The sequence below is a fragment of the Schistosoma haematobium genome, chromosome ZW (genome assembly GCF_000699445.3).
Source record: "Schistosoma haematobium chromosome ZW, whole genome shotgun sequence".
NCBI lineage: Eukaryota > Metazoa > Platyhelminthes > Trematoda > Strigeidida > Schistosomatidae > Schistosoma > Schistosoma haematobium.
Window position 1 is genome coordinate 50,542,094 of NC_067195.1, and position 51,272 is coordinate 50,593,365.

Genomic DNA, 51,272 nt, shown 5'->3' on the forward strand with positions numbered 1-51,272 from the left:
ACCATGTTGATAAGTACTGATTCGAAAAATTGGGCATCTAATTTATTGAGAACACTGATTTCCAAACATCTATTTCAGTAGAAAAAATCAATGGATCTTTCATATCACTGTTGATTAACTTGACTTCTGAAATGTGGTAAATGGCGATTATAACTTAGGTCAAGAACTTGTAAGCTATTGATTAAAAAACAATCAGCCGGAAGAGTTGAGTACATAATGCGTGATTAAATTTTATAAAAATTATTAAAGGCAAATAAAAGAAAGATGAAGGTATTTAGATCCCTAGGTTATTTTATGATCATCTCTTAAACACTCCGTTTAACTTGTACACTGAATTAAAAGTCGGCTTTTATTTTAATAACAGATATACATAATGTATATTGAGTGAATTCGGCACAATATAATTATCAAAGATAATTGTAGTAACATTATGATTTATTTACGCTCACAGTGAAACATCAAACGATTCATCCCAAAAAGTACAATGTTGTAGATAGATACTAAGATAAATCATGGACGGTTGCACAGTATCGTAGATTGGTTGAAGTTAAACATTAACACCGTTGGATGTCGGCTCAGTGGTCTAGAGGTTAACTTTCGCGCGAGAAACCAAACGTTCTGAGTTCAAGTCCCGGGTGTGGGACCGCAGATACGCACTGTTGAGGAGTCCCATACTAAGATGAAAAGGCCGTCCAGTGCTTTCAGGTTTTCAATGGTGGCCTAATATCGATTCATTCATGATATCAGTCTAAACTCAACAATCTCCACAACCCTATACTGATCACGAACAGAAATTTGTCTTTTTTTCAATATGATAATCAATCAAGTTGGATGAAAAATTAATTTTCGTCAATAATTTGGTTTATTGAAGTAGTTTGTAGAGATTAGAGTAGATAGAAAATATTTTTCATGATAGATAAACATAATCTAGAAAATCATAGAATAATGAATATAGGAGAATTATTCGTGATTTCTTTCAAAATTCTTGAACAGTATCCATCTTCATTGATTGCTATGATCACAATGGTATAAAATTCCAGTTCTAACTATTCATATACCAGTTTGAAATGTCAGTAATAACTCTAACACTTATATGTCTGGATCAAAGCATTATACATAAACGTAGAAATAATCGTTGAGGTAAATTAGTTTTAGAATTGTGTAACATACTAGAAGTAGATGATAATCACAGTAATCCGAATATTCGTTACACCATAAAAACATCGCACGTCAGGGCGGTCCGTGGTTGGGCATACGTAACACATGTCCCAGCCATCTCAACTGATGAAGTTTCACTACGTCATCAATTGATTTGCCATCCTTACCTACAACCCGTTTCCTAACAACTGCATTAATTACTCGATGGTCCCAGGATATACGAGCAATGTTTCGAAGACACCTATGATCAAATACTAGTAACCTACGAATATCCTCTACTCTTACCGGCCATGTTTCACTGCCATAAAGTAGGACGGAACGAACTGCTGCGCAGTAAACACGTCCTTTGGTTGGTAGACGGATATCTCACCTACGCCATAAATGACGCAAGTTGGCAAAAGCTAGTCGAGTCTTCTGTATCCGTGCTGAGATTCCACCACACACCAGTCCACAAGGGCTGATAAGACTTCTCAGATAAGTGAAAGGTCGACACGCTCAACTACTCCACTCCCTATCATTAGTTCAGGTGTCGATGCAACCCAATTCTGAAGCAACATTTTGCATTTCGAGGGAGAGAATTGCATGCCGAACATGCTTGCATTGTTGCTTAGAGTAGTCAGAAGACTGTATTTTGTCAGCGTCTTTATCAAATAGAACTGTCATCGGCATATTCTAAGTCAACAAGTGAACCTCCCGGTAGAAGTTCAACTCCTGGAAATCTAGACGAGGAAAGTGTTATCTCTAAAAGTACGTCGACGACAAAGTTGAACAAGAATGGAGAGAGTGGGCAGCCCTGACGAACACCACTTAAGGTAATCAATTCTGATGACAGTTCGCCATAAGCTCTCACTCTACCAGTTGTGTTCGAGTAGAAAGCCTCTATAATGTTAATGTATTCTTTGGTACTCCTTTCAGTGACAAACACTGCCATAGAACCTCACGATCAAGAGTCAAATGCCGCCTCAAGGTTGAGAAATACCACTGTTGTAGGACTTCTGAATGTGTGTTTGTGTTCTAGAACCTGACCTAGTGTGAATACCTGGTCTATGCAGCCACGTCCAGGTCGTAAACCAGCCTGATTTTCTCTAGTCTGTTCTTCACGAGCTTTATTTAGGCGTCGAAGTATTATTGAAGCTAATATTTTAGACACTATATCAGTCAAACTGATTCCTCTGTGATTGTCACAAGAGGACTTTTGTCCTTCCTTATAGACTGGCACAATCAGTTATTGAGACCAGTCAGATGGGATTACGTCCAGTTCCCAAATTCTACCTAAGACCTCAGTTAATCTCACTGCTAATACTGGACCACCATCCTTAAAAATCTCAGGGGTGAATCTGTCAGGCCCTGCTGCTCTCCTTCGCTTCAGATTTCCTATGTCTTTTTCAACTTCGTAAAGAGACGGAGGACCTACACTAATTCGCCATTCAGGTTGACTGGAGATCGTGGGAAACCGAAGTGTGGCTGAAGGCCAGTTGAACTGATCCCTAAAGTGTTCTGCCGATCAATCCAGTCTCCTGGATTGAGAATGAATAACATATCCATCTTTTTCCGAGATAGTTTCGCTAACAGTTAGATCCATAATACCGGTTTCCATGACAAGTCTGAACAGTTGTCTGATGTCACCTATTGCAGCTGCCTTTTCCATCTCTCCTGCCTTCGCTACCCACCACTGTTCACGATCGTTGCGTGGGTTTATTATCATCCTGCACTTAAGCTGACTCCGCTCTTCGTCATGTTCAGAGCCAGATGAGATGGATTTTCGGGCATCTATCAGTGCGGCAGATGCTACTGAGATCCAGTGTTTCCCACTAACATTATGGTTTACCTTATTAGCGGATATCACTGCTGTTTCCACAGCTTTTCGAATATCGTTCCACGCTGCCTCAGGATGGGCAACATTTACATGGCTGTCCAACTGTTTTTCTTGTTGTTCGTGAAATGTATTTTTAGCCTGGCTATCATTAAGTAGGACCCTAAGAGGTTTCCTTGCAGCGTCTTTCCTACGTCCAGTAAGACGCAGACAGATACGCGCTCGCACTAGAGCATAATTTGAATCTAAGCATGTGCTCCAGAATGAGTGATAGCCTACTATCGGGCCCCTCCATCGGTGGTTGATAGCGATGTGATCTATTTGAGTCCAAAGTTGGGACGAATTCGGGGGTCGCCATGTCAAAAGGTGTTTTTCTTTATGCTTAAAGTTAGTATTTGCAAGGAACAGGCGGTTATCTGAGCATAGCTGCAACAGACGGTCACCATTATCTGTTCTTTGAGCTACGACGCTACAAGATCCACTCAGGTGTCCTTCCCTTCCGCTTAGTTTACCTACTTGAGCATTAAAGTCACCAGCCACTATTACTACATCAGAGCTGGTGGAGAAGATTTGTAGCTCAGGTGGGTGATTTTGATGGAGTTTTGCTTTCTGAGCTGGATGGTTTGGCCGTGGAGCTTTCACCGTTCTTCTGAACATCATCAGCACAAACTTCAGACAGAAGTGAAGTGTTCGAATTTCTCCAGTCCAAGAGAGCTGGTTCTACCCTAGGACTCAATGCTATACATACACCAGCGAGCCCATGGGAAGCAGCATCAGGGCTTCCAGATACACGAAGCGTGAAACGAGATGCGTCTTTATCCTGACATGGTGAGGTCAAATAAATGACACTAGTCGAGTCCTGTATGCGCGTTTCGGAGACGCAGCACACATCGATGGCGCGAGACCCTAAAGTCCTAGCTAAGGAAGTCTGTTGTCGTATGTGGCATATTGTTCGGAGGTTAAAAGCTCCTACGTGTAGTTTAGAGAGTGGTTTTAGGAGACCAGGAATAATGTTCCGCGTACTTTAATCGTTTGCATTAGCGGCGCAAGGTGATAAAGGAACGCGAGAAGGGTTAGTCGTGGAGATAAGAGAGTTATTAGGAGGTGTATGAAGGATTTGAGTGTGAAAACCTTGGTCTCATTTGCTGTTACGGGTATGAGGGCTGATGTCACTTCCCGGCTGCCCACACCGTGGAAGGGTATTTCTTGGAGAACCTGAGAAGGAATTCAGATTAGCGTTGGTCCTAACGACCTAGGAGCGTAACCGCAGGGCCCAAGGGACAACTGCTTGAGGCCGGTCGCGCACGGCCGTTTTGTAGGAAGTTTTTAACGTGTTACCTCCACTCTATAAATGGCCTTACCGCCGGAGACGGAGATCCGTGAGGTAAGGTGAGGTGTGACATTTTTAGGGTCGACCTTTTCTAACCTCCTCCTTCCTTGTGAGAAGGCAGAGTCGCTGCAGATGCTGGTTACCCGAGGGAAACACCTTACTACTGTCACACTACTCTACAGTCAGCAGTACGACTTCGCCCTCAAACTGTGAGTTGCTGCTTTTAGCCTTACCGTTCTGCAATCGACCTGACTGGCATGGTAGAACCTACAGGAATATATATTCCAGCTAATATAGCTTCGTTGGGTCATCACGATAGGCAAGCCCGACCACCACGTCAAGATAGCAGCTACGGACAGAAGAAAAAATCAGTGATATATTCACACGTCGCTCGTCAAAAATTAATGAATACAGAAATTAAACAAAAGAGGAAACAAATTAGATGAAGATATAAAAACGCTTGTTTGTACTGAACAGTATCATGAACTACATTAACGATAATGAGTTGTTAGAAGCAAATTTGGTTTGAATATTTCGACATTCTCACATGTTTGAGGTTAGGATAAGTGTATCGAAATGTTATTTCGAGAGTGGGAAAGATAAAAATGGAACAAAACCCATACTCATGAGGTTTAAGTAAATATTTATAGTCAGTATAGGGTCGTGAAGATTGAGTTTAGATTGATACCATGAATGGATCTATGTTACACCACCATTGAAAACCTGGAGGGCTATTTTGTACTAGTATGGGATCCTCAAAAGTGCGTATCTATGGTCCCACATGTGGGGCTTGAAGGTTCTGGGTCTAACATTGATCCATTCATGATATCAATCTAAATATGTATAACCCCAGCGAAAATTACACTCTTGCATGCAGCACGCCGACTGAATGAGCAAAAAGATATAGATTTGCGCTAATTCAATTTACAAGAAAGGATGGTTATCCTTATATATTGATTTGGATTCAAATGTGATCATTCACAGAAAAATCTTAAATTTTTAATGCATGAATAGTCTGCATTATCGGATGTTTGGCCCAATTAATTTCCAATTATGTAAATAATGCAATCAAACTACTTTTTTAAAGATTTTTTTAACTGAATAATCGTAAACATTAACCATATTTACTCATTATGAAAGGCGTACAAATTATTGCAAGGCAGTATACTGGCAGAAGACCGAAACACTCCAGCCCTTGGTACGTTTTTCTTTTTATCTATCCTTTGAAATATTAAGATTCGAATATCTTATAAAAAATGGATGGAAAGAAATAATTGTAGCAGCTGAACTGGTAGATGTAAGATATTGACAAATAAAAACATTTTTAAAATTCGTTTTAAATAATTACAATTTGAATGTATGCTAAAGGGATATTTATTATCGTAGCATCGTACAACTTTTGCTGAGGATTATTTACTGTACCAAAACTTATATTACTAAATAAATCTACTATTATTGTCAGTTATTACTATCATATAACTTTAACATGGGATATTAACGAATACAATTATTCGTGTTTTCAAACATCAAACAGAGTTAAAACTCGATGATTTGAGTTATTTTTTACTCATTTTGTTTATCAATCATTGGAAAATACAAACATCATAATAAGATATTTGTCGTCTCACGGGTTAAAAACACTGACTGCTACTACAAGTTTGTCTTATCACTTAAAAATTATACGCGAAAACGACTATACCACTGAAAGTCTTGAAGCTGATCGAAATAAAGGTAGAATATAACTCCAGTGATGAAGCGAACAAAGGAAGACAATCAGTAAGAATAAGAGTTTATTTCCTCAAAAAAAATGCAAAATTCATGCACTCCAAACAAAAAAGAGAACGAAGTAAAAACTAGCCTGTACATATATATAATATGGGTGGTGTGACAAAATAACATTATTGATAATAATAGTAATAATAATGATTGTATTATCATTATAGAAACACAAGCCCATCACAGTGCAGCAGATAATAAATATATCGCCTAATAGTAATAACTGATAAGAACAGAATAAAAAAGAAAGTATTCGGTAAGTTATTTATATAGATATACATGAGCACATCATTTGTTAATCAATGAGAAACAGTCTAAAACTGCCAAAAAAATGTGGATATAAAGCGACATATTGAGAGAGGGAGGAAGGGAGAGTATCAGCTGTTCATCGAAAATACAATTATGAAGAAAAGAGAGAAAGAAATATTCACATAAGGAACCTTTGGCACTTGTCACCAAATACAACATTAGCTCAAAATTAAAAGATTATGCACAGTGTACAATCAGGCACACACTTTTGTATAACGGAATAGTTACTTATTGATAAAATTTGAAAATATAATTGCATGAATTCAGTTAAACCGGTAGTCAATTTTAAATAAACAGAATAAAACTTGAGCAGTGTATAAATGAAACAATTATGATTTACTAAAAAAGGTTGAGTTTGTACTATTTTTTGTGTATAGGTAGTTGTTACTGTTATTGATTAAATGCAGGATTAATTTTGTGTTTCTAGTGATACTCAGAAAATATGCTTCTCATCTATACAATACTGAGTTGTCGATGTTGATGTTGTTGGTGTATTTTCATCAAACGAACTGGATAATAGTGTGAGGCACTCAAAAATTGTCGGAGAAGATTCAAGATTAGCAAAGGCTAAATCACATAAAAGATTCTCACAAGAACTTACATAACTAAAATTAAGATACAGAAAAATATAAACATTGAATCAATCTAATCAGACAAATGAACCAAATAGTTAGTAATATTAACTACGAAAAAATGATTACTTTATTTAATAGTAATTTACATCAAAAATTGATATCAGATAAACAATTACTAAAAAGTATACAGTAAAAATATGTTTCGTATAAGTTTTACATTTACCTAACCAATCATAGATAATGTGGGATTTAAGACAAATATTAATTAGTCCAATTTGCTATTACTGAACATCAACACAGTAAAAAAAGAAAAATTAAGGAACTTAAAAGTGAGGGTCGAAATAAAATTGTTAAATATCATGAAGCAAGTAAACTATAGAATGTAAATCGGAGAGAACGAATAACATCGCGGAGAAAGTCTCCAAATCAAATATTACGATAATCGTACAAATTTATGGGCTGAAACGTAATTTAGTCGCTAGTAGCCTTCTTCCAACCTATTGAATATTAACGAACCTAGCGTATATGATTAGGGAGCAGCTGGTATATGCTTTACAGTCTTATCAATTGATTTACCATTCCCACATCTTTAAGAGATGAGTGTATGTTAATATTGAAATATTTGAGTTTTCTTTTTGTTACTTTATGAAAATAAAACTGTGATCAAATTAAGATATGTTGAACATTTAATGTAAAAAAATACACGAGGTTGCGAAATAGCCTTTGATTCACAAATTTTGTTTGACGGATCATTCAAATGATAAATTTTTGTCAAACGGAATATATATACATATATATATATATATATATATATATATATATATATATATATATATATATATATATATATATATATATATATATATATATATATATATATATATATACTCTTTACGTAGTTACCTTCTTTAAAATGTATAGAAAAATGTAAAAAGTGAAAAATCCGTTTAAGCCAGTACATATCATACTGGTTAAAGAATTAATCGTAATAAATCAAGGAACCAATATTTGTAAAACACGCAACGTTAAGGGGTAGGATATTTGTGTAGCTTATCCAACTTGAAAATAGTTTACATAAATAATGTTACAAACTACCATACTTATAAACACAATCGAGAATAAGTGAACAATTTAAGAGTACTTAAGCTGGATGATGCGATCCTACAAGGAGTATTAATTCCCTCAAGATTGTAGATACGTCTTGATGTGTGCCAACTAGTAAAAAATCTAGGTCCACGGTTTCTAGTCAACTACTTCTGACCACCTAACATAGATGTTATAAATTTTATAAATAAAAATCCACTTTATCTGACACACTACAACTAAACTTTGCTTCACATAAAAGGAATGCTACAGTGATTACTAATATATATTATTAACGAACACTTGATACATGAATATGTAGTAATACGACATATCCCTTTTACTACAGTGAATGATAAAAAGCAGTTTGTTAAAACTACGTACCGTCGTGCAACATCACTATATTGTAATAAATTTCTTAAAGCTAGAGCAGCAGTAAGTCGGAGGTGCTTAGTTACAGGCCCTTCATGAACTGGTGTAGGTGCGAAAGGTGGATTAGGAATTCCTCCAGTCAGAGCTCTACGACACTCTTCTGATAGAATATTCGACAATTGTAATTCATCATACACGAACGGCTTTTCGATTTGACATGAAGAATGACTTGGATTTTTTTCTGAAAGTGTTTCGGAATTCACTGGAGCATAAATCGGTTGATTTTTATTAACTGCAGAAGATATAACATTATCATTAGTTGATAAACCGTTCGGTGAAGATTCCATACTGACAGGTAATTGAATGTTGTGTTTACCACGTAAATGATCCATCAGTATATCAAAACTGGGACCAGATATCACTTCAGAACAGTTCCCCCAAACACATTTTATCTGCAAAATGAAAACCAAAATAAAATTATTAGTGATTCTCTCTCTCTCTCCCTATCTATCTATCTATCTATCTATCTATCTATCTATCTATCTATCTATCTATCTATCTATCTATCTATCTATCTATCTATCTATCTATCTATCTATCTATCTATCTATCTATCTATCTATCTATCTATCTATCTATCTATCTATCTATCTATCTATCTATCTATCTATCTATCTATCTATCTATCTATCTATCTATCTATCTATCTATCTATCTATCTATCTATCTATCTATCTATCTATCTATCTATCTATCTATCTATCTATCTATCTATCTATCTATCTATCTATCTATCTATCTATCTATCTATCTATCTATCTATCTATCTATCTATCTATCTATCTATCTATCTATCTATCTATCTATCTATCTATCTATCTATCTATCTATCTATCTATCTATCTATCTATTTATCTATCTAACTGGGAAATTTTTGATTCTAAGCAATTAGTTTTAAAAACTAAGTTGATAGTATAATGGACGAAAACTAAAAATTTTCGATTACTAGTGTATATTATATAAAGATGTAATAAATCGAGTTTTCCTGCAAACAAAAATCTACAGACATATGGTGAATAAATCGATACTTGACGAATAGAATGAGTTGCATATTCCCTCTAAGATACAAAAAGTGTTCGTCGAGATTGTTGAACTCCCCCAATTTTATGTAATTTTGTCACAGATATCCTTTTAGAGAAAACGCTCTTATAATACGACTTTCCAGAGATTGATTACCTAACAGGAGATTCATTTGTTGACTTGCAATACGCAGATGAAATAGCCGGGTTTGATGAAGGCGCCGGCAAAATACAATTTTTCAATCATCTTGAGAAACAGTGCAACGATGATTACAATGTATTCCTCTTCCTCAAAATGCAGCTTCAGGACTAGTCTGGCAACGCCTGAACTAAATATAGGAAGTGAAGAAGTTGACTACACTGGCCACTTCACTTATATTGGGTTTCATTAATCCAAATGGGTTGGTGTCTGATGAAATTTCAGGACAGATTCAGAAAGATCGGCTGATGTCGTCAACTTGCGCCACCCGTGGCGTAGGCGAGATATCCATCTGACAAACAAAGGACGAGTATATTGTGCAGCGGTTGGCTCTGTTTATGATATGCGGCCCATAAAAATAGAGGATATTTGTAGGTTACTAGTATTTGATGGTAGAGTCCTTCGAGGCATTGGACCTGTATGTTGAGACTACCGAGTGAGTAATGCGGATGTTGGAGCCAAGGTACTCGTTTGGGATGGCAAGTTGACCGACAAAGTAATGAACCTTCATCAACTGAGGTGGTTAGGAGATGTATTACGCACGTTTAACCACCACCTACATAGACACTCGAAGATGGCTGGTATATAGATTGAAATAAAACTAGAGGAGGTCGAATCAAAACGTCATGTTAACCAACGAAGTCACCAGTCGTTGAAGTGAACAATGTAGGTAGGTGCAGATTACCTGGTTGTGGTTCGCGCGATTATTGCAACTAGTGGTTAAAGACATTGTTCGCCATGGTGCAGATGCATTTACGTTTCTCCCCTTTGGATTCTTAATTATTTTAGGACTTTTTTATTTCGTGGATTATTACTTCCTCTTTTAATCACTTTTTTTTTATTAAATGTTTCTACTAACACTGATACTATAATTATTAATACCAATCTGGCCATTTATTATGTTGATGTGCTGTGGCAACTTGAATCGATGAACGTGTGTCAGGTTCTACAAGGTTCATGACTGATTAACAAAAAACGTGAATCTATTTTAATTCACATTAACGAAGTCGACAGTACTCTGGCTACAAATACTTTCAAATGAATGATGAGAAGTCAGATGTATTAAAACAACACAAATTAATACAAGTGATAGCAACGCGTAAACGATGATTTAGGGACTCAGGGACTTACTTGATCTGAATTTTGAATAGATTTGTAATGAATATTTTGAAAGTGCCTGCAAAGTTCAACAGACTCTGAAAATGTTTGCATACATTTATCCCAAATACAGAATAATTGTACACATTTACCACGATCAGTGGAAACCCTGTTTGTATAATTTCCTGAAATAATTGAGTCATCTAATTGCTTTGCTAGTTTGCAGCTACGATCCGATGAAGTAGATGATATGCTGTTCGGTGTTAAGGAAGACGTGATGACGTTGACTTTAGTTTTAGAAATAGTTGTAGTATGGTCAATGTTAGAACAAATCGGAATAGTGTTGTTAGCTTTATTAATTTCGTGGTTCTCAGAGGTTTGCATTTTGATCATCATGGGAACTTCGCTAGTTGGAGTTCCGTTGAGTGTCAAATTATGGCCCATACCATAAGTAGTAAAGACAGGAACGATCATAATCTTGGAGTCGGGTAAGGATACCACTGCTGTTGCTCGCACAGGCGTTGTACATTTCTTTTGAACACAACCATCTTCATTTGTATTTAATGAAGCATTCAGCTTCCTGAGAGGTGATCCATTATGAAGTCTAGGACAAAGCGGACCGGTCAAGAGGATATATATATACATGGATATGTAGAATTGGAAATCTAGTACATTAGAGTGCAAAATTTTGCACCGTGTTATAAATAAATAAAGATAGAGAAGCATATATTCTTTCTGTGTTTAAATTAGGAAGAATATCTGGAAGTAGTGTAATCACAAGTAATCTAACAACTTCGGCTAAAACATTTAGAGTGGATCCCCGTTAACAGTCGTTTATGTGCTGTTCAGCTAAGCGGCCCCGTAAGAACTCGGAAGGATAGGGACACACGTCATTGTCTTCTCGTCGTTTCTGCCTACGCTCCCACCAACTGCAGCTCAGATGAAGTGGAAGATGAATTTTACAGAAAGCTAACAGTTCAAACATAGTACTCGTAGCAGGTGACTTTAATGCCCAGATAGGTAGTTTAAACCAAACAGAAAGGCATTTAGGTGGGTATTTTAGTATTCCGGCACAACGAACAGATAATGGTGATCGTCTGCTGCAACTATGCTTAGACAATCGTTTATTTTTAGCAAACAAATTTTAAGCATAAGGAGAAGCATCGTCTAACATGGCGATCCCCTACACCAAACTAACGATGGACTCAAATAGACCATATTGCCATCAGTCATTGTTGGAGAGGGTCGGTAGAAGATTGTCGCTCATTCTGGTGTACCTGCTTGGACTCCGATCATGCCCTAATACGGGCACGCATCTGCTTGCGACTCACTGGACGCAAAAAAGCCACACTAAAAAGACCTATTAGAATTGAATTGAGTAACGAGAAAACCAAAAGTAGGTTCCGGGAACAACTGAGTTCACACTTAGGTAGTTTTGGAAACGTGGTTGACCCAGACGTTGCTTGGAAAGCTATACAAACAGCAGTGAAATCTATCAATGATTTAAACCACAGGGTTACAAAGAACCAATGGATTTCCTCAAGGTCTATTGCACTGATGGATTCTCGTAAACTCATCCCATCAGGCTCTGAACACGATGAAGAGCGAAAACAAATCAGATCTAGGTTAAGCAAAAGTCTAAGGAACGACCGTGAGCAGTGGTGGGCAACGAAAGCAAAAGAGATGGAAAAGGCGGCGGCTATAGGGAACACAAGACAGCTCTACAGACTAATAAAAGAAACTGGAATTAATAAGTCAAGTGTAAGTCAGACTATTTCGGAAAAAGACGACACCGTCATCTGCTCTTAGTCCAGACGTTTAGAACGATGGGCGGAACATTTCAGAGAATAGTTCAACTGGCCTTCAGCTACTCTACAACTACCCTTCATTCCCAGACAGTGTGAATGGAACATTGAAGTAGGTCCCTCAACTCTAGCCGAAGTTCAAAAGGCTATAGTTAATCTGAAACGAGGAAGGGCAGCTGGTCCAGATGGATTGGTCCCAGAGGTCTTTAAGGATGGTGGTCCAATTTTAGCGATTAGGTTGACTAATATTTTAGCTAAGATCCGGAAGTTAGACGTTATCCCATCTGACTGGTCACAATCACTTATCGTCCCAATATATAAGAGAAGGTTAAAATCAGCCTGCGACAACCATAGAGGGATTATAGGTGTCATTACCAAGGTTTGATTTGATAATTTCGAATAAATTGAGCATTGGGTTGATTGTTATAAATAAAAATAATATATTTGTGATATCCCAATGAGTAGAAAATTGGATTTTCTGACGTTTCGTGGCTTAGTGTAAGTCACTTCTTCAGAGAATAAATCTGAAGAAGTGACTTACACTAAGCCACGAAACGTCAGAAAATCAATTTTCTACTCATTGGGATATTACAAATATATTATTTTTATTCATAGAGGGATTAGTTTAACTAATATAGTATCTAAAATACTAGCCTCGATAATTATCGGACGCCCAACTAAGACTCGTGAACTGCAAACACGAGAGAATCAAGCTGGCTTCAGACCTGGTCGTGGCTGCATCGACCACATATTCACCATTCGTCAGGTTCTGGAACACAGGCATACTTATCGGCGTCCGACAATGGTGGTCTTTCTTGACTTGAAAGCAGCATTTGACTCCGTATACCGCGAGATCCTGTGGCAGTGTGTCATTGAAATGCGTACATCAGAAGTATATAAACCTTGTGAAGGCTCTTTGCTTGAACACTACTAGTCGAGTCAGAGCTTATGGCGAACTGTCATCTGCTTTTGCAACTTCAAGTAGTGTCCGTCAAGGCTGTCCACTTTCTCCATTGTTGTTTAACTTCATCATAGACCTACTGATGGAAATAGTCGATCAGTCAGTAACAACGTAGAACTTCGTACGTACGTAGATCAGTTCAAGTTGCCATACTACATTAGCACAGAGATGGAAATAACATTCTCGTCGACTGAGTTCTCGGGTATTGATCTCCTTCCAGGAGGTCCACTTATCGACTTAGAATACGCAGATGACATAGTCCTGTTTGATGAGTACTCTGATAAAATGCAGAGCCTTTTGATAGCACTAAGCAACAATGCCAGGATTTTTGGGATGAGTTTCTCCCCCTCTAAATGCAACTTGTTGCTTCAGGACTGGTCTGCGTCAACACCTGAACTAAGGATAGGGAGTGAATTAGTCGAACACGTTGACAACTTCACTTATCTTGGAGGTCTGATCAGCCCTAATGGGTTGGTGTCTGACGACATCTCAGCACGGATTCGAAAAGCTCGCTTGGCTTTTGCCGACTTACGTCACCTTTGGCGAAGGTGAGATATCCGTCTATCAACAAAAGGACGAGTATACTGTGCGGCAGTCCGTTCTGTTTTAATTTACAGCAGCGAAACAGGGCCATTAAGAGTAGAAGACACTCGTAAGCTACTAGTATTTGACCACAGATGCCTTAGAAATATTGCTGGCGTCTGCTGGGATCACCGGGTAAGTAATAGGAAGGTTAGACGCAGGGTATTAGGGAATGATGGTAAATCAGTTGATGAGGTTGTGAAACTTCATCGACTGAGATGGTTGGGCCACGTGTTACGTATGCCCGAACACCGATTACCACGACGTGCAATGCTGACAGGTGTTCGAGATGGTTGGAAGAAAGTTAGGGGCGGCCAAACCAAAACGTGGCATCAGTGCTTGAAGTCACTTACTTCTGGTTTGATCCATGTTGGTAGATGCAGACTACTTGGTTGGGGTCTGCGTGACTATCGTAACCAATGGTTGGAGACTCTTGGTGACATGCCTCAGAATCGATCACAATGGCGTCGGTATATACACTCTCTGTCTTCCCTTAAACTAAGAGATTAAAATCGCTTCATATCTTTCTACGAACTAATTCTTTCTTCCTGTACTATATCCTTATTGCAATCTTTCTTTTATATATTACCACCTCTGAACTAACTACTTTTATGAATTCGGTGTCCATCTTGTTGTGTTAATGAGGTATGGCAACTTGAACCGATGCATATATATGCCTGGTCCTACGTTGTAGCTGACTGACTGGCTAGGACATTCGAAAATGTCATGTCATGTGCCCTCATATTATGGACGTCAGAATCTAACTAGATTTTTTACAACCACTTAAGTAACTTCCATAAAATACGGTACAGAACACAAAGAATACTGCGATATCATATAAAGTAGGAACTGAAAACGAGGACCTTATCTTTACGCTTCCAAAAAGTGCAACAAACGAGACTGTTGCACAGATGCATACGATTTTCAATATTATTGATAAAGAATTTTCAGAATTTTATTTATTTATTTGAACATATAAATATTGGTACAAGGGGGCACCAGACACACGTGCGCCACACAATTTCCAGCATAACCAAAAGAATTTGAAAACTATATTTCTCGATAAGCCTCCAAATGCCCTCACATGGTCACGTGCATACAACCACTGCCATGGAAGTCCTGCTCACTACCTTCTCGTGGTGGGGGTGTTTTTTACGAAATCAAGAGGACGAAAAGCGAATGTCTGACATTTTAACCGGGTTGATGGATATGGAAGATTCACCTACGGGAGTTGGGAGACCTTGATTTTAAACCAATAGTGCACATGGGCTTCAGGATCACAAGGAAACAAATGGCGTATGAACCTATTGTTGATCACCGGCTACCATGGGACTGAGTTTCCCTGCGTTGCTCCATCGCCTTGTGGATTAGACCTTTAGGTTACAGGCTCCGGGTGTGGCCTCCTAATAAAACCAGCTGCTTCAGTTTGGGCACTCGGGCAGTATCCCAGCCCTCACGCAAATCCGAAGATTTATGTGGCGTATATCGATTTGGTGCCTCCTTGTACGAATGTTTGTGTTTTAAAAAAATAATAATTTCTCGACAACTTACCTTGTGGTCATGTTGAGCACGTCTGTAGTATCACGAGATAAACCATTTAAAGGACAAACTAACTGTCCATTAGTTAATTTTGAGGATTCAAGATGGCCATTCAAATCACAAACATCAATTTGTGAACTTTTAAGTACCTGGTTTTGCAGATCCTCAATTTTTGAAGCCAGTTTAGGAGATGCAGGATGAAGAAAGGCCCCAGTTGCCGGTCTTTTACGGCACTACAAAAGTATAAAGATGAAAAGTTTTTAGTACATTAGACTAAAAAATCGTTACCTTCATTTATGAGATTCTATCAAAATACGATCGTACTGTTTCACAGATACACGTTAATAAATGGAAAAACTAGCTAATTAAATAACATGAAACTTGGTAACCAAGTGCATGTAGCTCTAAGCTACATTTATTTTACAAGGACTAGTGATATTACCACAGAGCCTAAATCGAAGTAGGTGGTGGAGTTGAGATTCTTGACCCTATAATGCTTTGACTATTAGGCCACCGTTTCAGGACACTAAATATTTTAGGGTGTTTTTTAAAGTTATATCTGAGGTATTAGCCTAAATTTCTTCAAATAATTTGAATATTTTATTAAACTTGATTTCACTTTACTTGGGGCATATAAAACCTGGTTTTAATCAATTAGCTAATAAAAACATTTGAAATACCAGATTCCGTATCTCAGTAACTCTCCCAGTTTTATTTTTATAATCAAGAAGTTAGGAGTAAACTAGATACTTCAGATATTTATTCTACGAATTCTGATGTATAAACATTTGGTGAACGTTAGATTTTCTTTTACAAAATTGCGATCACAATAATAATTACAAAAAACGATCAGTTTTTAAGTGGGAATCTATAAATAAGTATTTAATTCTTAACAAATATGAAACAATTATGATGCAAAAGATAAAATATATCTTAAGTAAATGATAAACAAAATAAAACTAACTTTGGTTTTTGGAGAACGTGATTCATGACACATGGATTCAATTTTGGTGGGACTTAAAACAGATGCCATAATATCATTTATGCCTAAAAAAATGTGAATTGATTATACCACTTACCTTGTTGACTTTCAGGTTCAGGAGCATTAACATGTTTTAAGTTGTTGTAGTGAATTTCTACACTTCCTCCCGGTACTTGTACTTTCACCTGACCTACTCCAGGAAATATAGTTCTACAGTGGAAGAAGATAAATTAACTAGAATCAAATGATGTGAGAATAATGACATATAAATATTCTAATGCAGTAATAAATACATTAGTGAAACAAAATGTTTCATCTAAATTGAACAGATTACTTACTTAATTTGTGAATGGAAGTCAACAGGCGAAATTGCAACAATATTTTTGAATCGTTGTAGATGTGCTTTTTGATATTCATTATATATTTGAATACGCGGAATGCTAGAGTGATTATGTACAGCATAATTACTTTTAAGCCATTCAAACATGAATTCACGTCTATCAAGTTGAGGTATACCATTTTCAGTAGCAAGGGGCTTTGATGGTGGATTTACATGTTTTTGAATTTCTGAGTTAATAGTAGGTGTGTTGAGTGCCGGTGTACTAGATAACTTTTGAGGTAAACACACTTTACTCATGAGATCATTTGTAGATGAGATACTAGTATTTACAGTAGCAGAATTCATAGTTGATGTTATGTGTGACGACTGTATCACAGATAAACCTGGTTTGCTAGTAGATGAAGACCCTGAACCTTGTTGCGTTGAAGATGCAACAGTACCAAATTCACGCATAGAAAGGTTAACTCTAGGAGTAGTAATGACTGGAAGACAATTTCTAACTAGCAAATCACGTTTATTTACACGAGAAGAATCTGTATTTTGGACTCCACTGACCGATGAATTGGCGGCTAAAAAGGTGGTGGAAGGAGAACTACAGCCAATAAGATTGTGAGGAAAATAACTTGGTGCTGTAGGAATTGAAGTCTTTCCAGTAGGAGTTTGCAATGTGTCACAAACACTCAAATGATAACTTGTACAACACGAAGGATGATTCAGCTATTGACGATAAAAAACAAACAAACATATTCTACTAGAATGATAGTAAATAAGGTTTGTCAAAAAAATCATTCAAGATAAACATTTACTACATACAGTTGACATCTAGGATGATGAACAACGGATACAATAAAAAGTAATCTATATCTTAAACGGTGATCTTTCCAGTATGTTATTTAGAGAATTGACTTGATAGAATAAATTCTTAGTAGTGAATAAGCATGATTAAATTTAATCATAGCAAAAATTCTAAGCTTAACACCATTCAAGTACAATAATTAATTAAAAATTCATATTTATGTAAATAAAAACGGATTCACTCATTTTTTTGTAAACGAGATCTGCGTAACAAAGATACGTTATACATAAAGTCTCGGTTGCAGTGAATATAAAAGTGGCAAACGATACATTTTTTAACACAAAATGGTGAATGTATATCATTTCAGAGCAATGGTATACAGCAGGAAATACACAAGAAATTTAAGCCTACAACATATTTATAGGATAGTTGAATATTAGGTTGAAATAACTATCTACCTACTTTTATTTTTATAATAACACAAAATTTCTTTATAGATACTACTTTTTCGAGACATTTATTGCAGTAGGATGACCAATATATAAACATAAATGACAAGGTAACACATACCGATATAGTTAGGTTTGGTTGAGCACAGTAAACTGGCAGCTGAACTGTCGAATTTGTGGATGAGGTGACTGTGGGATTTTGTGGAGGAATACATGAAGAACTTGAAGTTGTTTGCATGATGGTGGTAGATATTGTTTTTGAAAGGGGGGAAGCGGTAGAAAATGAAGGTTTTGAAACAGAAGGCTTAGTATTGGTAGATTCTGTACCCAATGCTTGCATAACACGCACGCGAATGAGACTGTCCGACCCCATGGCCTGAGCTTCCAAATTTAGTAAAGCGACAAGTAGAGAAAGAAGGCTTGAATTCTGGTGGGGTATATGAAGTTCTAAGGAAGTGGGAGGATCTTCTTCGGGTGGTGATCCTTGTTGAAGCAGACGATCACATAAAGTAGGACCGAGACAGGTTAAACTGTGAATAGTATCTATTGCAAGAACTACTAAATGCAAATCTCGCAAACATAAAGTGCTTGCAATAGAAGAGAATGTAACAGGTGGCAATGAAGTCAGAAATGCTATGTTACGACCAGTCCTGGTTAAAGAAACCTTTTTAGTACCTACAGGTGGAATGTTGTCGTAGGTTACATCGAAAAGCGGCGTTGAGCATAAGTTTTTCACAATCTGTAAACCTAAAAAGAAAGTCAAAATTCTTTTATTGAGTTTCTTATGCCGGTGAGATAATTTTGAAAAATTGGAAGTGTCCCGGATTGCTAGACAGAAAAAAACCTACAATGGATGAATTACGATGATAAAAAGATGTCCAGTGACCATATATAAGCTTAAATGTGAGTAAAATATAACTTTACGAGAAGTGTATAGTTTTTAGAATCACGTTGGAACACTCTTTAAAAACAAATAATTCGATGAAGACGGAAAAGAACTATTGCAAACACAACCGGACAGCGGTACGTTCAGGTAAAAACAGATCAGGAGAACAAAATCAAAGATAAGGAGAGCGAAATTGTAAAAGTGTACTTCGTTTATGTTATCGTTTGACTTCAAATCACAATTTTGATCATACCGATTACATAAATTTCATAAAATATAAATACCGTAAGTTCAAAGTAATCGAAATTAGAAAACAAGTAAACTTTATTAATCCAAAAAGGAAAACATTTTTACATTGAGGTAATAATAAACGCACCACACAAAACAAGATAAAAATAATATGAAAAAATGAAACGCGGAAAGTTGTGTGGTAATAACATGAATACATTTTGTTGCTCTTTCAACTCATCCGAGACAATGGTAACAAAAAGTCTGGTGTGAGTGAAACAATCTGTGGGGATGATGGGTTGCAAATCACTAACATCTAACGACGTCTTGGACGATAGGGAGTTTTTCGAGGAGCAGTTTAACCGATCTGCTGCCCCAACAACATCGATCAGACTGTCCTGCCCTTCAGGTCCTTTGACGAGTGATCCACATAACGAGGCGGAAGTCCGCAAGAAACTCCAACTCTTGCAGCGCTATAAATCACCAGGCCCAGGTGACTTACCTCCGGCCCTTTTTAAAGATGATGGTAACTTTCTAGTTAAGGAACTGAGTTGTTTATAAAGGCTTAGCAGTAAGAGTGTTCCAACATCATGGAATGAGTCGATAGTTGTTCCTATCTTTAAAAAGGATTCACGTCGTCTCTGTAACTGTCGGGGGTTTGGTCATGTTTACGAATGTCGTCCCAGAGAATGCCTCGTCGTGCATTATTTGCCAACGTTGGGACTGGCTGGAAGAAGTGGAGAGGTGGTCAGTGTATGACATAGTGTCGTGGTATGAAAAAAAGCTACAAAGGGCTGGCTTCTGTCGGTCCTTCACGGCTCCTTGGTTGGAGTCCTAGAGATGGTGCAACACAGTGGCTTAAGACGTTGTTAGATATGGCTCAGAATAGAAGCCAGTGGCGATCCCGCTGTAACCCCATAAAAAATGGACGCAACTTCCTTAACTGGAATTCTTTCTGGTTGTATCTTTGCTAACTGAACTACCTCTCTCATTGTGATCATTTCACTATCATACACTAAATTCTGTTCGTTATTGTTCTCTTTTTTCTTATATGTACTTTCTCCATCTCTTGACATTCTCGTTATTATTGTATAGCGTATAGGCATTTGGTGCCCCTTTGTACCAACATTTATGTGTTCAAATAAATAAATAATCCATTCAAAAATACTGAATGTAATTTACATTATTGGAGAACAAATTATTTTTGTATAGTTGGTGAGAATTTGTTCTTCAATGATCGATGGTCGACAGTTGGAAATAGTAAGATAGTTGTGCAAGCAACTGAGAAAGTTGTTAAGACTGAATGTGTTTTGACCTTATAAAAACCAAAGCCTGGTAAGTCAATCGGAACAACTCTTAGCGTAATTGCGACGTCTGAAAGTTAAACAAAGTTGGTAGTAGATTTTAAAGTTACAACCCATAAGCTGATTATTTTAGCGATGATAACATAATTGTCGATCTATCCTGTTAATCGAGAAATTAGAAGTAGGAAGTACTTCAAACCACGTGATAGTTAATAACATGCTATTAAACTATGAAGAATGCTGCTACTTCATAAAATCTCGACATTACTAATAAATTCATTACAGACTATTTCAATTACTTTTTGTGTTAATATTAGTTGAATCGATACTTAAGTGTTTGTCATGTTCCTCGATAACAGATGAATTTGATAATCAACTTACCACGGATGCGATCTATTCGATCAGGACAAACTAACAAAGTAGTGAGCAAACGATGGAGGGCAGGTATAAGTGAACCAAGAACTGGAAAATACAATGAAGATAGTATTTCTAAACCAAGTTGATGTAGACACGAGTGTTTGGAATATATACATAAAAAAATGAAACGCAATGCTTGGGGATTTCGTCCGATAATGACAGCACTTAATCCATCATCTACAGCCAAGTTACGTAGTACTGTAGCGACTAGTTGTACACGAAAAGCTTCTTCATCACCATATGTCATCTCTTGAACAGCAGGAGGATAACAAAATTCATCATAAATAACCTCAGGAAGCTCTTCTGAAATAGTAAAAAAAATACAAAGTGCTGAGTGCAGTAAAGAATGTAGAATTAAAACGACACTATCAAGAAATAGGTAAAGACAAGTACTGGTACTTACACATAAAATTAACATCACCCACCGGTTGACTATTAGTAATTTTCGTTAGCATATAATTCGAAATAACAAATTTAGTAAGACTGAAAATGTGATAGTCATTGATTTGCATAAATGTAAGTTTTAAGCTACTTTATGCATTTCTACTATTTCGGTTATTTCATCATATGATAGTGAGGAACTAGTAGTAAAATAATTTTAATGGACTGCAACAAGAGACACGGAATGACCCAACTTTGTATACTTGTTCATGTATACATACATGTCTCGTATATGTTCTGTAAATAATTATTTTCAGAAGGGGTTTGTGGAGATTTTAGAAATTTCACAGATTGAAATCATGAGTCAATTGAAGCTAGACCACTATGGAAAACCTGGAAGCACTGGACGGCGCGAGACTGATAGGTCCTGGGTTCCAATCTCGCGGGGCGCGGGATCATGGATGCGCACTGCTGAGGAGTCCCATACTAGGACGAAACGGCCATTCAGTGCTTCGAGGTTTTCCATGTTGGTCTAGCTTTAATTGGCTCATGATTTCAATCTGTGAAATAATTATTTGTTGAAATGAGTCAGGATACAGAAAACCTGACAATTAGTGGTTCCGAAATGCTAATATTTGATTACTAAATGAAAAAAATTCGTAAACATCTCACAGGTTTAGATCATGTATAAGTTGCAGTGGAAAAATATCTACTCTCACAAAAACCCAAAGACAATTACTGATGCCTCATATTTACCGAAGCTGTACATTAATAGATCAATTGGGTTATGCTGTGTTACGTCAAGCGTAGTGTCCAACAAACGTACCACATATGTGAGGCTTCTGGTGCTTTATAAATTTTGGTTATATGGCAGGATATTGTAAGATATTTTTCAAGCAGAAATGATGAGTAGTGTTTCTTAGTGATGTACATTTTTCAATAGTATTCAGCTTACATAGTACTGGATACCATGCTAACGACTTTTCAAGGAATGGTTTATATAAGCGTCCTTCGAATCGCGTACAATACTTAAACGTAATTATTCTACTTAGTGAAGGCTTTTTTTCTTTTTACCTAAAATTGATTTTACTTTAAGAGAATGATTTCTACATATGTCTGGATTAACGACTGGGAGGAGAGATTGGTTGAATCGAATGCTTCAATGACTTAAGGCGTTGAGTCAACAAAGGCGGATACAATTCATCATCAATTAAACTAAAGTGTGGCACGCAGGTATCCGAATGTCTATTGAGGCAGGGGCAATTGATGCACAGATTTCCCAGCTATTTTCAAACACTAACAATAAACATAGAATATATATCCTGTAGGACTTCCAATAGTATTCAAAAATTCGATGGTACGAAGTTCATTTACAGATCTTAGGGATAAATAATTGATGAAATAAGATAGAAGTAGCTCATATTTCGTTGTAAAGCAAGTCTATGTTGTTAGTACTTTTAAAATTAAAATTCTTTTTAGGATAATAGCCCCATATGAGAGCCAGCCACCAAAAGTTATCGACAGCAAATTTGAGAAAAGCAGACAGTTTAGTTTTACTTTACTATTTGAAGATATGTAAATGACGTTAATATTAGGACAAAGTAAGTTGAGTGAGGGAAAATCGATTGAGATGATGCAGATTTACATATACCGAGACGATGATTATTTCGACAAGTTATGAAACGAAAGTGAGAATTTAGGATACGCAGGATGAAACAGTATCGATGCACATAGTTTTCAACAAACACGCATATTGGTATCCTGAGAAATTATGAATCCAAAACAAGTCAAAATACGAGTGAAGCAAGGAAACTTTTGTGTTGTTGTAAGAGAAATCTAGTGATTGCAATATGTATATAGTTGTCCAGTGAAGAGAAAAGAAATGAGTTAACAGACTATCTTTATCTAATAGGTTACCTTAAACGCTTTAAGTTGTTACATTCTACATAACTACATGAAAAGTAAGGAAACAAAGGAGACATGAGACAAGGTAGGTAACCTGAGCGTTGAAGGACAAGTCCGTTTAGTCAAACTTGAACCATAATTATGTAAGGGGTAGTGATACTGTTCAATTATCTTAAGTCACTTGGTCTCCTCAGTAGTGGGGACCGATTACGGATAAATTAATAAGATAACCCATACATCAGGTACTTGAATGAGTTATGTTGTGTGAAAGTTATTGATACCACTTGGTAAACCAAACAGGGGGGGGGTGATTTCTTCATTTCTATAAACTTTATTAAACACAATGATTGCCAATTATTACAAGCCAAAAATCCGTAATATCGAGTGTTTTAGTTCCCTAACCTGTTCGTATAACAGGTTTGTGAATTGATTGATTTAAACTAAGAAACTGATTTCTATTTTAATTAAATTAAATCTGCATCTCAGAATAGACTTAAAGAACGGTATGTAGGTAGCGCCAACTCATCCTAAAATTATGATTTGAGAAATTGAATGTCTTTCAGCTAATATAGAAGATTTTGGGTCATAACACTTTCGACACTGAAAAACGTTTATGCATTACCCAGAAAGCCTACACGATTAACAGCTGATTTCAGTTCACTATGTAGCGTAATAGAGTTAAAACAAAAAATGATAGCTTCATCAAAGCGTCGAGTCATTTGATGAAATCACTGACTGTTTTGAATGACATTCAGGCTATGCTATACAACATATGGTGTATGGTGCAGGCAGTATAACCTGTAGGACCAAAGCGATCACATTAAAGTTACTTAGTAATAGCAAAGTTTATATTCAGCTTAGAATTAAATCAGAAGAGAGGATCAACTAAAAAGTCATTATCTAGAAGTAATCAATTGCTATGTTTAGTTATTTGACACTGCAACGTTGACTTGATATTGCTTGTAAATGCCTAAATAACAGTTGACTAAGCCGACAAGGCCAGGTAGGGAAGGCTTTAACAAGTTAAAAAGTAAGACAAATAATCTAACGCGAACAATGGAGCGGTTGATGAAATAGCAAGCACCTGACTTTAAAAAGTAGATTTGCCGGTTTGAATCTGGTTTCACCAACTTCAGACAGCTGTGTACTATCATTCGATTTGGCGAACCCAATGGTGTGGCTTACAGTCGAGTGTGTAAAAGAATACTTGTTAGTGAGGTTACAATATTGTCAAATACGAGATCATGCAATTAGCCTATATGAATGAAGTAGATGCTAGCAAGGTGCATAAACCAAGGTATGTACGAATGATCGTAAACTAATAAAAATAATCTACCATAGCTAATTCAAACACGTTAAACGAATACTAGTATAACATGCAACACTTCATTGTTCCGAATGGATAAAATGTAAAGGATGGAACGAATCTGCATACAATTCTCCAAATACATCCATAATCGTATGCTAAATCACCCCAGTAATCGTACTTGGTCTTCGGAATCAGAAATCTTGGAGCTTCATCAAAAGGCTTGAATACTGAGTGATAACATTGGGAAATAACAAAACACTAATACACGATGCAATCAGTCATATTGGTCTGGTTTCCAGATATCAATGGGTGATGTAAAAACGTTTTCATGGTTTACTAAATTTGTTCCTTTTAAGATAAAATGGATTAGTTACGTTTGGGTTTGAGGTACATAGGACAGTAAATGATACCGAAGAATTGAATTAGGAATGTCATACATGACCATTTAGCATTATACTGTTAAGGGACCAACATTTGATTTCGTAACAAGACTACCATTATACCTTTATCCCAATCTAACGGAATATTCTAAATGCCGAGAATTGGAGAAAAGCATAAGATGATAAAACTAGTTGGATTCTGTATGGACAAACAACAGCTTTTAGATGATAATAAACTAAGTGATTTTAGAAACAATCTAAGACTTAAAAACAGTAATACGCCAGAAAAGTATGGTACAGTGGTATTCTTGATAACTTACTTGAGTAGAAGGCGATGGGAGAAAGAAATACTCGTCCATTCTCTTTGTCAATATTTGATTTCCAAAACTAGAATTGATTAATAAAATATAGAGCACTTACATTGAGGTATCTGCTGTATTGGTACGTCGTGACATGTTCTGGAATAAAATATGGATCTATATAATTAATTTAAGGATCGGAACTTACTTGGTCCGTAAATGCCAACAGTATATAACAGAACATCCAGAAGCCTAGGATTTTTACTAATACTGAAGTCATTTGGTTGAGAAGACATAAGAAGGATTGTGTTTAACGCAAGCTCAATTTCATTAGGAAGCCCTGACAATAATGATTTTTCTAATGAAATGTATTCGAAATCATCTTTTAAATCGATACTCAAATTCCAACTTTTTCGCAAGTGATTGGGTATTTCTTCAGTATTAGAACGAACAGAAGCCCCATAAATGTTTTGTCTAGACGATTTTAGGAACTGATCGAAATCCTTTAGAAAGTTTATCACCAGTAATGGTAAAAACGAACCTGAGCATCACCGTCAAAGTGAGTAACAGCATCATCCTGTTCATCGGATGTGAAAATGCTTCTTGACGTCATTCGTTGGTTTCTTTCGAACAACTCGAGATACCTCTGATAAATAGTGCGCAATCCATGGCCTGCATCGACACAACCTGGTGGCAGACCTAAGGCTAGATAAACTTCCAACCACAGGTGGGAAAAAGTAACCTGTAACAAGAACACTAGATGATTGTTTTCTGACTCACTTGTTTGTGACCACCCCGCAGGGCAACTTCGTTGTACAGCTTTTGTAAATCAATTAAGTGTCCAAAAAGATAGGGCGGTTGTAAAACAGCATTTTGTCTGGAAGATATATAAAACAAAACTGAACCTGTTACAAACCTGTTATGCCTTGAAAGCTTTTGAAGTTCTAGAATAAACTGCTCATATGGCTTCATGCATAATGGTAGGGAACTCATCAGGGAGTAAAATCGACTTTTGTTTTTTGACATTGTGTTCTATGCTTATTTGAAGGTTATTTAGGATTGAGCCTGAAGACGAGTCCACACCCCAACAGGAAAATACGTTCCACTCCTAACATTTTTTAAATATCGAAATGATAAATGGATTGTGTGCAGGTTTAGATTGAGGATTAGTGTGTACGCCTGTCTGCACACAATTACGCAATTCACCAGCCTTATTATATGAATTTGCTCGACTGGTTCAATAAATTTCCAGAGCAAGGGTGTGAGGTTTAGCACGGACAACGCATACTGGTCTCACCGATGTGGAATATGGTAAAGAAAAATAATCTTTTCCTAAACACTATTTGATTACTCTGAACAAAAAAACTATGCACACTGCCAAAAGCAAATATAAACAGTCAGCCCTGAAAGCCTTCATAAAGGATGATCGTAAGACAAACACATAGCGATACCTAATGCGCGCGTGCTGTCTATCAAACATATTGAAAGGTCAGACATGCACTAGGTCATTGATCAAAGTAGCGATTAAATGAAGAACAACTGGGATAGGAAAACGAAAATACAGTCAGCCAATCAAATCTCTCCCTAGTGCAAATAGGTTGAAAGCAAGGAGACGTATAGCTGATATAAGAAAAGATAGGGTTATATGGAACGAATCAACGTGTTGGATGTAATGTTTAAAACAACTAATTCTTTTCAGGTAAAGTTATAAGATCAAAATGAAAGTGAATTATGATTTCAAATAATCAAGCTAAACTTCGCTAACTATTAATTTTAGAAATTAGCCCGCTTACTACGATTTCTCTTACTTCGTGTCACAGCGCGATTTACAAACGTCCTAACGTCGTAGGCCGTGTATTGTATGACTAAATATCTTCTGTAAGTAAGCGATCATCATATTTACTTATTCTTGGACGGCACTTCCATAATAAATTTACAAAGGGTTATTGGTTCTTAAAAACTTCGCTCCTTATGTTGTGGTGGAATTTTAGAGATCTTACAAATTCATATTCTCTTACTTAAAGGGTCTACACATCATATGTTTATTAAAATGAATAACTAACTTCACTTAATCATTCTCCAAGTCTGGAATGATGCCTACTTCTTCCAATGTTATCATGACTCGACCAAATTGTCCTACAACATTTCCTTCAGTGTTGTACGAAACTGGCGAGACTATAATTTATGGACAGACATAACATGACGTTTGTCGGATTTTGGCATAAAGTTCACTCATTCGTTTGGCTAAATAGGGTTTTAGCATTATGGCTGATGTCATTTCCTGGTGCGCGCTAATTTCAAAAAGGGCAGTGAATTTTGTACTTGTGGTGATTATACTTGCTTTTGGTACTTATTGCACTAAAAAGCATTCTTGGTCGACTTTAACTAAGAGTTCTTTGGTTAAAGTTTGAAATTTTTACTACATTTTGTCCTGATTACCTGTTTTTAGTCCTTGACTAACACTTGTGTTCACATTGTTATCATTTTTTGTTTTTAAACCTTTTAAATCGAATTACAATGGTTGGTAAGACTCACAAATGTGGGCAACCAAACTGTTTGTTCCCTGTGGAAGAGGGGGTGCAGTGTGACGAATGCCGTAAGTGGTTCCACAAAATGTGCACCCGCTTAAGTCCCACTGCATACAAAAGATGCTCGAAGCCTAACTCACATCGGCTTTGCATGTTTTGCTGTGCCAACAAGGCATTACTAATACAGGAGGATATGAGCCTGTTGGCTTTGGCCTGTAAAAAGAAGGATGGCATATGCGCCGACAACACGGGCACTGACAGCGACGAATGTGTCAGTGTAGTACCTGCTGCTACGCGACGCCTCAAACAACCGACTCTGACTGACGTAAAAGTGGAATCTTCGTTGACATTAACAGGGGGAGTAGTACCACCTGGTACTGACATTGTTAATAATGCACCTTTAATGGGAACCGAAGATCTGGATAAAACAGTCACCGTTCCAAATAGTCCCAGTGTTATGAGGGATGAAAAATGGACTCCGGTACGTAGGAAACGAAACGAAAAGAAAAAGCTGTAAGCAGTACACAGGTAGTTAGTAACTCACTGGTGGACCCAAATTGTGAGCCACAAATTGCACTACCAAAATCTGAAGGTAAGAGTGAAACCCATCCTGGCGTGACTGAGAAGAAAAACCTAATAACATCGAATATTATTGTGAGCTAATTGCGGGAGTCAAACGACCCTGATCCGAAAATTAGACACTCACATGACTTAGAAAAGCTAGGAGAATACATTCGTAGTATTTTACCAGATAACTCCAAAGGAGTTCAGGTCAAAAAATTGGTAAGAATAGGCAAGAGGACCGAGGACAATGTTGAACCCCGTCCATGCAGACTCCTTAAGGTAATCCTAGGATCGGAGAAGCAACGGGATCTCTTGTTAAGTAGCGCTCGTTGTCACGACAATTCTGACATCCGAGTTAGACCTGACATGTCTCTCGAAGATAGAATAAAAAGGAAGAAAGCACTAGCTGAACTTGAAACCCGTCGGCAAAACGGCGAGGAAAATCTCCGACTAGTGGGTTTTCGGATAGTCAGGTCTTGGAAGCGAATGCTACCAAGGCCTGTGTGGATAGGCTGTTCTACTTAGGAGTTTTATATGCCAACGCTCGTAGTTTACGAAATAAGTTCTATGAACTAGAAGCACTAGTAGACAGGTTAAAGCCACTCATAGTAGCAGTGACAGAAACTTGGTTAGTCCATGACTTAGACATTACTCCAGAATTATCCGGATACCATTGCATCAGGAGTGATAGACATAGATGTAGAAAAGGAGGCGGCGTCCTGTTATATATAGCCAATGGCATAAATATCCGCTCCTCTACTAGCGAATCCCATGGTAGCGGCACTTGTGAAGTCATTAGCTGTAAGTTGGCAATAGGACGTAGTACATTTATGCTAGGTGTCATCTATCGGAGCCCAATCTGCTTAGCTGATGACTTTGTTTTAGAGCACATTCATCTTTGGAGTGGTAATACCAGGTGCTTGATAATAGGAGACTTTAATGCACCTGATATTAGTTGGACTGATATGACCACAGAAGGATCTATAAACTCCTTTGATAGTAGGTTACTGATAACAATAATGGAGCATGCACTAGTGCAGCATGTATCCCAACCCACACGTTCTGGTGTTAACCAGGGTTCTTCTCTGCTGGATTTGGTAATCACTCATGAGACTGAGGATATTGTCGACTTAAATATTCTTCCACCGTTAGTAAACAGCGATCACGCTGTTTTGTCATTCGCGTTTAGAACTAGGGACATGTTATACGATCAGGTTACACCGCGCCCAAATGTATGGAAAGCTAACATATCAGCCATTCAGGAATGCGCTGCTAAGACAGATTGGTTAGTAGATACTAGCATATCAGTTGAAGAAGCATGGTCTGTATTTAAAGGTAAATTTAGACTAGTTACGTCCCCGTTCATACCATACCTGGTACCGCGAAGACCGAATAATAGTCCACCATGGATAACTAAAACGGTCAGGAAACTCCTTAGAAAAAGGAAGAATCACTGGAATATGTTCATCTCTACTGGCTTAGAACAATACAGATCCAGTTATTGTAAGATTAGGAATGCCTGTAAAGCGTTAATAAGCAAGACTAGACATTCATACGAAAAACAATTGGTTAGGGATTCTAGATATAGTCCGAAACGGCGAACTAAGAGAAGCGATGGAATTCCATCACTTTTGATACGAGACAATCCGTTAATCTTAGCAGAGAATGATGCCGAAAAAGCTGAAGCCTTATCGGAATATTTTAGTAAATTGTTTTCTATCGGTAATGAGGAACGACCAATGATTCATCGTGACCGTGACGGCTCGCTGATGGATCCTGTAGTCATTGAGAAAGATACTGTTTTAAGGCTACTTCAGCATCTCAAACCTGATAAGTCCAGTGGTCCCGATGATATTCATCCTAGGATTATGAAAGCCATATCAGATGAAATTGCTGAACCATTAGCGATACTATTCGACATGTCTCTGAGACAGTCCAGACTTCCTAGAGACTGGAAAGACGCCATAATAAGTCCGGTGTATAAGGCTGGGAGTAGGGATTTAGTTAGTAACTATAGACCCGTTAGCTTAACTAGTGCAGTTGTGAAACTGATGGAGAAAATCATTCGGATAGCTGTTATAAACTATGTTGAAGGGCAAAATCTTTTCTCCAGGGCACAACATGGTTTTCGGAAAGGCCTATCTTGCTTGACAAATCTTCTCATTGCACGAGAAGAGTGGGCTGCGGCAAAGGATCGGAATGCTCCTGTGGATGTAATTTTCATAGATCTAAGTAAAGCCTTTGATAAGGTTTCACACTCTGGTCTTAAATTCAAACTGAAACGTTTTGGAATCCATAACACAGTCGTCGATTGGATAATTAACTCTCTCCATGACAGGAGACAAAGGGTAAGGGTTAATGGGGCTCTCTCCTCGTGGGTACCTGTAAAAAGTGGAGTTCCCCAAGGCACAATCCTAGGTCCTCTTCTCTTTTTACTTTATGTAAATGAATTGCCAACTGTAGCAAAATCATCCGTTCTACTCTTCGCTGATGACATAAAGATTTGGAGACCCATACATAATATGTCGGATAGAATAGTATTACAGGACGATCTTAGCTCATTGGTGGCATGGTTAGACAGATGGTCACTAGAAGTAAATCCTAATAAGAGTGTAGTGATGCAGTTAAATAACTCTGATGAATCGTATGACTATACACTACGTGGATTCGTGCTACACAAAGCAAGAAACTATAAAGACTTAGGAGTTATATTAAGCAATGATCTCAAAACGACTAGTCACTGTAAGGCTGCTGCTGCAAAAGGCTATAGGGTATTATGGTCAATTCGTAGGTCTTTTCAGTATTTAGATGATGAAATGTTTGGATTACTATGCCCGATTTATGTGCGACCACATTTAGAATACGGGATTCAAGCAGCGAGTCCTTGTTTCAAATATGAAGCAGATATGCTAGAAAGAGTCCAACGACGAGCTACTAAGATGGTACAAGGTCTAGCTGGCCTATCTTATGAAGACAGACTGAGACACCTTAACTTATTTCCGTTATCTTACCGTAGAGTACGGGGTGATCTAATATTGGCTTATCGTATACTGAACGATGACCTTGGTATTAACATGTCTTATCTTTTGCTTCCGTCTAGAACCGATCATTTGAGAGGACATTCGAAGAAAGTTCAAAAACCGAGACCAAACCGTTTACGTCTGGAGTTCCGTTTCTCGCACCGAGTAGTGAATTACTGGAATTCCCTACCGGAACACGTAATATTAGCACCGTCTGTTAATATATTCAAAACGAGATTGGACCTCCACAGTATTACAAACTGCAAGGATTAATATAGGTCGACAGACCTCCTATCCTTATTACTGAAGACTGAAGACTGAAAACCCCAAATCTAATTCCTAACATTGACCATCAACTGTAAATCATAATTCTAATTCCTCACACTGGTTTGGAACCCTTATTTGGTCCTAGTTACTAGGTGAACAATCTCAAGGTCAGTCTGGCGTTGCTCAAAGGTCATCCATAAATATTAGTCTCACCGAAAACTTTAAGGATGGTCCTCTAAAATTATCAGAGAAGCTATTAAGTATATTTGGAAAAACCTTGAAGTTCAGATTAACTCTACCCGAATAGTCTCGTTAGTTTTTTGTTTCAGTCTATTAGGTACGACAAATTCTTTCATCTCAACTACTTAGAAACCTGAATGATTACTATAGTTTCTGAAATATTCGTTTAAATTGTCATCTGGTGCAATAATGGAATCTATAGAAAGCAGACAGCAATAAAAGTCGAATGAATTTTACTCCTGGCTATAGGCGTGTTGATCATATCTTCAACCTTCGTCTGTGTTTTTGTGACACAGTCCGTCATCCTAAAATACAGAGGCTGATCGACTTAATGTGGTAAATCAATCGATTGGTTGGTTGTGCAGTTAGGTGTTAGGTACTAGGAAAAGTGGCATATCAGTTGGCTGAGTTTTATATCACTCATTCGCACTGCAATAGGGGCTAGTTTGTGTTGAAAGAAAGCTCAGTTTAGACCAATTAAGATTTAAACGGAAAGAGCAACAATACTTACAGAATGCTATAAGTCCACTGTCCCTCATTGCTGTCTTCAGCTACATACAATTTAATAAGCTCAGTCATTTACCATAGCATTAAATTTGAAAAGTAAACTGTCCTTCAGTGAGGAATAAGTTTTTCGCTTTGTAAAACAGTTTTAATTGCTCGGGGTGGTTCTGGAATATTCAAGATAATTCTACTGTACAATGTGACAAGGAAGTGGAGTATTTGGGAAAAAATTGAACATTGGTTAAGCTCAAACTGATTATAGTCAAGTCAAAATGTGTAGTTCACTTTTGTTACCAAGACAGTTGAAGATTATTTACTGACTTTAATGATCAGGTTTAAGTATTCCGATAACTGCAGCTTCCATCAGTTTTAATATAGTTGTGTTGGGTTGTTTGTTGATCACCTTAAATGCACTTCATGCACCGGCATGCTGTCAAACTATTGAGGCCGTTTTACCTTTGGAGTTACCAGTTTCTGTAAATATACTCAATAAAACTAGTAGAAGCTCGTTCTTCTGTCATTACAGTGTACATTGGGCTGAGCTGTCCATTGTACTCCGTGCTTCCCTTCAGATGTCGAGCTTTTCATAATCCAGTCAACCACCAAAAGAAAGAGAAAGTAGGAGAGTAAGCAGCCTTATCCGACTCCGTTCCTTACATGAAATGCGTCTTTCAGCTGTCTGTCATGCACCACTTTGCAGTGTAGTCTGTTGTATGAAGTCCGTATGATGTTGACGATCTCAGGTAGACTATAGTGTCGAAGAAGGTTCCATAATGTTCTATGCACGCTCTCAAACGCCTCACAGTCAAGGAAGCTGATATATAGTGACAAGTTCCATTCAGTGTATTGTTCAACGACGATCTGTAGTGTTGTAATTTGCTTTATGCTCGACCGATCCTTACGGAATCAGACTTGTTGATTCCGAAGTTGGACGTCTACTAAACACTACGTGAAAACTTCCTGGTATCAACAATGGTGTGGTTCCTTTGTAGTTCTCACACTTACTCAGATTGTTGCCTGGTATCTTTTCAAGTGTCCTTCTCTATAGTCTGTCGTGACTTGTTCTTCCTCCCAGATCTTCCTAAATAGAACGTGAAGCGTCTTTGCAGTTATTTCTTTCTGACTTCAGTGCTTCAGCTGATAGGTTTCCAGGTCCTGATTTTTCCCCAATTTTGATTTGCCTGATGGTCGTTTTGATTTCTTCGATCGTTGGTGGAGTAGCAGCTATGGAAAGGATTCTGTGCTGCCTCGATTTCCTGTGAATTTAGTAGAACTAGCCTATTCAAGAGTTCCTCAAAGTATTCAACCCACCTGTCCCACTGTTCTTGAATCTCAGTGATTGGCTTATCTTCTCTGTTCTCGACTGGTTGCTCTTGTTTACAATAGTCCTCTTCTAGTTTCTTCATTGTGTCATACTCTCCTCTCTTGCAGGTTTTCCGCTGTCATTGTTAGCTTACTTACCTACGTCTGTTACTTCTCGCGAAGGAGCATAGGCCACTCACCAGCATTCTTCATCCAACCCTGTCCCGGGCAATCCTTTCCAGCTCCTTCCAGTCATTATTCATCCTTTTCATATCTGCTTCGATTTCCCGACGTAATGTGTTCTGTGGCCTTCCTCTTTTCCGCTTCCCTTCAGGATTCCAAGTTAGGGCTTGTCTCGTGATGCAGTTTGATGATTTGCGTAATGTATGTCCTATCCATTTCCATCGTTATTTCCTAATTTCTTCAGCTGGAAGCTGGTTTGTTCTTTCCCAGAGAAGGCTATTGCTGGTGGTATCCGGCCAATAGATGTTGAGTATCTTGCGTAGACAGCTATTTATAAATACTTGTACCTTCTTGATTGTGGTTGTTGTAGTTCTCCAAGTTTCAGCTCCATACAGTAGAACTGCCTTGACGTTCGTATTGAAGATCCTCACTTTGATATTGGTTAAAAGTTGTTTTGAGTTCCATATGTTCTTCAATTGTAGGGATGCGGCCCTTGTTTTGCCAATCCTCGCCTTTACGTCTGCATCTGAACCTCCTTGTTCATCGATAGTGCTTCCCAGGTATGTGAAGGATTCTACATCTTCCAGAGTTTCGCCATCAAGTGTGATTGGATTGCTGTTCTCCGCTTTGAATTTGAGGACCTTAGTTTTCCCTTTGTGTATGCTGAGGCCTACTGATGCAGAGACTGCTGCTACACTGGCTGTCTTTATCTTCATTTGTTCATGTGTATGCGATAGGAGGGCTAGGTCATCTCAGTTAGTCAGTCAGTCAGTAACAATGTAGAACTTCGTACGTACGTACATCAGTTCGAGTTGCCACACCACATTAGCACAGAGATGCAGTTGTCGATTCAAATCCCATAGTGGTAGAGGTAATAAGAGTATAAGCAGTAATCGGGAAGATTAGGGTTTGGAGATGTTATTTAAAGAGTATAATCCAGTGAAATAAATTTGGAAAGAGGAAAAAAGGGACATGAAGAATTCAGAAGATTAGAATTTGGGAGAACACAGAGAGTGGATGCACCTGAGCCATTGCAAACGATTTTGAGCCATGTCATTCAGGGTCTCTAACCATCGGTTGCTATCATCTCGCGGTCCCCAACCAGGTAGTCTACACCTACCAACATGACTCAGTCCACTTGTCAGTGATTTCATGGACTTGTGCCATGTTTTGGTCTGGCCGCCCATAGCTTTCTTTCAATCTACTCCTATACAACAAAACATCGCACATCGAGGCAGTCGGTGGTTGGGCATACGTAACACGAATATCCTCTACTCTTACCGGCCATGTTTCACTGCCATAAAGTAGGACGGAACGAACTGCTGCGCAGTAAACACGTCCTTTGGTTGGTAGACGGATATCTCACCTACGCCATAAATGACGCAAGTTGGCAAAAGCTAGTCGAGCCTTCTATATCCGTGCTGAGATTCCACCACACACCAGACCACAAGGGCTGATAAGACTTCTCAGATAAGTGAAGCGGTCGACACGCTCAACTACTCCACTCCCTATCATTAGTTCGGGTGTCGATGCAACCCAATCCTGAAGCAACATTTTGCATTTCGAGGGAGAGAATCGCATGCCGAACATGCTTGCATTGTTGCTTAGAGTAGTCAGAAGACTGTATTTTGTCAGCGTCTTTATCAAATAGAACTGTCATCGGCATATTCTAAGTCAACAAGTGAACCTCCCGGTAGAAGTTCAACTCCTGGAAATCTAGACGAGGAAAGTGTTATCTCTAAAAGTACGTCGACGACAAAGTTGAACAAGAATGGAGAGAGTGGACAGCCCTGACGAACACCACTTAAGGTAATCAATTCTGATGACAGTTCGCCATAAGCTCTCACTCTACCAGTTGTGTTCGAGTAGAAACCTCTATAATGGACATCTTTCTGTAAAATTCATCTTTTACATCACCTGCGCTGCAGTCAGTGGGAGAATAGGCAGAGACGACGAAGAGGCGACGACGAGTGTCCCTATCTTTTCGGATCCTTACTGTTCCGTTCAGTCGAACAGCGCATAAACGACTGTCTACTGGGATCCACTCTAAGGCCCCCAAATGCCCTGGTATGGCCGAGAGCGGGGTAAGCCTGCCCTCCCTCTCGAAATACTCTCACACGGCCACGCGTATATAGCCTCTGCCAGGGAAGTCCTACTCACTGCCTTCTCGTGGCGGGGGTGTTGTTTACGAAAATGAAAGGACGAAAAGCGAATGTCCGGCGCTTTAACCGGATCCTAAATCAATGGTGCACATGGGCTCTAGTATCCTGCGGGAACGAATGGCGTATGAACCAATTTTCGGTCACTGGCTTCCATGGGATTGTATCTCCTTACGATGCTCCACTGCCTTATGGGTTAGACCTTTAGGTCAAAGGCTCGGGGTGTTGCCCCCCAAGAAAACCACCTGCTTCGGTTTGGGCACCCGGGCAGTATCGCAGCACACACGCAAATGATGAACTCTCTATATCTATAGAAACTATTTTTCTCGCTTCGAATAACAATCAGATGATTCAAATTATTATCATTACTGTTATTATTATTATTATTTACTACGACATTATTCACCCTCTTTTATTCCTGCTCTGTCTATACTTATTTTTTCGACTTATACAGCAGCTCGTCTTTGGTGGAAATTCGACTCTATCTAAACGTTCTCGAGTCACTGTCCGGTTGAAAATTGTATGTTACCACCGAATATGAGTACTGAAGCAGTTTTTCTGAAACCACGTGCACTTAACCACTAGACCACTGAGCCGGCATCCGACGGTGTTATTGCTAACTTCAACCAATCCACGAAGTTGCGCCACCGTACACCATTGTCTTCAGTGAGTTACTATCTCACAACAGACCTGGTGACGACTTCTCACTAGAACTCCAGGAGTTTTTCCTGAAGTCAGTCACTAGTGAGCAGTTGATTATTATCAGAATGGGTTTTGTGCTCACGCGCGAAGCCAGTAGGTCCTGGGTTCGAGCCCCGCGTGATGCGGGATCGTGGATGCGCACTGCTGAGGAGTCCCATACTATGACGAAACGGCCGTCCAGTGCTTCCAGGTTTTCCATGGTGGTCTAGCTTCAATCGACTCATGATTTCAATCTTCGTATTTATCTCTATTTCTTTCGACTTGTTCTAATTTTCGTCGTTATTGCGAAGTGTGGCAAATTAATCCGATCTGATTTCTCACAGGGCTTTACAATTGTGTTTTTGTATTGTTAAAATAGCAAGGTGAAAAGTAGATGTGTTACGTCTGGTCGTGATTTTATTGACCATATTATTGCTTTTTAGTAGTTCTTGGAATTAAAGCATAGTGGCTGCGTATTTAGTTACATTTCTGAAGTTATTTGTGACGTTGGACGTCGAACTTAAGGTTTTGTCTGTCTCACTAAAATAGAACTGAATAAGGGCTTCACATTATTGAAATGTTTACTTCCAAGCAATGAACGTAGAATGAGCAGCTTCTCCCCACGATATACTTCTGGTCACTTGTTGCAGATGTACTAATAAAAGTAATTTACGCTTAAACTCTTCGATCGACTTGGTAGTCAAATGTAATAGTCTTCGTAGGTGAAGACTGTTAAATATATACACAGCCTTTTTGGTTACGTGCCAAGTATTCTGCAAATATGAGTAGCTTATTCTTAATGTTCTTGTTCTCGCCTTTCAGACTTTTCACATCTAGAGCTGTTTCTTTTAAAGATCGTCGCTTATTCCTTACTATACCATAAGTTTTTGAATGGAAACTTCAGAAAACACTACTACAACACCGTCAAGTATACCCGGTAAGTGTTTCTTGTTTAATTTCTGCAGTTTAATTGATGTACTACTTGGTTGAAGCTGCCGAATAGCCATTATCTTTCTTTGGTCAGTAATAATCAGCACAGAACCTGGCATAAATGTACATTAGGTCCATATTGTTATATCTAATACTGACGCAAATTCACTTGCTCTGTCTTCTAGATCTTGAGTTCAAGTATTCCTTCATACTTACCTTTCCACCCCGTATTTTAAAACCATATTCTCAATGCTTAGTTTTTCTCATTGTCATTTTTAATACATTATTTCGACTCTTTTGCTATTTATCCTGTTAATATTCTTGTTGGTAGACTGTTATATCATTAGCTTATAAGATTATTGCGAAATACGATCGCCAAATATGCTGACTTATACGATCAAACGAATGACGCATACACCAGTACGAACAACTTAGAGTTCCGATTGGTACTTTTCCCGCCCTAAATCCAGAACGCCATTCTCAGCCTCCACCATACGAATCATGTATTTCAAACGTACTTGGTTTATATGTTAGCAAAATCAGATCACATCACACCATAAAACGTAAAATAACATTTGTACGAGATCAAGTCAAAAGTGGTTGTAATTGTGAGGGATTGTTACTAACAAATTAGGAATATCTCAAGAACGGAAAATCGTATGATAATAGTCAGTTGGTCAAATTGAAGCTTATAATAAAAGGAATATGAATATACATATAATATAGTTACTTGACAGCCATACAATAAGATTTTACGTATAATATTAGTCCGTAAATAATTCCTAACGGTTATCACTCGTTTATTCTCGTCCCGATATAACATAGACAATGTCAGGGATGGAACTGTAGATGTTTTATGGGATATGATCGCAGTAAACATATAGCATTTGTTTATATCCTCTCTCTTCTATCCAACCTTTAGTAGCTAACTGGTTGTTTGGTCCATAAACTTTTAACAACTTCAGTTTTTCCTTCTATTGTAGTTTTATTTCACAGGAATGTTTCTTAAACTAGATTTCAAATAGTTTTATTGCCTTTCGATACTTTGAAGTTGGTGACTCAGGCTTATATAGCTTCTAGTTTTTATGACTTCATCTTTGGGATTACTTAGTCGCCCTCTAAATAACTTGGAGTTGTTCTGCAAAAAGGATTGTATACTTGGGCTACTAGTGGATCTTAGTTACTATTTTGAATCATCATTTGTAAAAGCTTTGGTTAACGTGTTATTGAGATTTTTCCCGACGTTTATACTTTCTATTTAAGCAAAAGTAGTGAGTTAAAAAAGAGTTTGTATATTTTAATATTATGTTCGGATATAACTGAGGCGAAAGCCAGGTTACTTAAATACTAAAGTTGCGTTGCGTAATCGCAACGTTAAAGATGGATTGATTATAAGTTAAGCTCAGAAGAGACTCAAGAAGGAATGAAGAAAATAAATTTATGATTATGAACACAAAGTACATAACCGAGTGTTGAAAATTTAGATCACTAGGGCAGTGCAAGACTGACAACAGTTTCTTTTTAAATGCATGATTAATGTTTAAGCCTTTTAATATTGGTAGCTTCTGCAAAATGCAATATTTCGTTGAACTATTGATGATTTTGAGTAATTTTGAAATATCATTGCATCCACTACCAAATAGAGCCGACTGGCGAATGCGTTGTTGGAAGCATGCAGTGTCTGAGGAGAGAGCTCAGAGATGCGGACGGTAACATTTTTTTATGTCCTTCCAATGTGTTTCTGCACATGCATATGAACTGGTGAACACAGTTGGAGGTGATACTGTTGTGGTTATGTAACTTCCAATATCTATTTCTCAGTGACTTATCTCCATGCATTTTAAAGAATTTTCTTCTAGGATATTCAAATTTTTTGGTGCATAAATATCCAATAAAATGAATATCTCTTGTAGTTCTTATTATCAGAAAAGTTTACAAAAAAAGACAGTGACTAGTTATTATTTAATTGGCAATAGTGATTAGTCATTTATGTACTCTTGACAAATCAGTCAGTCAGTCAGTCAGTAACAACGTAGAACTTCGTACGTACGTACATCAGTTCGAGTTGCCACACCACATTAGCACAGAGATGCAGTTGTCGATTCAAATCCCATAGTGGTAGAGGTAATAAGAGTATAAGCAGTAATCGGGAAGATTAGGGTTTGGAGATGTTATTTAAAGAGTATAATCCAGTGAAATAAATTTGGAAAGAGGAAAAAAGGGACATGAAGAATTCAGAAGATTAGAATTTGGGAGAACACAGAGAGTGGATGCACCTGAGCCATTGCAAACGATTTTGAGCCATGTCATTCAGGGTCTCTAACCATCGGTTGCTATCATCTCGCGGTCCCCAACCAGGTAGTCTACACCTACCAACATGACTCAGTCCACTTGTCAGTGACTTCATGGACTTGTGCCATGTTTTGGTTTGGTCGCCCATAGCTTTCTTTCAATCTACTCCTATACAACAAAACATCGCACATCGAGGCAGTCGGTGGTTGGGCATACGTAACACGAATATCCTCTACTCTTACCGGCCATGTTTCACTGCCATAAAGTAGGACGGAACGAACTGCTGCGCAGTAAACACGTCCTTTGGTTGGTAGACGGATATCTCGCCTACGCCATAAATGACGCAAGTTGGCAAAAGCTAGTCGAGCCTTCTGTATCCGTGCTGAGATTCCACCACACACCAGACCACAAGGGCTGATGAGACTTCTCAGATAAGTGAAGCGGTCGACACGCTCAACTACTTCACTCCCTATCACTAGTTCGGGTGTCGATGTAACCCAATCCTGAAGCAACATTTTGCATTTCGAGGGAGAGAATTGCATGCCGAACATGCTTGCATTGTTGCTTAGAGTAGTCAGAAGACTGTATTTTGTCAGCGTCTTTATCAAATAGAACTGTCATCGGCATATTCTAAGTCAACAAGTGAACCTCCCGGTAGAAGTTCAACCCCTGGAAATTTAGATGAGGAGAGTGTTATCTCTAAAAGTACGTCGACCACAAAGTTGAACAAGAATGGAGAGAGTGGACAGCCCTGACGAACACCACTTGAGGTAATCAATTCTGATGACAGTTCGCCATAAGCTCTCACTCTACCAGTTGTGTTCTAGTAGAGAGCCTTTATAAGGTTAATGTACTTCTTTGGTACTCCTTTCAGTGACAAACACTGCCATAGAACCTCACGATCAACAGAGTCGAATGCCGCCTTAAGGTCGAGAAATACTACCATTGTGGGGCGTCTGAATGTGTGTCTGTGTTCTAGAACCTGACGTAGTGTGAATATCTGATCTATACAACCACGTCCAGGTCGAAAACCAGCCTGACTTTCTCTAGTCTGCTCTTCACGAGCTTTAGTTAGGCGTCGAAGTATTATTGAAGCTAATATTTTAGACACTATATTAGTCAAACTGATTCCTCTGTGATTGTCACAAGAGGACTTTTGTCCTTTCTTATAGACTGGCACAATCAGTGATTGAGACCAGTCAGATGGGATTACGTCCAGTTCCCAAATTCTACCTAAGACCTCAGTTAATCTCATTGCTAATACTGGACCACCATCCTTAAAAATCTCAGGAGTAAACCTGTCAGGGCCTGCTGCTCTCCCTCGCTTCAGATTTCCTATGGCTTTTTCAACTTCGTAAAGGGACGGAGGACGTACATTAACTTGCCATTCAGGTTGACTAGAGATCGTGGGAAACCGAAGTGTGGCTGAAGGCCAGTTGAACTGATCCCTAAAGTGTTCTGCCCATCGATCCAATCTCCTGTATTGAGAATGAATAATATGTCCATCTTTCTCTGAGATTGTTTCACTAACAGTCGGTTTCCTAATACCGGTTTCCTTAACGAGTCTGAACAATTGTCTGCTATTACCTATTGCCGCTGCCTTTTCCATCTCTCTTGCTTTCGCTACCCACCACTGTTCGCGATCATTGCGTAGACTTCTTGTCAGCTTGCGCTTAAGCTGACTCCGCTCTTCATTATGTTCAGAGCCAGGTGGAATGAGTTTCCGAGCATCTATCAGTGCGATAGATGCTGCTGAGATCCAGTGTTGCTCCCTAACCTTCTGGTTTACCTTACTAGCAGATATCACTGCTGTTTCCACAGCTTTTCGGATATCATTCCATGCTGCCTCGGGGTGGGCATCACATACATGGCTGCCTAACTGTTTTCCTAGTTGTTCCTGAAATATACTCTTAGCTTGACTATCATTAAGTAGGCCCCTAAGAGGTTTCCTTGTAGCGTCTTTCCTACGTCCAGTAAGACGCAAGCAAATACGCGCTCGCACTAGAGCATGATCTGAATCTAGGCATGTGCTCCAGAATGAGCGACAGTCTTCTATCGAGCCCCTCCATCGGTGGCTGATAGCTATGTGATCTATTTGGGTCCAACGTTGGGACGAATTAGGGTGTCTCCATGTTAAAAGATGTTTTTCCCTATGCTTAAAGTTAGTATTTGCAAGGAACAGGCGGTTATCTGAGCATAGCTGCAACAGACGGTCGCCATTATCTGTTCTTTGAGCCACGACACCATAAGATCCACCTAGGTGTCTTTCCCTATCGCTTAGTTTACCTACTTGAGCATTAAAGTCACCAGCCACTATTACTACATCCGAGCGCCTAGCTTTTCGGAGAAGGTCCGAAAGCTTTCTGTAAAACTCATCTTTTACATCATCTGAGCTGCAGTCAGTGGGAGAATAGGCAGAGACGACGAAGAGGCAACGACGAGTGTCCCTATCTTTCCGGATTCTTACTGTTCCGTTCAGTCGGACAGCGCACAAACGACTGTCTACTGGGATCCACTCTAAGAGAGCTAGTTCTGCCCTAGGACTCAATGCTATACCTACACCGGCGAGGCCACGGGAAGCAGAATCAGGGCTTCCAGATACACGAAGCGTAAATCGAGTCGGTTCTTTATTTTGGCATGGTGAGGTCAAATGAATGACGCTACTCGGATCCTGTATGCGCGTTTCGGAGACGCAGCACACATCGATGGCGCGAGATTCTAAAGTTTTAGCTAAGGAAGCCTGCTGTCCTATTTGGCAAAGTGTTCGTACGTTAAAAGCTCCTACGTGTAGTTTAGAGCGTGGTTTCAGGAGACCAGGAATGGCGTTCCACGTACTCGAATCGTTCGCCCTAGCGGTGCGAGGTGATAAAGAGACGTGGGGAGGGTTAGTCGGGGAGATAAGAGAGGTATTAGGTGTAGGAAAGATTTGAATGTGACCACCTTGGTCTCTTGTGCTGTTACGGGTATGAGGGCTGATATCACTTCCCGGCTGCCCACACCGTGGAAGGGTATTTCTTGAGGAACCTGAAAAGGAAATTGGATTAGTGTTGGTCTTGACGACCTGGGAGCGTGACCGCAGAGCCCAAGGGACAACTGCTTGAGGCCGGTCGCGCACGGCCTTTTTGTGGAAGGTTTTTGACGTGTTAGCTCCGTTCTTCAAAGGGCCTTACCGCCGGAGACGGAAATCCGTGAGGTAAGGTGAGGTGTGACATTTTTAGGGTCGACCTTTTCTAACCCCACCCCTCCTTGTGGGAAGGCAGCATCGCTGTCATGCTGGTTGTCCGAGGGAGACACCTTACTGCTGTCACACCCCTCTACAGTCAGCAGTACGACTTCGCCCTCAAACTTTGAGTTGCTGCTTTTAGTCTTACCGTTCACCAATCGACCTGCCTGGCATGGTAGAACCTGCAGGAACATATGTTCCAGCCAATATAGCTCGGTTGGGTCATCACGATAGGCAAGCCCGACCACCGCGTCAAGGTAGCAGCTTCGATCGGGACTCTTGACAAATGGTTTGAAGGATAGACAACTGGACTAACCTGTGGATAAACATCAGCTACTCACTACACAGGTGCAGCCTGATTTGTAAAATAATATCACTTCCTTTAACTTAGGTTAAGAATATAACATTGAAAAAGCCACAAATTCTAGAAGTTCACCATCAGCTGTTGTTTTGGGTGATAGCTATCAATCATGTTAGAATAACGAAGGAGTTGGTCTATTCAAGTCAGAATCGATTTTCACAGATACGCCTAATTTATAACTATTCCCACGTCATGAAATAGCTTAAAGATCATCTGTGGATAACCACAGAGACAAATGTCTCCAGAGTTTTTAGTCAGTGGTCGTTCAACTCATACTCAATCAAGCCAGACCTTTTAGGCTCATTCATATTCATTTTGGGCATTTTAACCTTTCATATCATCTTTATCTAAACCTGTAGACGTTTTTGCTATATATTACCCCGTTAATTTTGTCTGAATTCACGTAGCAAATAAAAATTCATATTTTAGATTATTGTTTTACAAGTAATCACTTTATTTGACCGCGAAAACCACTGTATTCTGTAGTTTGTAATACTAACACAATATGCAAGTCACATTTCCATAATAATTGTGACGTTGACAAAATGAATACGTAGGTAGATTTTTGTATATATATACTTTTTAGTCAGTGCTTTTTATCCATCGATGTTACTTTTTGGAAATTATGTGATTACTAGCAGCATTGATAATTTTTTTTGTATCATTTAGTGCTATCACTTGTTAAGTCAGCTCAACAACAACATGGTTTACGTCATGGTGATTATCAACGCTATCATCAGTATATTTCTCGAAAACTCAGGAGAATGAGGAAATCACTACATTTTCAGCAAGTAAGTAATATGATATACTTTGATACGTTGTCTCTCTCCTCTAGGGGAATCGATCAAAGGTTGTCCCTAAAAAGTTAACTCCAGACATTGTGACAGATCCACGTTTCATTATTTTAGCAATCTTTGAAATTGAACGATCATGGGCATATGCTATGCAATTGAAAGCTGAATCAAGTACTGAAGTTCGCAAGCGTTTCCAGATGTGTTCTCGACTTCGTAAAGCTGTTGCACGTGCCGAACTTTTATGTAGTATGGAGGATGATTTGTCCTTATTAGATGCACAAACTAAACTGGAATTGCGAGCATACAAACAGTGGATTCGTGGGATTCTATTCTTCGAACTACAGGTAGTTATCACCCAACTTTACTTTTGTTTTATTGCTTGCTTATATTTTGGTTAAGGAGGATTCTTTAAAATAATTCGATTTAGTTTATCAAAACAATGTGATATATATTGGTGGAATATATTTCCAACATTTTAATAACATATTAACTTGTTGTGATATTCGTGAGGAATAAAAGTTCAGTTTAAGGGAATGAGAATATGAAACAAGGTTAATAAAGACAGAACATTAGCTTAACCACTGTAGATGTTACATTAAAGCCAATATCCCTAGGACTTCGTCTTTTCGTTTAATTATCTAAACTTGTCATTTTTTCACACCGATGACCTCTTTTCTTAACATAGAACTTCGTGAATATTTTGTGTCCGTGATGATTTTTAACGGGTTTTAGTCTGTATTATTCAGTCTACATCTACTACTATGGTTAGTGAATTAATTTGGTTTATTTAAAGTACGAATTTTCCCACTGTCAAATTCGAATCTGTTACTCAGTTATGGGAAAATCACTTTCATTAACAACAAAGTCACCCCTATTAAATCTTAAAATAGGTTTGTTCAGTGATGTTTATGAAGCTTATCTTCTAGTTATTTTATTTTCTTTAGTGTAAGATTTTGTGGTGATTGTTGAGTGTTATAAATATCACAAATCAACCTAAGTTGGACAGCTGTTGAAAACCAGGAAGCATTGAACCGTCGTTTCGTTCTGGTATGGGACTTTTCAGCAGTGCGCATCCTTAACTCTACCAGAGACTGTACTCAGGACTTTGAGATCTTGGGGTGAAATTCTGAATATTACTGCTAAGGAGCCCTTTACTGGCTCGGTATCTAACTCCAATTAGATCGTATGAATGATTGCTGTCGAAATATATATGTCGCCAATCCTCGTATATAATCGACTTGAATCGCGTTAGTAAATGACGGAATTAAATAATTCAAATACGAGAATGGATTTTCGAATAAATATATCTTGTGCACTCAGTGATCTGGACAGACAATCAGAGGGACGAAGCGAAAGGATCGAAGAGAAGAGAGCAAAGCGAAATGACACGCAATGGAGAAGGCATATGAGCCAACTCGGTTTAATCAAGCGTTAATCGATAGTTAAAGTCACACACAAATAAGTTACTGACATATGATGAATAGGATATAAAGTGCACAAGGTCAAAAATATGACTCAAGAAGAATGAATAAATCGGCTTGTCCGGAAGCTAGAATAAGCTATATGGGCTTAACACAGCAACTGATACTACATCCCCATACTAGGACGAAATAGCTGTCCAACGCATCTTGACTTTCAAGAGTTGTCTGATTCATATTGGTTCGGGATTTCAATATTTGATTTTAATTTAACGATAGCTTACTATTCCATAATTATCTAGAATTGGGCCGTGGCCAAGGAACATTTAGAATCAGCTCAAGCTATCTATGATGTTTTACTTCAAATGGTAGATGAAGATAGCCAAGCTGTTTATAAGTCCCGGATTGATGATCTTTTACCTCAAATTCGATACTGTGCACATTCGATTGGGGATGAAACAGCAGCTACAGATTTACAACGCATGCGCAATCAAGCATCTGATGGTTTAACTCTTTTATCGGAACTTCAGTTAGATCAACTTCTTGGTCAAGCTCGATCCAGGCAAGCTAGTCAAGTTAGTGAAGTTGATTGGTTGGGGACTTCGATTCCAGTAAAGTCAGAAAAGGCGAAAATTGCTATTTTAACAGTGGAGGTAGGTTAAACAGATGCATTTAGATAAAGAAAACGCAAGTCATTTTTGTATACCTGTAAAGCTGTTTGGTATTTTTCTTTCTAGGAATCTAAGTCAGAATTGGAAAAAGAAGAAACTCTTCAGGCTAGATTGTCTATCTATGAATCTATATTGAAATTGTGTGTTGAAGCAATAACATCTGTTAGAGATGAGCTACGTACTGCAATAGCGTCTGAGCCATCTGTTACTGGAGATAAAAATACAGCTTCTGTAGTGGCTTCTTCCAAATATGGTCAAACCTTAGGTTCTGAAAAGGTATGTTGTATTATAATTCTTCAAACGGTTTTTCATTACTAACTTCATAATGTTATTTTGTTTAACTGATACTGTGATTGTAGTCGATTTTCTGTACGAATGTTTAGTGACATCTTAATAACTTTTATTGAGGTATTTTAAGAATGAACTTTTTAAAGGTTTACTTTCTTCTTAAAAGTCATATGGGTTTTTGAATTTCAGGTTTCACGACTCCAGCTTTTGTATACTTATTTACAATACTTGAAATTATCTAAGACGATTGATCGAACACTTCTACATATTGAAACTACTATTTCTAGCCTAGCACAAGGAAGTCACAAACGAAACCAACTTGCTACTAGTGCTTATCCTAAACCACAAGAACTATCTCGTCTGTATGATACGTTAGTACAAAATTTTCAAGAGATTATCTCTCTACCATGTCTGGTGCAAGATCATGTTGGTTTAAAGGATCTATTGTATGCAAAAATGCTGTCTTATCGTAGTTATCGGTGAGTTGGTTTTTAGTTTTTTGGCCACTGATGTGATATCTAAATATTTTTCTCGTTGGATTGCTCTTCAGGTTCCACAAAAAATATGGAGCTTTGTAGCTAGCACAGTAGTCCGGGCTGTTACAATGTACAGATAACATTTTGAAGATGATTGTCAAGAAAAAGCGAAGATTCTAGGAAAAAGTATCGGTAGCTGGACAAGCGAAAAATATCCATATTATTAATGGAACAAAAAAATACATAATCTTGCTTAGAGCTGTAGTAGTTTGGTCAAAAACTAGAAATGTCCAGATCAAGACACATTAGAAATAAACTTATTGACTTTTGAACCCTTGAGGATTTAAAGGCACTGAATAAAATGCCTCAATATCGATTACAATTGTCCATGCAACTACTCTGTATTTGGTTTATTTTGTCATTGTCGATATCTATATAATGTTATTCACTTTAGTATCATTCACCTTTCATTTGTTCCGTTTTTCAGTAATTTTGAACTGTTTTTAATTCAGTTTGAAGTTTTTATTATTCATCACTGTGAAATCCACACTCGGCAGTGTTTAGATTTCCATTATTCAACGTAGTGTGTAACCATCCACTGGGTTGTTTTATGAAACCTTCCTTGTGTTGTGGTTATCTGCAAGTGTTTTTTACTTCCTTCTCATAGTTTGTCTGGGATTGCTTACTATGATAGCTGTTGTCCATTCATATGTAGTGTATTTCCTACCCGTACCGAGTAATATAGTTTCACACACCATATTTACTATTTCTTCGTGTTCAGTCGATATTGACGAATGTGTATGTTTTTTCCATTTGGTATTTCAGCTGCCTTGATAGCTTAAGGTTGATGAAAATTGATAGTTTTTATGTTATCCATTTCTACCAATTCTCATCTCTTTTTTTACAGAGCGTTTCGTGTGGGATTTGTCTAAGAACCTGACAAAAACTGTGTAGTTGTTGACTTAAAAATGAGGTTACATTTAGGATTTAATTTGTCCATTATAATCCCACACTAAATTTCACCAACAGTAGAAAGTATCGTATGCAGTGTATGCAGTACCAATAACAAATTTTTTCAAATTGCTTGATTTCTAGTGCTTGGTGTATTTATAATCACTGACCACTAACAGTTTTGATTATAATGCATTTTTCGAACAAGTTTGTTATTCATATTTCCAGTGATTTTGATGCAACTATATTTGTATAAATGTGTATGTATGTGAAGGTTAATATTTTATTCCTACTTTTTATCATAGGTGCTATTATTTGGCCCTTGCCTACAACTGTAGTAAAAAATACGTTGAATGCTCTGCCCTTCTTACGAGGGCTATTCAACATGCCGAAAAAGCAATCACTTCTCTTAAACATCCCACTTCAACCTGGACTAAAGCTGAGGAATGTATCGCACCTGGTCCGGGTCCTGATGCCTTATCGAAATCTCTTCAGTCGCTTATATTACAAGCTGAGTCAGAGGATTTCACTTGCAAAGCAGCCTCAATGCTTGACAAAGTAGAAGAAAACGGACCAGTATCCATCACTCCCCTTGCTGGTACTACAGAAGTGGATCCCTCACGAAAAGTGGGTATTTTGCTATTTAGCCTCATTTAATTTAAAAATTCGACTCACAGCATGCATCGATGTTGTATTGTGTTACACTAAAAATCCTGCCATCCCACAAGTTTCTTGTAATCCGTTAAGTTTATTATGTTTCTATTTGCATAATGAGAGTGTTCATAACCAAATCCTTGTCTCGTAACTAGTTTATTTAAAAACTGTCTAAATATTAACCAAATTCCCTCTGTATTATTCCTGTTTGTTTACGTATCTGCAACATTTATTGTGACGTTGCCTGTTACGACAAAATCCATTACGTTTTCAACCATTTCATACGTTAATCAGTTCTTGAAAAACGTGTTAAGAAGACCTTTTTTATACTTTGGTTTTCACTTGGTTATAGGATAAGAAATAGGTAGAATTTGTATCGTTGTTTTATGGATTCTTGATAATCGATGTTATAATTTCACTTTCTCCTTTTATGTTTTTCTTTAGGTTCTGACTGACCGCCTGGATATCTACGTTGACGAAAAATCTGTCGAGAAATCATTCAATAACTTTATTTATCCCTTTGTTCATCTACCTCCCAAGTTTCGTCCTGTCCCTGTGAAACCAATTTTCTTTGACCTTGCCTTAAATCATATTAATTTCCCATCTTTGGACGACAAAATAAGTCTGAAGGCTACTACATCTTCCAAGTCTTCTGGTCTTACAGGCCTTATGCGTGGATGGCTATGGCGAGGTTCAGAGCCAACAGAATCCTAAATCTGATGTTGCGATACTACTTTGTCTATATGTTTGATCGTTCTTTCGGTTTTCATACAGATATTGGTATTGTATTTTAATTCCTGTGTACCGCAGGCTGAGTCGTATTTCTCTGGTATATTCTTCTCTTATACTATAAAGTGGATTAGTGCTCAAATATAATATTACTTTGATTATAATGTCCTCCATCTTTTACAAGACTTGTGTCTTTAGGTGGCCACTCATTTCTCTTCAATATATGACTTTCGGTGTGGTTTTGTGACTTTTGTGTGCGGAAATAAATACTCAACAGCTATTTATACATGAAGATATTGCCTATTTGAAGACTTATTGACAGCAAACAGATAAAAGTGATGCTATCAACTTGTTACTTGCTATAAAATGATGACTAGTCTTGCTTTCGTCAGCCGTCAATTGTGGCGTTCAGTGTGGTGGGACTGCCTTAGTGTTATCAGTGGTAGGTCTTCTGAGCTAGTTTTTCGGCGGACTATTCAGAAAAGATCGGTCGTCTTGTTTTCAGCTTTCAAATGTCAGTTGTAAGTTTGACTCGGATTCAACTTGTTTAACGCTGTTATTGTTAAATTGGTGTAGTAGCGATTATAGGTTACTGTGTTAGTGAGGTGAAAGTAGGTTGTGAGGATAAAAACAAAATGGTGTTATTATCATAAGTAACTTCTTTACTACCCATTGATACTGAGGTTAACATGAAATTTTTCTAACACAAACAAGTAGATTTTGTCGATATAGTCTTGTCAGTCGACGAGGCATTTCAACTTGAAAAGATGATACAACTAGCTTCTTATAACTGAATACTATGGGAAAGAGTTTGGCCTCAAAGGATTACGATTCTCTAAGAGAAAATGCATTGTACACCCTTAATTTTGAGCTTTATGAGTCTGTTGTCGTCTTTGAGGCCTAGGTATTGTACATGAACTTCCCATGTCGTCTTCGGATCTTTGATTTCTCATCAATGAAAGCTTCATCACAAATGCTGATGAACAAACACTTCCATAGCACCAAAGATCTCTGGACAAACATTTTTGGTAGCAAAGAGTACTGTATAGTATTCGATTTATTTGACCTTCATGGGAAGCGTTTGATCTAAGCTGGGTAGTAGTTGCAAGTGATTGGTAGGGAGTTGTGCTCATTCATGGTCTGGTGCGGATACATGACTGAGCGCCTTCATTTAGGTTGTGTCCAGGAAAACTAGTAGGGTTAGCATTTGTATTGAAGACTTACAGGACTGTTTGTTCTGGAATTTATTTACCACTAGTGGGGTAGTGATGACATTAAGACGGGGCCAGTCAGAAGAACTTGTCGTTGGTAGACACTAATGGCTTGTGTTCAGCAGCATCTGGCCATCTTTCCGTAATGTGAGGGGCCATGTGGTACAATATAACGGTAATGTGCGATGGAAATTCCAATCCACTATCCATCGGTTTTCAATCTATTCCAGTCATCCTTGAAAGAATATCAAAGTGTTAGTACATGCTGGGATACTCAGGTAGTTGTATAAGGACGCAGAAACTGCGAAGAAAATCTGGTTTATGCGCATGCGTGTCAAAAATATAGTAGTCGTTTCATTGTTCTTGAAACCCTAATTTCTTCAAGAGCTCGTTATCTATCGGTTTTCGTAAATCTTAGTGATACTTGATTACTCGGTGCGGTATCGCAATTGCGAGGCTCCTCTTGTTCGA

General features: G+C 38.1%; 2 protein-coding genes across 5 annotated transcripts; one reads left to right on the forward strand and one right to left on the reverse strand.

Moving 5' to 3' along the window:
- Positions 1-5,149: 5,149 nt before the first annotated feature.
- On the reverse strand, positions 5,150-26,857 carry ARID2_1 (AT-rich interactive domain-containing protein 2). Of its 3 annotated transcripts, XM_051211667.1 has the most exons (16): positions 26,807-26,857; positions 26,272-26,766; positions 26,136-26,232; positions 25,897-26,097; positions 25,564-25,858; positions 25,477-25,514; positions 25,377-25,443; positions 21,046-21,384; positions 18,368-18,993; positions 17,000-17,718; positions 16,759-16,871; positions 16,644-16,726; positions 15,692-15,912; positions 10,826-11,396; positions 8,429-8,868; positions 5,150-6,991 (listed from the first exon to the last, which is right to left on the reverse strand). In XM_051211667.1, exons 2-16 carry the CDS (start codon positions 26,379-26,381, stop codon positions 6,820-6,822), a joined length of 4,092 nt encoding a protein of 1,363 aa, XP_051071752.1. In that variant the 5' UTR covers positions 26,382-26,766; positions 26,807-26,857; the 3' UTR covers positions 5,150-6,819. The 3 variants fall into 3 exon arrangements, with proteins under 3 accessions (XP_051071752.1, XP_051071751.1, XP_051071753.1); XM_051211666.1 differs by lacking the exon at positions 26,807-26,857 and having other exon boundaries at positions 25,477-25,532; XM_051211668.1 differs by lacking the exons at positions 5,150-6,991; positions 25,377-25,443; positions 25,477-25,514; ... (3 more) ...; positions 26,272-26,766; positions 26,807-26,857 and having other exon boundaries at positions 7,850-8,868; positions 10,826-11,457; positions 21,046-21,635.
- Positions 26,858-27,003: 146 nt separating this feature from the next.
- On the forward strand, positions 27,004-50,949 carry SRP68_1 (signal recognition particle subunit srp68). Of its 2 annotated transcripts, XM_051211669.1 has the most exons (9): positions 27,004-27,054; positions 37,626-37,740; positions 44,279-44,400; positions 44,445-44,747; positions 46,124-46,474; positions 46,559-46,768; positions 46,970-47,259; positions 48,513-48,834; positions 49,306-50,949. In XM_051211669.1, exons 2-9 carry the CDS (start codon positions 37,695-37,697, stop codon positions 49,573-49,575), a joined length of 1,914 nt encoding a protein of 637 aa, XP_051071754.1. In that variant the 5' UTR covers positions 27,004-27,054; positions 37,626-37,694; the 3' UTR covers positions 49,576-50,949. The 2 variants fall into 2 exon arrangements, with proteins under 2 accessions (XP_051071754.1, XP_051071755.1); XM_051211670.1 differs by lacking the exon at positions 27,004-27,054 and adding an exon at positions 27,173-27,237 and having other exon boundaries at positions 44,445-50,949.
- The last annotated feature ends 323 nt before the right edge of the window (positions 50,950-51,272 follow it).

Excerpts from the sequence above, each read along its gene's own strand:
- SRP68_1 (XM_051211669.1), top strand. The coding sequence starts at position 37,695 with ATGGAAACTTCAGAAAACACTACTACAACACCGTCAAGTATACCCG. Across the intron at positions 46,769-46,969 it reads AAACCTTAGGTTCTGAAAAG|GTTTCACGACTCCAGCTTTT; the intron begins GTATGTTGTATT and ends TTTGAATTTCAG. Across the intron at positions 47,260-48,512 it reads CTGTCTTATCGTAGTTATCG|GTGCTATTATTTGGCCCTTG; the intron begins GTGAGTTGGTTT and ends TTTTTATCATAG.
- ARID2_1 (XM_051211666.1), bottom strand. The coding sequence starts at position 26,381 with ATGTCAAAAAACAAAAGTCGATTTTACTCCCTGATGAGTTCCCTACCA. Across the intron at positions 26,233-26,271 it reads AAGCTTTCAAGGCATAACAG|ACAAAATGCTGTTTTACAAC; the intron begins GTTTGTAACAGG and ends TATATCTTCCAG. Across the intron at positions 11,397-15,691 it reads GTGCTCAACATGACCACAAG|ACTTCATAATGGATCACCTC; the intron begins GTAAGTTGTCGA and ends GCTTTGTCCTAG.